Source organism: Nuphar pumila, chromosome 14 (genome assembly GCF_984573655.1).
Source record: "Nuphar pumila chromosome 14, dmNupPumi1.hap1.1, whole genome shotgun sequence".
Taxonomy (NCBI): domain Eukaryota; kingdom Viridiplantae; phylum Streptophyta; class Magnoliopsida; order Nymphaeales; family Nymphaeaceae; genus Nuphar; species Nuphar pumila.
The window spans coordinates 76,097,218-76,169,306 of NC_143262.1; the positions used below are offsets into that span (position 1 = coordinate 76,097,218).

General features: G+C 37.5%; 2 protein-coding genes across 3 annotated transcripts; one reads left to right on the plus strand and one right to left on the minus strand.

The window, feature by feature from the left end:
* The first annotated feature begins 1,001 nt into the window (after positions 1 to 1,001).
* Positions 1,002 to 6,938, plus strand: LOC149817008 (aluminum-activated malate transporter 10-like). Its single transcript, XM_089987003.1, has 6 exons — positions 1,002 to 1,215; positions 1,628 to 1,768; positions 3,142 to 3,414; positions 4,559 to 4,677; positions 5,539 to 5,682; positions 6,468 to 6,938. The coding sequence occupies exons 1-6, from the start codon at positions 1,002 to 1,004 to the stop codon at positions 6,936 to 6,938; spliced, it is 1,362 nt and encodes a 453-aa protein (XP_089843129.1).
* A 6,082-nt stretch (positions 6,939 to 13,020) lies between these two features.
* Positions 13,021 to 29,459, minus strand: LOC149817009 (transcription factor EMB1444-like). Of its 2 annotated transcripts, XR_016427571.1 has the most exons (12): positions 28,843 to 29,457; positions 27,729 to 27,917; positions 27,057 to 27,165; positions 21,103 to 21,144; positions 20,961 to 21,020; positions 18,247 to 20,412; positions 17,850 to 17,951; positions 17,601 to 17,741; positions 17,399 to 17,524; positions 15,097 to 15,641; positions 13,278 to 13,479; positions 13,021 to 13,204 (listed from the first exon to the last, which is right to left on the minus strand). XR_016427571.1 is itself a non-coding variant. In XM_089986713.1 (10 exons), the coding sequence occupies exons 1-10, from the start codon at positions 28,935 to 28,937 to the stop codon at positions 15,474 to 15,476; spliced, it is 3,198 nt and encodes a 1,065-aa protein (XP_089842839.1). In that variant the 5' UTR covers positions 28,938 to 29,459; the 3' UTR covers positions 14,936 to 15,473. The 2 variants fall into 2 exon arrangements, 1 of the variants encoding a protein (XP_089842839.1); XM_089986713.1 differs by lacking the exons at positions 13,021 to 13,204; positions 13,278 to 13,479 and having other exon boundaries at positions 14,936 to 15,641; positions 28,843 to 29,459.
* Positions 29,460 to 72,089: the final 42,630 nt, after the last annotated feature.

Sequence of the window (72,089 nt, forward strand, 5' to 3'; positions counted from 1 at the left end):
TCACTTTCAGGCCTCCAATTTCCTCTCACTCTCCTTGCTAGCTATCTCCAAGGCTTGGAACTCGAAAAGGAAGCACTTGACATGAACTTAAAAGTAGGCTCGTGGAAGAGTCGAACAAGCAGAGCCCAGTTTGCACAGGATCAGCTTGTGCTCATACTAAGGCAAGCCAAGCTTGAGGTTGAGCCAAGCCATGAGCTGGCTCATGTAAACAATAGTGGTGTAAAATTTGAAGCCGCAAACAATGGGTTTTGAATTTCAAACCTACATCTCACATGCCGTATACATTAAACGCGAAGCTGTATAAATCTGTTTTTTGTATATGTATTGCTCTTAAAACCTGTATGTTATATTATTAAGAGCTTACATGAGCTGAGCTGAGCTGAGCCTAACACCATTTGTTGGTTAACAACCTGCTTGTGACTCGCTCACCCTACACGAACGAGTTCGTAGAAAGCCCAACCAAGCCAAGCCACAAGTTGCTCCAGCCGTTTTCCAGCCCTACTTAAAAGAGTTAAGTGAAGACTAGTTCAGATGGGTTGAAAATCACTTGCTTCAAACTTTGGTTGAGTCACACACATTTGTTTTTAAGAGAAAATTGTCCGTCCTCCATCCGTACAAGAGCACATGTTAAAAGGCATAAGCATCTACAAAGCACAGCCCTTTTTTTGCCCATGGCATGTGTATATATAGGTAACTAGTGATGCCCATACCTTCACCTCATTCGTCATGTCCCTTACCACCTAACTGCTTCACCAAGCAAAAGTAGTACCCTACCTCTGCTCCTACGCCCCGTTAATTACCTCCCTCTCATTCTTTGTGCATGTGTGTTTGTGCTCCTAAGCCCCCCCCTTGCCTGCCTCTCATTCCTTGTGCATGTGTGTGTGAAAGCACCATGAAGGGGGGGTGTTCATATTCATGGCACATCACCATTGCAGAAAGGTAGTAGAAAGGAGGAAAGGATTGGACTCCTCACACATGTCCCTCGACGCGTATTGGATTTGATGGTGACGGTTCGCATGAGGATGAGCACTATATGGGAGAAGGTGATGAAGTTGGGTAGGGATGATCCCAGAAGGATCTATCATGCCTTTAAGGTGGGACTAGCTCTCACTATTGTCACTGTCTTCTACTTCATGCGGCCTCTTTACAATGGCATGGGAGGAAATGCCATGTGGGCTATTATTACCGTCGTCGTCATCTTTGAATATACCGTAGGTAAGTGTGTGTGCGCGTGGGCATATATGTGTGTGTTAACAAAGTTATGAACATGTATGTGCATGTAGGGATGTCAATCAATCAGATTTTATCTGACTGAATTTGATTCCCTTTAGTTGCATTTGGTAAGCCAAAACCATATCCAACTATAGGATGTAGATATGTTTTTGATTTTTACTACCAAATCCTACAAATATCTGAATTTGATGGATATCTGAATTCATTTACATGTAAAAAAGAGGATCTGGCATGAGCTTTTCATTGTATGAATTCAAATGTGAACGGGTTATATCCCTTTGTGCATGCGGTCACGTGTGCATGTCTGTGTCCATTATTCTAAAATCACGAATAGTATCAAGTGTTTTGTGGTTTAGGAAAAATTACTTATATAAGTTTTTTTTTATGCTTATAGGTGGAACTTTGAGCAAGGGCCTAAATAGAACATTTGCATCTCTAGTAGCTGGTGCACTTGGTCTTGGTGTCCACTACGTAGCTAACCTTTCAGGGCATGAGGTGGAGCCCATAATCCTTGAAGCCTCGGTCTTCCTGCTAGGTAAACAAAAACAAACTCATTTATGCTACAACTCTCTCTCTCTCTCTATATATATATATATATATATATATATAGAGAGAGAGAGAGAACATTTATCATTCAACATTACCAAAATACATCCAACCGAATATTGGATGAGAGAAGAACATAAGAGTAAGACAGCCACCATCTAGATGGTGACTGTGCACAGTTCAGAGTACAAGTAGATTCAAACCCCCGTCTCTACTATGTAATTTAAGAGTCAGATACACATCAAACATAACCCGCTGACATAGCCTTCCAAAATTGAATTTGATGCCCCTGAAAAAGATATTATTTCTTTCAGTCCATATCACCCACCATGCTGAAAACAACCATACCCGCCACAATAATCTCCCTTTTTTTTTGTTTCGTAAACTCATGGGACCAAACAAGAGGTCCCGAATAAACGATAGAAGAAGGCTGTAACAGTGGATGAACATTTTGTCCACTGTTGTCGGACAAACGTCCGTGGCTGATCACACATGGATCAGCGGGAGGCATTGTTTTTTTTTTGAAAAATGACATTTAGCGTGGTTGCAACTGCCACTAAATGTCATTTTTCTACCCAGCACATTAGCAGCGCTGGTTCTCTTAAATGAATGCTGGAAAGCATATGGGTGCGTGTTATAGAAGAAGGCTGTTCCTACTTTTTTCGCTAGGTTCTATTAGGACCTTCCAAAAATGGTACTTTGAAGTATTTTTTGCTCCATCTGTACCAGAAGATGTGTTCATCATTGTTTAATCAATATGGAGCATAAATTTGATTAAGATTTTTTTTATGCTTTGATGTGTATTTTTACGAGGTAAAAAAATTTAATTGTTGATATTATAATAAAATTTGATAATAAAATATTTACATTTTTACATCAAATCAATTTGAAAAGAGCTTGTTTTTTAGTAAAATATTTAAGCACATCTAAGGATTCAGATCAAGCAAAAAATACTTTTTTTATATATTTACATGAAAAAACCACTCACAGGATCAGAGACCTAACCGCGCTGGCTCTGCTTGCCGTACTTACAGTTGCTCTGTCCTGGCAGAATAAAACTCTGTTGGATTACCCCTTGTTGCCCCCAGGAAGTCGCCACGCTTCGGTTTGCATAAGGGGTGATGCCCATGGGATTTGAACCTAGACCAGCTTCCTAGAGACATAGATCTCATCCCTCATCCCACTAGGCCAAACCCCTTTGGGGATGCCAAAAAAAAGAGAAAAAGAAACTTGAAAATATAAATTTTGGAAGGTCCTAACGGGACCAAACGAGAAAAGGGGTGGAACCATCCCCCCTTCTCTATATATGTTCCTTTTCAGCACTTTTTTTTTAATGCCTTGGCACTTCAACCAATTGTGCAGCATCGGCATCTACATTTTCCAGATTCTTTCCAGGGATAAAAGCTAAATATGACTATGGAGTGTTGGTATTCATACTCACATTCAGTCTGGTGTCAGTGTCTGGCTATCGAGTTGAGAAAGTGTTTGAGTTGGCAGAGCAACGCCTGTCCACCATAGCCATTGGTGTCTCACTGTGCGTGATTGTGTCTATTCTTATTTGCCCAGTTTGGGCAGGGGAAGATCTTCACCAAGCAATTGTGAACAACTTGAAGACACTTGCAGATTCCCTTGAAGGTCCCACTCTTTTCTAATTCCTCTCTTCCTTTCATTTTTTCCCCCCATTTCTTTTGTTGTTTGACTCAACACACAATATAGGGATATGCTTTATTGGCAGCTTATGAATTCCATGTGACGACCATATCCAAGAATCTCTGACGATGTAGTGGTTTTTTTTTTTGAAAGAAGATATATTAATGGTTAGAAGTAATCTCAATAGGGGCATAGCCCGGCGTGATGAGATGTCACGCCCACTATGGCAGGAAACAGAAAAAACAACAATACATAGTAGGTCCCAACAACCAAACACACCAGGTGGGAAAAAAGAGTAGAAACTTTGAGGTCCAAAATAACAAAGTGACCCCTCAAATCCATAGTTCCCCCAATCCGGTCTAATGAGCTTCCAGGCTATTTAGACCGAGCCCTTTCAGAAACTTCTCACCTCAACTTGTCCAAAGTGACTGAACAATCACCAAATACTTTCCTAAAGATGCACTGGTTGCGTTCGATCCATATGAGCCTTCATGTCATTAGTGAGCAGATTAGCTAAATGAATTTTCAGTGCTTCCCTCTTTCGTTGAGATGAGGCGCAATCAGGATGTCTCTAGGAAGGAAAACGCCTGCCCAATCAAGGTGAAGGTTGCCCCATGCAGGGTCCAGCAGATGCCTCATGTAGTCACACTCCCAAAACAGACGTGAAATAGATTCATTTGCATGTTGGCATAAGCAACATCGGCTAGCCAAAGAGATTCCTTGCTCTTTCAATCTGATTTATGAGTTTCCCATTGAGTATTTGCCAACTCATGAGGGAGCCTCTAAGAGGAAGCCCCCCCCCCCCCCCCCCCCCCCGAGAAGCACACAAGTGAGATTTCTCACTAACATGGTCCTCCAGTGAATTCAAGTGCAACTCCCTTGAGACACCCAAGTGCAGAGGCAAACCTAAGTACTACTTCATAGGAAGGGAGCTCCCTCCGCATTTGAAAATGCTTGAAGCCAACCGTTGCAAATCCCTAGTCGAGAGTCATTCAACACCAAGGTCTGGCTTTTTCTCTAACCCTGTACGGGTTGTTATTGGTATTTTTGTTGCTCTTAATTCTTCCTAAGTTAATTTATGTTCAGTTCTATTGTAATGGAGATTGAAGTGTGTAATGTGAAATTTTAGGTTGTGTGGAGGAGTTATTTAGCGAGAAGGAAGAAAAAGATGGACCCAAAAGTAAAGGATCATCTTCTATTCAAGGATACGAAGCCGTGCTTGACTCGAAGGCCAAGGAGGAATCACTGGTGAGAAACCAAATCAATATATAGACATACGTACATGGTTTCTCCTAAAAAACAGATATTAATTTGCAACAAAACTCATCACCAAGCATGCCACTACTAAATGGATCAATAACCCACGTGATATGTCCGAATTAGTTATTCCTCTCCAGCTATAAGTGTGTGTGCGTGTGTGTGAGAGAGAGAGAGAGAGAGAGAGAGAGGTTTGGTGTTGGTGCATAAAAGACGTAGAACTTTGGACACCAATATATTTGTCATTTTTCAAAGAACAAAAGCAAAATTCTGAATTGCATGATCATCATCATGAAGTACAAAGAACAAAATCCCAAAGGGTTGGTATTGGTTAGCTCATCCCTTATGTCATCCCCCCATCTTCATACCCCACGAGTTGTTTTGATCAAATCTGACCTGAATTCAGCATGGTTAATCAGAATCAACCCTTGGATCTTATTTCTCGACAAAAAAATGTGACATTTTAAATCTTAAAATTTTGTGTTTTCTCAACCATTGATTTTTGAATTATCAAAAAATCCTGCAAACAACTCAGGGATGAGTGGAACCGGACTCGAGATAAGCATTGACTTGAACCATGAGTCCGTCTTTATCAGATTAGAGCCCTGAACAGTTGTCATGGACTCAGCCAACATGGGTACTCCACTCCATTTGATATATGAGTAAACGATTTTTTTTTCATCATATTTAGGATACTTTTAAGTGTAGTTGAGCTTAACTATCGGTGCATGGGTCATCAGGTGAGATGAGATTCAATTTTTTTTTTTTTATGACAGAGATGAGATTAAATTTATATAGTTGGACATTTTCTCTGGAGAATTTTATTTACAATGGGCAAATATGATTTTGCAGGCAAACTTTGCTAGATGGGAACCTGGTCATGGGCGGTTCGGGTTTCTTCATCCATGGAAGCAATATCCAAAGATCGGGGCAATGACTCGGAGCTGTGCTTACTGTGTAGAAGCACTCAATTCATGTATAGACTCCGAATACAAAGTAAAAAAGTCTCTCTCTCTCTCTCTCTCTCTCTCTCTCTCTCTCTCTCTCTCTCTCTCTCTCTCTACATTTTCTATAGAAATAGGATTTTTTATTCAAAAATTAATTCAGACATGGGAAATTAAGCCAACTATTGGTTCGCAAATTGTTTCGCTGGATTCTAATGCTAGAACTTTGTTTTCCTTAAAAAAAAGCCACTTTGTTGAGAGGGCAGTTTTGGTGCAAAATTTGGTTTGCTTCATTAATATAAGATAACGGAAGCATCCTCTGGATCATAGTTACCAGGAAACAAAATGGATACAAGAAGCGATGAGCGAAACTGAAGCAGGGAAGGGAGTGTTAAAAAGTAATGTGAAGCGGGAATCCGAATACAGTTGTTAAGCAATTATATGCAAGCACCTGAAAAATGAAAAGGAAACACAGATAAAGCAATATAAATCATGGATAGAAGACAAACCCAAGTATAAAATGATATAAAACCAACATGCAAGCTTGTTACAAAACAAATATTATTTTTTAATATGAAAATTATAGAAAGTTATGGAAAAGTCGATGAGAAGTGATAAGAAGCGAGAGGAAAAAAGGAATCTATTGAAAAAAAAGGAGGTAGCAGGCTTTCCACTAGAGAAAATTGAGTCTCATATTTTGCAAGCGGGTTTCCCAAAGCTTTCTCCTCCTTTATTCTTCTCTCTTTGAGAGTGTGTGCATACACTGATGCTATTATATCTCCCAAATAGAATGCACAACAACAAAAATAAGAAAATTGATGAGGGTTTAATGTGCAGGCACCCCCAGCTCTACGCCAACATCTCAAGGAATCATGCTTAAAGGTCAGCTCGTTATCGGCAATGGTTCTGAGAGAGCTTTCATCAAACATAGACACCATGAAAAGATCCTCTGCCATCAATTCCCACATTGACACCATAAATGATGGCATCAAGGAGCTATACACTACCTTAAAGTCCCTGACTCATGCTCATCCTCATCTTAGTCATCCATATGAAGATACTGTTACTAGTACAGCTCTAATGGACATACTCCCTCTTGCAACTGCGGCATCTATACTCATAGAGGTTGTTGGTCGCATGGAAGGCATCATCTCTGCTGTCGATGAACTATCAGATCTTGCAGGCTTTGAGAGCCATGTCCCCACTGATGTTGCCGGTGCCGCAAAATCACAACACAATGCTATTGTTAATCCTATTTCTGATAAAGAAGGCCCTCATGTTATTGTCACAATTAAAGAGCCTCACTAGCTTCAAACTAAGTGAAGCTTCAGCCAAGGGTGGTGCCCAATTAAAGGGAGAGAAAACGAGGGGCTTCATTCTTACTGTGCAATTTCATCCTACAGAACATGCTTATGCATATTTATTTCTCTTAAAAGAAACATGAAAAGGAAATAGGGATCAATAACAAAAAAGAACCATACTTTTGAAAGCATTTGATCTAGAAATGAAATCTTTATTCTAGTCAAGCAAGGATCTGGCGTATGCCAACCACTTTTTCAATGGAATTATGTCAACCAGTTCATTGCCAATAAAATGACAGAAGAAAAAGGCATACACACTTTTATGCTTGGGATTCAATTTGGAGAATTTGTCTTTCCTTAAAGAATTCTAACATAGCCTACAACGCCATGCAAATTTTTTACATAGAATATTCGCATACTTTAGCACATAACAAAAATGAAATAATTCAATGGCAAAAAACAATCACTTTTTGAGGGGGGCAGACTAGATCATATTGAATATAACCGTATTCAATCCCCACTTCACACCTCACTTGGGTAAGGATCACATCAAAAGCAGCCCTGATCATGGTCCGGTTAACGAATATCCAATTAATCGGGTTTGGTATTGGCTACATATGACCCAAATCCAAACTCTTTACATCCCTAATCAGTGGTCCTTCCGATGTCACTCATCCATAAGATGAATAGAAGCACTAAGATCACGGTTTCCCTTGGTTCTCAGCCATCCATTTTGCACACTTTAAATTTTGTTCATGTGAGAAATCGCCTCTGAAAAAATTGTGGGAACCATCTAAGATGTAAGCAATAAACCATGGTGTATGGGATGCTGATGTAAACCGAGAGGGCTCGATTTATGAGAAAATTCTATCAAGTATGATTATATCTAGAAAAAACTAGGAAATACGAGAAATAGCTAGAAAATACACGAATTTAAAGCAAAGTAGGGAATAAATCAAATAAATTAGAAATTAACAAATATAAAATTCATTTCAATATGAACTCTGAGCTTGCATGTTCAATCTCATAGGCCTTTCCTATATTTATAAGAAAAGAATTCTAATCTTAATTGACTTCCTAAACTAATAACCATCTAAAAGATAAAATTTATCATAATCTAATAAAACCTCGATCTTGGATCCAAGATTTGCTACAAATGATTCAAAAAACAACTAAATAATATGGATCTCAAATAATCCAATAGACTATGTGCATCTGGATATGGTCATTCTGCTCCCGCATCATTCTTCCTTGGTTGGAGAAGACTTGCCCTCAAGTCTTGATCCCACTTATGTTTCTTTCAATTGCACTATAATCACACGAAATAATGAACTGTTGGAACTTCTAAAAGGCATAAATTTTCTGACACTGGTGTGATTCGATTGGAAGAATTTCCAAACACATGTAGAATTAATATCAAATCATCTAATGGCTGGAGTAGTACGTAACCAAGTGGATCTTCATATAGAATATGGGTTAAACCAGAAATATCCATCTTAAAGCGCACTTGGGTCCAATTAGAACCAACCATATCCAAGTTAATCTTAATAGTATCCAAATGGGTTATGGTAGGTCCAGGGTCAAATGGATACGTTATGTTGGGAATATAAGTTGGCTTCAAAAGGAGTATATGTTGGATTGGTTTGACTGAGTTTAGGAAGGATGTTGAGTCTAAAATAGATTTGGGAGGTTCATTTGATGTTAAACCATACCTATTTTCGACAACAAATCCATAAGATTGGGTTTAGAGCTGGTCTAGATGAAAAACCAGACCAACCCAACCTCATGAGGTTGGGAATGGGCTTGAATCAGGTCTAGACCCGTTGGAATCAAGTCTAGAGCCCTGAAACCAGCCCTAGTAAGCTATCAGGGGGAGAACCGATTTGCATTGGTTCTCCCACTCGGTTCAGTACCCCACCCATGTTAGGGTTGGACTGAGACTCTTCCATTGTCGAACCAACAAATGTCATGGGGGCGCTGTGCCCGACGATCGAGCTCCCCATCGACCGTCACTGGCCAATGAGAGGTATCCCCCCAGAAGATGTCCAATGGTCGGTTGTCTGGCCATCGACCCTTCTCCCACCTCCACTTTGTTAGGGTAATATAATCCTTCTTCCATCGGTGTAGCTAAGGATGGTGGGGATAACCTGGTCGGTGGGGTGGCATCCCTTGGGTCTGACTTAGCCAGCATCAGATGGTTGACTATATTCTAGCTGTTGGATGGTTGCTCTTTTGTAATTGGTAATTTTAAAACATATTTTTCATTAGAAGCTCTTTGGAAAATCGACAACCAAATAATAAAACTGACTTTCCACTTTCATGGCGAGTACGGGTCGATCCACAGGGAACGTGAAATATTCTACTTAAATCTAAACTTAGCAATTCATTAATATTAACAATGTCTACACTTGCTCAATTGCAAGAAATTATACAATGAAGACAAATTGAACAAGTACGAAAGCAACAGCTCTAATTAACTCAAGCCCTGGGTCGTGGGGCAACCTTCGGCTTTGTATCACCTACAAAACACAAATCAAAGTTAGTAAGGATTATGATAACAACTAGGAAAACTAAACCTATGCTAATGCTAGAACTAACTATTAAGCTAAAACTATACTTAAACTCAAAGGAATAGGAAATAACAAAAGTTAATTATGTGAAACTAAATACACTAAGCTGAATACAATGCTAATGAAATCATGCTAAGACTCTGATAAAATTTATAGAAACACTACAGCACTTAAATATGAAAGAAAATGACAATTTTACCCTTATGCAACACTAAAAGCCTAATTTTTTATAGACTCTTGAAAGCTAAATAGTTGAACGCCCAAACGAATTCCAAACGGAGTGATTTTTGTTTTGTTGGATTCCTGATTTGTCCAGGAATCCACCAGAACTTTTGGAATATGAAAATAACTCCAGAAACTCCTGATACAGGCGTCACAAGTTTAGATAAATTCCTGTAAATGGTTTGTCATAAAAACAATTTCGCAAAGAGTAAAATGGACACATAATCTTTAATAAAATGTTAATTACACTAACTAAAACATGCACTTACTGTATACTTAATTGTCTATACTACTAATATGCTGAAAATGCAACTAATCTACAACATATACCCTTCTTACAAATCATCAAACTTGGCTAGAATGCCTCTAGCCGATTTTTTACCCTAGGGTTTAACAAATGCAAATGCTTAAAACAAAAAGAGTAAACTACGCTAATCTGACTTAACTAAACTACACGGCAGAATATAAGCTAACTACCTACCACTAAAACATATTGTAAAACAGAAAAATAACAACGAATATTCTCTATTGAAAAATGCCTAAATTGGCTATACTTATTCTAGCTGATTTTGGCATAGGGGTTAACATACATCTTCGAATGAAAATAATATCTAAGAAGAATGAAATAAAGCACTTAAACTATTGATAAATGCTAAATAAAACAATGCTAATCTACTCAAAATACTCAAAATGGATTCCTCTTGAAACACAACCAAAACCGACTAGAAGAACTCTAGTTGATCTTGGCGCAAGAGGAGAATCGACTACCACTAGCACTAAAACATCGAAATAATCACACGACCCAACTTAGACTCAATATTAGTGCGTTGGTCTGAGCACAAACCACTACACTACGGCTAAAAAAAATCAGAAACTATAAATAAACAAAAATGCTAACAGAATAGGATTTAACTTGAAGAGAAGGGAAGAGAAAACACACCTCAAATGAGTCGTCTGATGAATGGAGGGGTAGTGGGGGAGCGATTTAAGCCTTGAATCTACGTTGCCAAGCTGGTTGTGGTTGTTGTGCCTCACTTCAATGTGGCTGTGTGGGCTGCAAGTGCTGCATCCAATGAAGAAGCCGATTGATGAAAGGAGAACCGAGCCGCGCTCAGATGGAAAAGAGGGCTGGAAGGGAAGAGTCGCCCTTTCCTAGTGGTGTAAACGACACACCAGCTGAGAATGGTGCCTTCCTTTGGTCTGCTAGTTCTGCAAAACATAGCACATCACACGCTAGAAATGGAGCACAATGAAGAGTAAGAAACTGGAGATGAAAGAAGAAGAAAAAGCAAAGGGGAAGAAAGAGGCGATAGAGAGAAAAGAGAAAGAATGGAGGGGAAAGATGATTCGAAAATGGAGAAGGAGGATGGGCTTGGAGAGGGAGGCATGAAGGAGGCTGAGGAGCTCTAGCTGGGTCCAAATCCCAAGGCAAAATGGCTACCTGGGGTTTTGTGCCAGCTTATATACTAAAAGCTATTTTTTCAAAATACCAAAAAAGAGATTAAAATAAAATTTTTGGCTAGGCACCTTTTTCAGAGGGGGTCTTTTGCAAATATTTTCCAAAGTGGGTTTGGATCACATATGGGTTGGATTTTGGTGTTTATGCACCGATTCAAGACCCAAAATGGCTATTTGGGTCGGATCTTGATCTGATTGGCCTTGAAATTCGAACCATACACTAAAAATACAATATCTCACTCAATTTAACTCTGATATTATTGAAATTTGAACCGTAGCTTATTCATACTCAAATGCATCTATGTATGGGTTCTTAGCCTATGAATGATGCCTAAATGCATAAATAAAAGGTTAGATTGATGTGCATTTCATGCATTATCAAATACCCCCATGCTTGAATGATTGCTAGTCCCTAGCAATGAACTACCCAAGCTATGAAAACTCGAAATTAACAACTATGCAAATAAATGAAATGCAAATTTTCAATGACCTAACTCACTTTTATAGGAATCACCCACTTTAAGGCCACCCATAAAGGCCATAAAGGGCATTTAATGTGTTCAAACAACCAGCAATTATGAACTATGACTGGCCAAAATGGTTAGCCATAAAGGCCCAAACTACGTAAAGAGGGGAACAAAAAAGGGTCAAAATTGACCCTGAAAGGTCCATGAACAACCTTGATCGAGTCAAAAGGTCAATGATCAACAAGTCAAGGATAAAGGGGTAGCTACTGGATTGTTTTGGACCATAAATGCCCATGCAAAAATATTAGGGCGAAATCCGAACGGATCTGGGTTGATCAAAGTCAATTAATGAATTAGTCAACGATCGATTTTAAACTTCGGGATTAGATATATCCCAAGTACTAAAAAGATAATTCAAAGTTCAAACCTAAACCCAATGCCCAAGGTCTAAGATCCAAGTCCAAAATCAAAGGTCAAGGGTCAAGAGTCAAGATCAGTTAATGCGTTGATCAACGATCGGTTTTATATTTGAAGATTAGGTTTGTTCTAAGTACTAAAAAAATAATTCAAAGTTCAAACCCAAAGCCTAAGTCCAAAGGTCAATTAATGGGATGGTCAGTTTTAGACTTGGAGATTAGATTTGTCCCAAGTAATAAAAAGATAATTCAAAGTTCAATCTCAAACCCAAAGCCCAAAGTCCAAGTAAAAGAGTCAAGATCCAAGAATAAGTGATGCACTAGCCCATGATCTAATGCCTTTGACACTTTGCCCTTTAAGGCACCACCCATCTACATAAGGACAAGAGTTTTTTCAAAAACCTTCATTGTGGGACTAAACTTTTGTAAAGAACTCATTACCCACAAACTTAAAGAAAAAATAAAAATGAGAGGGAAAACTTAGGGATAGTTTTGAGCCAAATTCCGACAACTAATATATATTTGGTGCTTTAATTTTTCAATTCATTTATTTTTAATTTTTCATTGTTAAGCTTCTCCTTATGTATGGTTCTATATTGTTACTCTCCAACCCGTCCCACTAGCACCTTATAAAATTATTTATTTGCCCTTCAATTTAACTATAGAAAGGTTAAAAGTGTCATTTAAAGAGCTCGCTACAGTTAGATGATATAAAAAGTGATTCAGGCAGTCATTTGAGCAATTTCATGAAAAAGTAGGTATTCATCTTAAATATTTAAAAATTGATGTGTCTAAATATAAAATTGCCATAAATTAAGGTCTATATGTAAATTATTCTAATAAAAAAGTGAAATAACAAAGCTTTCAAACAATGGAATGAAATAGGATTTGTGCCAGGATACACCAAAGCAATCAAGCAATAGTTGGCTGTCAATTTCATTGAGTCTATGGAGAGAGAAAGGGTAATGCACACTATTCATTTTGATTTGTCATTGAAAATGATGATCATATGAAATTTTGAATCAGCATATTACATTATAGGAAACAAACCAACAGAGGGCTAACTTCAGAGCTGCCCCTGATAACTTGTATTTGTAGTTTGCAGATGCTAAAGCAGAGATCAGATTGCTGCAAGCAACTCTGGAGACGAAAGAGCAATTAGCATTAGCATTAGAGGGTGGCAAGTTGTAAATTATGTGCAAGTCCTCCTGACCTTCACAGCAAGACCCTAATGAATCGTGAATGTTCGAATGTGATGTCCTTTGAACCCAAAAGGAAAGATGTGCACATAGTTTCTGCAGACTTCCAGACATTTGCAGGTGCACCTTGTAAAACTGTGAATCCACTATGCAGGTTTAGGTCTACTTGAGATTCGCTACAAATTAGTGTGAATGTTGGGGATCCATTCAAAACACCTGTGAAGGATAAAATAATCCAAAAAAGTCAAGAATCAGCATTTTTTAATCGGCAAAGAATTTTGACAAATTAGTAAGTATTTGCGAGAACGAGCCAAATTTTGAGAATAGTAAAATCATGTTCTGTAAAATGAAGGCATTTTGGCATGCACAAGGTCATACCTTGTTGACAGAGAACATGGCCCAAAAGTAGGGCTGCTAAATGAGCCGAACCGAACAAGGGATATATGCAAGCATGGCTCATTCTTGTGACATGCAGAGACAAGTTGGAGCTCATCGTGAGCCCAAGTTAAACGAGTAAAGCTCGAGCTGGCTCGTCAACAAAAAAAATACCTTTTAAAATTGAAAATCACAGAAATTAAACTCTAAACCTTAGAAACCAAGATCAAACAGGGTCATTTACAAAATAAATACATTCTTAAAATTGTAAATGATAGGATTTGTACTCTGACCCAATTGCTTGCAGGCCAAATAACAAGTCTTCAACCATCTGCACTCGTATAAAATATATTTCTAAATAGTTAGTGAGCTTATACAAGGCAAACTAAGCCAAGCTGAATACTCAATTGTTCATGTTGAGCCTGCCGAGTCTGTTTCACGAGTTCAAATGAGCTCTTTACAAGCCAAACTCAAGCCAATCCATGAGCAGCTTTTCTTATTTTCGGGCACTATCCTAGACGTCAAGGACACTCAATGGATGCTAAACAAAGGGCGTACGAGAGTCATGAGATACGAATGATAAAGTAAGCTCAAATAGAGCATATGAGGAAGATCCAATCCCTAGAGATTTTAGTATGGCACCAAAGGTAAACCACCGAAGACACAAAAGATCTAGGGGTTCTTTTAAGGCCACCATTAACTCACTGAAAGCTTCACATGGCCTCCCACTAGAAACTTCTCCGTAGATCATTATGGCAGGTAGATTGATGTATTTTACAGGGTGCAGATCCTGGGGCCCAGCTTGTGCTTTAGTTGGGAAATTTTAAATGGCATAGCGACACATTGAGCCAGGCATAACCCAAATTGACCGTTTTCATTGTTTTGATGGTGGCAATTACAGAAATGCAGGGGCACAATCTAAATTAACAAACAAGTTGAAAAAAAAATCCGTCATGTGGCACTTCAAAGAAGCCACTTGCTGGAGCTGTTCCTTTTCAAAGCCACAGCTGGCTCTGAAATCAACACTCGATCTAAAGTTGCAGCAGTAAAGAAGATAAAAAAAAGTATCAATTGCCTTAAAAGGATGATCATACATCATGAAAAAAAAAACAATTCAACATCAAAAGTGGCATATGCATACCCTCCCCTTGGTAGTTCACACATCTAATAGAAATGGTTCTTTGGCGTTTTCCTATTGCCAATACTTAAAATCATGTCCAATAGCAGGGAAGAAATTATCTCACTATAAGATCCCATTCCTCACCTGTTGGTTATTGTTAATGTCTACTAAGCGTAATTTGGCCTGTTGAGTTCCCATCATCTATATAAATAAAAACAAACGTGGCTTCCCATACAGGGAACCTTTAGAGGATGATTAAGAATGATGAAATATAGTGGGACTAAATATCAAGTTCACAAAAAGGGAGACATGAACATTTTCACCTTATTAAGTCCTACCTTCTGCACTTCAGCACTTAAGCATCTGCCCAGTTATCCTCCCTCGTAATTACAAAAAATGGGCTTCTCCCTTCACAAATACAGAAAGCTTGAATCTAGTTCCCACCATCATCAATTCTCACCCTGAAAAAAAAATGCCCAGAAAACACACATCTAACGCTTTCAAGCATATCCTGCTAAGAATGAACCCGGTGCAGCTCTTTCAACAACGTCCATCATAGTTTTGCCAAACACCGAGGCACGTCTACCAATATTACAGGCCTAATAACTCCAGTATCGAGTACCATGCACTTATCTGGAAACAGAATACTAGTCATGGTAGGCAAACAAAGATATGCCCTACTCTTAGTATTTCAGCACCCAGGCACTCTGATTAGTCACTGTAACCCCTCCATGGATCCAGCTGCAAGTATTGAGGATCGATGGTATGCAACAAATGGTGGAAGACCGCCATTTATTGGCTTAGGTGTCGTACTGTTTGAAATTTGTTCAAGGAGATGGACAAGTGACATAAAAACCTCCATCCTTGAAATATCCCTGTTTGCCTGCCAAGATGGTGATTAGTTAGGCTATTCAAGAATAACGAATGATGGAGAAACCATATTTTGAGAGAGAGAGATCATGTCAATCTTCAATAACCATTATTAACTTGCAGACAAAAGCTAATGGAGAACTAGTAATAGTATACATTCCATAGAAAACAACTAGTTCCAGATAGCAGTATAATTGCAACAATAGCTTTCTAGTGTAAAAACATGAGATGTGAAGAACTGGAAAACGCAGATCCAACTTCCAACCTATGGTACCGGGACACTCCATTTCGCCCTCCATACCCGACAACCGTATCTCCGTGTCGACATGCATCGACACCCGGACACTATTTTACTCTCCATACATACAAGTTTGTATTTTAATTTATAATTTATAATTACATTTTCAGTATATAATATATATTTTAGATATAGCATATATATTTATGTTATATTCAGTTTATTTTGTATTTATGTGATATATATAGTTGTGTTTTCGTACCCACATTTTTTGGAATTACTGTGTCGTACCCTTCGTACCCATACTCGCACCTGTACCCAGGTGACATAGCTTCCAACATTCTTTATATTTTCTATATATACTTGGTAATTGGTATAAGCAGTTTTAGGGATTGCATCAAAAAACAAAAACGGTAATTTTAGAAAGTAGAAAAGTGAAATACTACCATTTGAAAGTGCAATGCTTCTCACTAATTTATGTTTTAGAAATCAAACATGGAATTTAATTTACAAGTCAATGGATAAATTGATCTTGGACACAAGATTGCACTTTATCATACTCAACTTTGATTCCCATGATTTAACTTCTCAACTCGTAAAGTATTCATTTGTCCTCTATTTATACCCTTGTAATGGCTCTCCAGTTAACCTAATCCCTAAATTTTATCCCCACAAAGTCATCTCTCTCTCTCTCTCTCTCTCTCTCTCTCTCTCTCTCTCTCTCTCTCTCTCCAAGACGGGTTGTTAATAAATCACCATTAGGCACCAACTAGGAGAGTCCTTATATACCTTTTCCACCCTCTTTCCCCCCTCCACTACCCTCCAACACTGTAAGAAGGTAGTATTTGGATTGGATCAATGTGAATACTGTACCTATTTTTTTGAGGGCTAGGCCAAGGGAACCCTTGAGGCCCCCCTTGCCCACAGCAGAGCCCTTGTGGGCATGAAAACTGCACATTCAGAACCTGGGTCTACAATTTGAATGGCCATGACATGATAGCTTGCTTGGCTGTATATTTATTTTCATTCATTTTTCAGAATTGGACTAGGTTTACATCTCAATCCAGATTGGAGATGCCTAATTAGTGTCCAGCCACAAGGAGCTTTGAATTCTACCCAAAGCCATCCAGTAAGAATAATGACCCATTAGATAAGTTAGGCCAATGTCCGGTCCTATAGGATCAAGTTAGGTCATATGAATGGACCCATTAACAGCCTGGAGGTCCAAGATGTCATCCTGGATGCAACTGACATTCAAAATTTTGGACCATTTTACAAGCATGACAAGGTGGACCACAACCACTTCCCCACTGTGCAAAACAAATACGGAAAATCTAAGCATCAGAATCCAAGTCAAGGCAATAACATGCTGAAACGATCTTTTATATACACAAAATGACATTTGTTAACACAGGAGTCAAAACAAACAGCCTATAATGAAGATGTGCCACCTAAAAACAAAAAAGACTGTATTTTTCATGAAAAAGTACAGCCAAAGAAGCACGAGCAAGAAATTCACTTGGATAAGTTACCTCAACAGCAAAGTGTGCCCAAATTTTGTCATTACGTGTTTCCATCACACCCTTGAGGATTGTTAATCCCAATCCCCGGATCATGTCTGCTATCTCCAGGAAAAAACCTCTCTCTTCACAAAGCATCTAAATAAAATGGCATATCAACAAGATGCCACTTTTGAAGATATATAACAAATAGTTGTACAAAAGGTAATCTTACCTCCACAAGCATTTGCCGTGGCACATTCAGATCCTCAACTATTATAGGGCATACCATGGATTTAGAACCAACTTCAAATGCCCATGTAGCACCACCCTCAAAGTTGTCCTTTAAGAGCAAGCCACCATCGTTGCTTATTAACTGCATAGGCACAGATACTCAGTTTTTAGCGTGTGATTTTGAAATTTGTTAAGAAAGATAGCACCAAGTAAAACATGTGGCAAGCAACAAGAAAGCATCAATTGACACCTTTGATTCTCCAGTGTGTTTCAATTTGTCTGCATGCTTCGTCACACTTTGTAAGAAAAGCATGTGCTTAATTGTACGCTCGAGTAAAGCATCAATGCTGCACTGTTCCACAATGTCACAAAATAGTCAAATCAGTATAATAATGACTTATGAATTATGATCCAGCAAGTTGACTAGGACATGGCTAGTCCATCAGAAAGAAGTCAGCTTGAAATTCCATAACATCAAAAAGATGGATCACCAGCCTATAGAGTTGAGTGCTGCTTGATTCAAAGGTCAAAAGAATTAGCGCAATGTGGCAACTATAATGGACAGGATCCAATTCAAGCTCCATCCATGTCACATGTCAGGATGCGTATAGAAACAAACTTTGTGAACACAACTACACCAAATATACCTTGGCTCCATTAGGTACAATTTCCCGCAACTCCTTAACACGGTCCTGGATCTGCTGGCGATCTTTCGGTCTTGGTCTCGTGCTTTCTCCTGGTTTAGGCCTTTTTTGTTTTCCCTTTGCAGATTCCTCAGCCCTCCCAGTGTGCACAGTAAGGGTATTGTCATGCTGTGCACCTGGACACTCCTCTATCCTCAGACTGGCTTGAGATTTTGAAGTCCCATCAGTTTGGGAGCCTTCTGCAGTCTTACTCGCACTACACTCAGACAGAGAATGGCAATTTGGTATCACCATCTCTGACTTCACATGAGATTGAGAAATACCAGCAACCTCTTCTTGTTTTTTATCTGAGGTAGTCAAAAGCTCAAATGGATTACAGTCAGCATGAGAAGAACCAGCCCCTGTCAACATGGTCTTACCAGATATATTATCATTGGTACTTCGATCAGTATAGGAATGAATACTAGAAACTATAGCATCCAGAAGATTCCCAGATCTGTTTTCAGAAAAACAGCTGTTGTCGATATGCCCATCATTAAACACATTCAACATAGAAGCCATGTTCAACTCAGAAATGCATGAAGAAAAATCAGTTCTAGTACTAACATTTTCCGCATTTTTCAGCTGTGAGACAGTGCTATTGCATCCACTCTGAGACTCATTGGTTCTAATAACAGAATGCAACTGAACGAGTGTACTGTCAAGAGAAGGGAGCTGCAAAGTTGCCGTCGATGAGTTCAATTTAATCTGATTAAAGCACCCAAAATTTTCAGAGCTTTTCCCACTGCCAGTTACAGTGATTAAGCTAGCTTCTTCATGAACAGGTTGGGCAGGCTGCAGATTTCCTTTTGGTATGAGTTGTACATCATTCACCGAAACATTTTGCACAAAGTCAGCAACATGCTTAGAGAGCTCTCCGTCACAAGAATAGCGCTTATCTAGGCCTGACCCATGCAATGGGTGACCAATAGCTTTAAAGAGATCATTCCCTACATTTCCCGGCATTGCAGCCAGAGTATGTCTCTCAATAGCAGAAGTATTGCTTGGTCTAGAGACTCTAGACCCACTAGAACTAATCTGAATATCACATGGTTCATTTGAATTGTCAGATGCTGTAGTCAGTGGCACAGCAGCTAAGTTAGTATACCGATAGCCATTACTCTGTGGAAGACCAGATGGTTGTGAATGTACTGATTTCCACAAAACAGATGGATTTGAATTTACAGCTTCCCCAATACCAATTCTAGAATTAACAGTATCACTTCTGCTAGAAATTAAACCAGAAGAAACTTCAGGTGGAAGAGACATTCTGCTTTCAGCAAATTCATGTTGTGAAAAGACTGCAAAGTCCAATAGAGACACTCTATCAAAAGTTCTCTGAGATGCAATACTTGGGATAATCTGTTGCTCCAAAATATTTACACTACTACATGATGCACCTGATCTTTTTGATAGGTGTTGTCTTGATCTCATGGAAGAGGTTGAGCTAGCTGCTGGAGCTCCCCCTGCTAATACAGTCTCCAGTTGAACTCTGGGCGATAGGTTGGGGTTCACTGATAGGAGAGCCTTTTGCCGAAACAAATCCCCAAAAGCTTCTGGAGAAGAAAAAGTCGAGCTTGAAATTGAGGGAATTGCAGAAGCATCAGAACAGACACCATCAAGGTTTGCAAGGAGAGAATTACTTGTCTGGAGTTCATTAGATAACAAGCAAGCAGGATGACTGAAGATAGGTTGGCCATGAATCTCATCAACAGAGGGCTCATGTCTTTCCACTTTAGCATGGAAAATATTGTTTGAGTCAATATGACCATAGGCATCAGAAAATTTGGGCAGATGTAATGTCTGCCCTGATACTACCAGCATACTTTCCTCAGATTTTTCCATTTTAACATGACAACTATTGGTTGAGTCAATATGACCATGGGCATCAGAAAATTTGGGCATACGTAATGTCTGCCCTGATACTGCCAACGTACTTTCCTCAGGTCTTTCCACTTTAACATGACAAATATTGGTTGAGTCATTATGACCATGGGCATCAGAAAATTTGGGCATATGTAATGTCTGCCCTGATACTGTTGGCGGACTTTCAGATGGAGAACCGCTGTTGACACCTAATTGCATGAACATATTTCTCACGTGGTTGACAAAATCTATACTCTCAGCAATCTGCAACAACAGAATGGAAACAAAATGCCATGATCAGAATGAAAACAACCTACAATCCATAGATAGCCGAATTCGAATGTGTTCAGAATTATTTGAAAAGAAGAATGATTTTTCTCAATGAAGTGAAATGCTAGACTCAGAAATAATCATATTACATGACAAGATAATTGTGAACATTGTGGAAATGACAGAGCTTATTTCCTTTAAGAATCTAACTTTTTAATAGACCACAAAAGAAATAGTCTTTCCCACTGAAAATATTAAAATTATGATGTCTCATTAGTCTTCTGTTCTTCTGAAAGGCCACCTCATATTTTCAATTCCAACATGTTACAATGCAGATGGTCAAATATCATGGAGCTTTAAGATCCTAAGAAAGAGGTTGTGTGCATAATCTGAGGCCAGACCACCAAAAGAAAAATAAAGGATATGCATTATTTTCCCAATTCCATTGTTTGCATGCCACAATATCAAACCAAAACATACTCTCAGCTACATCATTTCATAGCAAAATCATGGTTTCAGCAAATTGAAGAGAATCAACTTACAATTCGGACTGAACCACATTGAAGAACACCATGTGGTGCCACAGATATAATAGCAACTGTCTGCAAAACAAAAAATTGGTCAACAAACTTGTCATCCTCAGGTAAAATGCAATACGCAAGTAAGCAGTAATAGTTTCCACACCTGTATTCTTGCTGAAAACTGATGGTACCAGTCAGCAGAGTGCTGCAAGGGAAAGGTAGAAAGAAAAACAGATCCATCATAAAATTAGTTTCTGATAGATTTTTTTTACACACTAGTTTCTGATAGATTATTATCATTATGATTACATCATAAAATTAGTTTCTGATAGGTTTTTTTTTCAATAGTTTCTGATAGATTATTATCATTATAATTACACTCTAAAATGCAAAGGAAAACATTGGGACTATACTCAAAGAGAACGTTCCTATCAAGATTACAAACTATCAGGAGAAATGTATGAAGATTTAAAATCATGCAAAAAATACTATCATCAATGAACAACAGTGAGTAGCACCATCCAACAAAAAAAATCAAAAAATATTAGTCAATGGTGTTCAAATTCTTCAAAATTATCCTAACAGTGGTCATCTAGCAACATGTTTAACTTTTCCAAAGAAGGCATGCAAACTTGCATCAAGTTGAAATAACATGTGTCCGGGCTAGATCTGCACTTTACCAGAACTATTAGCAGTAGAAAATGGCTTTCATTTTGAATATATTCAAAACCATGTCACCAGGGTTGCAGATAGCCAAGTTGTGTGTCATTGATAAAGGTAGATATTGCTGAGCGTCCAAGTAGGGGTGGACATTGGGCTAGATAACAAATTTGACAGGGATTGGGCTGCAAGTGCAGCCTGGAATCTGATGGTACTGTAGCTTGGCATGTCCTGTCAGCTAATTGGCGGATAAAACAGAACTTTTCAATGGAGACAGCACAACCCATAATAATTCATGCATGGTCCTGGGTCCTGACTCTTGGCGTTATACGACCCAGACTCAGACTGACCATGGTGAGCTAGCCTGACTAGCAGGCTGTGAGGCCTTGCACCAATCATATTAGTCTCTAACGGTAACAACGTTGTGCTCTCCCCTAGCCACTAGGTGCTTAGTGCTTGTTGGTATGCTAGGGTAGCTTTCCTGTGTGTGTGTGTGTGTGTGTGTGTGTGCATATGTGTGTAAGATTTATTTTTCATGATGGTGAAAATCATCAACTCAGAATTCGTAACAATAAGGATGATCTAAAAATGATCCAAAACATCATGTTTGAGTCAATTTTAACCATAGTCACCTGTATCGTTAAAGGTTATTTCTCGGAGAGATTTTCAAAAAAAGTTGATAAATCTTGTGGATATCTCGGGAGTTTAAAAAATTGAAAAAATATAAATAACAACAAAAAAGCTAAGAAAATAAGTTTTGCATTATTTTCTTTCAAAAATATAAATGGATATGTTTAAAAGGTTTTTAAAATATAAAAGAAACAAAAAAAATAGGAAATGTAAACTTAAAATAAATAAATAAAAAAATTTCAAAAAATATCACGATATTATCACAATATTTTGTTCTGGTGATATTTTGAAAATATCGCAATATATTCCCGATATTATCAGCTACCTTGAAATAGCCGATAATATCACTATATTTTTAAAAAATTGGCAATATTGGTGACAGTGATTTTAACACATGAAAATAGTAAAATAGATCATTGCTAAACATGAGACCAAGGTTATCTTTTGCTTTTGGAAATCAGACATATGTAAGTTAAGGGGTTCCACTTCCACCAGTTATGGTCTCTCTCTCTCTCTCTCTCTCTCTCTCTCTCTCTCTCTTCTCTCTCTCTCTCTATATATATTATATATATATATATATATATATATATAGGGGATAATATTTGCTATCTCCATTTTTATCGTTTTCATGTTTTTGGTTGTTTCTCATGAAACTAGCCCTACAGCTGTGATCTAAATATTTTTCTTAGCAGGAATGGTTCTTGACTCATTACGACACGTAGGTAGGGTTTTATAAGGCTTGAAAAATCAATGGCCTACAATGAGTGATATTTTCCAAACACCTAAAATTGTGCTTCTAAGTCAAAAAAACATGATCCAGATGTCGATTCCTAGCATTTGGACCATGCTGAATCCATTTATGTCCGAGCAGATAAAATCCTGTGTTGTATAGAACTAGAGATGTTTGTACATACAAATGTTTGTACAAAATATTACGGTGTGTATAGGTTTATATTTAATACAGTCGATTGTAGGAACAATTTAGTTGGAATCTCATGATGCAAGTTTTCTGACTCAATCTAACCTCAGATGTGTTCAGCATGCTTGATTTAGTGAAAAGCAACCCTTTGATCGTGTTTTTTAAATGAAAAAACATGTTTTTTTTTCTGAGTTGAGAAAAATTGGTGCATTAACGACCGTCCATTTTTGCATTACTGGAACCAGTTTCCACTAAAAATAGCATGTAGATCACATACATTGGGTCATAGAACCAAAAAAACAAAAAATAAATAAAAATAAATAAACTGAAATTTGCTATGTCGTTTGCACATACAAACAATTGTAGCAAAATTTAATCCTATATATTTATATTATATATATAATATATAAATATATATACATATATAGAATTAGATACTGCAGGTTTTACTATTTAAAATTATGTCACAGGGATTCGGCCAGACAGGTGCCACACCCGCATCGACGTCGACGCGATGCGGGTGCGGCACCCAGTGCGGTCAACGCACCCAGGATCATTTTGGTCCATTTTTTGGATTTTTTTTTTTTAAAAATTGCCCTATGAAATGGGTTGCGGAATTTTAAAAAAAAAAACTTGGGGGGGGGGGGGGGGGGGGCGCTGCCCACCTGGTGGCCTCCCCTGGACCCCCACCCGCTGACCACGCAGCGGGACCCGTGCCGGGAGCCCGAACCCCTCCCCTATATATATATATATATATATATATATATATATATATATATATATATATATATATATATATATATATATATATATATATATATATATATATATTTTTTTTTTTTTTTTTGCCGCACCCCTGCACCCATGTGACATAGATTTAAAACAAGTTAAAGGTTTATAGCACTATGCTATAAGGAACTTACTGTTTATAGGGTAAAGCGTAGACACAAATATAAAGTGATATTTTCAAAATATTTGAGGAGTTTCAAAACATATTTAGAACATGATTAAAAAGGTGAAATTATCACATAACGTTTTCAAAATGTCACCGCTTTGAAAGAAAATAATTCATGCAAATTTATATTGTTGTTGTTACTTTGATAAATCATGATACCTATAACCTATGTCACAGGGACTCGGCAAACTGGGTGCCGCACCCGCATTGACGTGACGCGGGTGCAGCACTCGGTGCTGTCAACGGGACCCTGGGTGTGGTCAACCCACCCAGGGTCATTTGTGTGCAATTTTTGGACAAAAAAAATGCTCCTGACTTTTCTTCCTGTGAACGCAGAGAGAGAGAGGGAAAGGATGCGGCAGGGGGCCGCCGGCCTTCTGACGAATGCAGAGAGAAAGGGGGAGGGCACGACAGGGAGTCGTCAGCCCTTCGGCAAACAGAAGGAGACGAAGAAGAAGAAGAGAATAAGGGGAGAAGAAGGAGATGCGTACCTGAGAGAGAGTCGGCGCCGGGGTTCGGTCGCATGCCGGGAGCTAGAGAGAGTGCACAATCGAGAGGGAGAGGAGGAGGAGCGCAGGGGTGAGGGCTTCCCCCTCACCCTTGCGTAATTTAAAGGGCATGGGAGGACGCAAATCGGGAAACCCCAAAGGGGTTTCCCTTATCAGCAGAGGGGGGAAAAAACGAAGGCCCGTGGCTGCGCGGGCGTTAAAAAAAAATTTTAGGGTTTTCTTTGGACTCGGTTCCGGTCCGGGTTCGGGTCCATTTTTTTTTTGTAAAATTGTGGGTTTTACACCTACCCCCAACGAGCAAAGCCCTCAGAGAGATGAGACAGCTGACCCAGGGTTCGTTGACCGCACCTAGGGTCATTTATGTCCAACTTTTGGACTTTATAATTTATATATATATATATATATATATATATATATTTATTTATTTATTTATTTATTTTGCCGCACCCCCACACCCAAGTTTTTTGAAAGTGCCGCACCCCCGCACCCATGTGACATTGCCTATAACTTTCAGCTTGTTTATGTAATTTAAATATGATTTCTTTTATTTCAGAGTAATTCTAGCTTTCATTTATATAATATTATTTTTTTGGTTTGAAAAATAGCATGACTTTCTTGAGATTTATAGAAAAAGTGAAAACCCATGATATCTAGAGAAAGTTTCTTGCTCAGATATTCCCTAGAATGATATTGGCGACTTGGGTCAGAATCATATAGTAAACATATCTATTTTATAGGTTAAACAAAATATAGAAGTTAAAGGACTCAGGCATTTAGGCAAGTCCTGAAAATCATGTGACCATGCCAAAAGCAAGTTAACACTTGATTTCCTTAAGTGACAACCACTGCCTTAAAACAGGATCCACCAGATTCCCATTATTTGTCAACTAAAACACTCAGTGGCATGCATGCTGGAGCTAATATCCAAGTCAAAAATGCATCAAAAAAAGAATTCCATCACAAAATAGAAGTATGCCAAGGGTCATAAACCTTAAGATTGTTGTGGACCAGAGAAAGAATGTAGGACCTAATAAAATTCAAGAGAGCCCTCACATATTTTCAACCTGCTATATGCCCTCTTCAGTGGATTCCTCCAGGTTACATGGAAGTTGGAAGCAGAGCCGGACCTGTAAAGAGGTCAATGAGGCTTGGGCCTCAGGGCCCCTGGGCCCAAAAAAAATTTTAGGGGCCCATTTTTAAGGCCCGAGCTCCCCCATTTGTTTAGAAAAGGCTCGGGTAAAGGATCAGACCCAGATCTTTTACTCGACTCGGATCCGATTAAACATTAAAAACCCATGCGCCCCCTCGTCTTCTTCAATTTTTATTTAATATAATATAAATATTTGAAATATTATATTTGTTTAATGTGAATACAAATTTTATTGTTATTTTGATTCTTTAAAAAAAATTCAGAGGCGCTGCCCCGAACTCCTACTATTAATAGGGGGCCCATTTTTTCCCTCCGCTTCAGGCCCTATAAAACACAGGTACGGCTCTGGTTGGAAGGCTATGTCACATGGACTCTTCTAACAGGGCACTACACCCGCACCCAGGCGGGTGCGACACTTGGACGCAGCTTCTTTTGTGTTAGGCGAAGTCAACCACACTGAGGTCCATTTCTATCCAAAAGTAGATTCAGTTAACCCTAATCAAGTCCATTTTTATCTATATATATATATATATATATATATATATATATATATATATATATATATATATATATATATATACATAAATGCACACACATATACGTAGTGTTAACTTAAAACTGTTAAAAATTATATATATACCCACTCCGCACCCCCGCACCCAAGTTTTTTTAAAGTGCCGCATCTGCACCCGCACCTATGTGACATAGTTGGAAGGTTATTTCTTTCCTTCAAAGGGACCTTTCCCTTGCAAATAAATGGTTTTGTAATTGTGTTTCCTGACACAGCATGCTAGTGACTAGGGTTGGGGGAATTAACGGAGCCCTTAGCTGAAGCTTCTACTGCTGCTTCTAGATCATTCTCTGTGACTCTTGTTTCTTTTGGATAAGGTCTTCTTTGACTCAGATTATCCTTTTTTTCTCATGCTTCAATGTCAAAAATCCAAAAATGCAGAAAGCTGATAGCTCAACACAATCAAACCATTGATACTGGAAAAAAAAAACATGCCCAAAATATTTCTTAACAGAGAGGGCTCAAAAAAAAACAGAGGAACAGCTTAATTGACAAAACATGCACACAAGTTCATGCAAGGTTGCCCAGCTTCCTGCATTCAAGCATTCAATGAGACATGAACCCTTTGAAGCACATCTAAGTTTGTCAGCAATCCTCAGAATCAACAGCCGATGGAGGAGGAACAACCTCTACAAATCATTAATTTTCTCTCAAAATTTTTAACTTAAGGTTCTAGCAGTATGGTAGCCTATATCAAACAGACGATAAATATTCTCAATTCACCTCAAAAGTAGTTCCATAAACAATCGGTCCGGAAATATATCCTTCGTTCATGTATGTGTCTTGGAAGACCCATCTGTATGATCCCATGAGGGCAACATGACCAATAATCCTGGAATACACAGTACAAACAATATCAAAAGATCAAATAAACTAGCAATAGAGCAGACTAAAACAATTGTATCATGCCATAAATAGGTAGCAGCAAGAAAGAAAAGATTGGAGCTTGATGATAATAACAAGCATTTTTCTGTTATCACTTTGTTCAACAAGCAGTCCATAAAGAAAAACACAAACAAAAGATCTTTCTTTCTTGTTCTTTTTTCTACTAGCATGTGAAATGAAACAGGTTTAGATGCCATTCATCCAACAAATCTAATTGCTGACCCAAAAAAACCTCTGTAAAACTATGTTTCAAGAACAGGAGCACTAACACATTATTCTCAAGGAGCAGTGAACAATGCTAAAGCATCCATTCTGTGTTGTCATTAGCCTTGACAAGAATGAATGTCCCATGAAATAATTGACACACACAATACAGTTGGAAGATAAATTCCTAATGTAGTTTGACAAACAACTAAGATGGAACAGACAAGAGCACAAATATACCAGAACAGCTTAATCAACAAGACCAAATGATAACTAAGATAAAATAAGAATAAAAATAAAGTATACCCTTTCCCAACCACATGGACCTGATCTTTCATTTTTCCTATAAGCACACCCAATGGATCATTCCCATGAAACTTAGCCTGACTGGGCCCGTGCTGATTCAAAAGAGCTTCCCATTCTCTCAAAAGCAATGGTTGGCTTCCAAATGCAGAAGATCCATGCTCATAGTGTCCTTCTTCCCATATCAAAATCCTGCAATGGAAGAAATTTCATCACAATGTACAACCACAATGCCAAATAATATCCACAAACTTGGAAACTTGTGAACAAACATTCTCCACAAGCCAAAATCAAAGGAAAAGTATGTAAGCGTTCAGAATTAGTACATCAAGTGTATGCTCATTTGACAGGAAACTCGGGGGAATGAAAATCATTTCAATCAGAAAGGTAACCAAAAGCCCAATCACAATGAAACACAACGAGAGGTAAACAAGAAGCGGCATTTCGTTTTAGAGAGAGGAGTTCCTGTTTAGGTTTCTTAGCTAACAAAACCCTAAGTCAGCAATATAAATTACAAAAAGGACAAACCAAACCTACAAAAAGTTCAATATCTTGACTAATTAAATTTTTTCTTTTCTACAGTTCCAAGAGGAAGACCGCAATCCTCAACAACACTACACCTCCTAGCCGCCGCACACCCCCACCACCAACCCAAAAATAATAAAAAAGTAAAAAATAATTAAAAAGATTAAAAAAAGAGGAAATTGGGAAAGGAGAAGTGGAAAAGACAGACTTTTTCATAACATTACACAAAGAAAAGGTCTAAGGAAAAAACTTCCATTCACAAAAGGTAAAGTTTTTTATCGAAATGAAGCATACCACCATTCCCATTCAGCTCATTTGCACATAAACATGAGAGATCAAACCCCATAAGAATGCATGATCACCAACTAAGAGAAAAAAGAACAATAGATGGAGAGACAAAAAAGCAGAAGGTAAAAGAATTAATGGACATAAATTCATCAGTTTCTGATGTAAGCACCGAGAAAGATAAATGGAAAAAACAACACAACAGAAACAAACAACATTCCAAGAATAAAGATCAAACAAGAACCAATTCACATCAACTTCTCTCCAGAAACCGGTGAAAAAGGGAACAATGAAAATCAAAACTTACATTGGATTCTGGCGCTTGTGCTTCCAGAAGACCGCATACGTCCAGCCATTCTCTCCACAGATGCTCTTAAGGACCTCCCTCAAGAGAGACCCCATCCCCACCAACACCCCAAAAGAAGAAACACACACGAAAATTAACACCCCCACCGAAAAAAATAAAAGAAAAAACTCGAAGAAAGAGCAAAACAATGGTGTTGAAGCCCCCTAACTTCCTCTGCATGATCCCCTCCCGGCCTGCTTCGTCCTCACTCCACCACTCCTCCTCCTCAGTGTCCCTAAATTACTCCCGCTCACCTTCCCGCAATCCATTCTTCTCACTAGAGAGAGAGAGAGAGAGGTGGGTACCTCCAACTCAAAGGGTACCTTCGAGAGAGAGAAGAAGAAGAAGAAAAGAAGACGAAGCAGTGGGTGTGCTCCAACTAGAAAGGGGCCCTTTAGAGAGAGAGAGAGAGAGAGTTCAGGCTATCTGGAAGGACACAGTAATGATTGCCATCGCCATTCTTTCTCACACTCTAGAGAGAGAGAGAGAGTAGGGGGCAAAATGGGAATAACGACTTAGGTCAGAGATTGCTCAGAGGAAGAACTAAAACACTACACTGCCTACACAGAGATGCCCGCATGTGCCCTTCCTCCCATATTTAATACCCATAAATTCTAAAAATACCCCTCTTCTACTCCCACCTTTTCGAAATCTACCTCCACCTATCCTACCAATGACTAATTTACCCCTATGGCTTTACTAACATGATGGTAAAGAAGAGTGCATGTTATAGGGGTAATATTGTCCGAAAATCTTTCTCTTAACTGTCTTTTAGTCCCCCGTTTATTGGTATGCTGTTCTTTTGCACTATCTTTTGTATTTTTAGGTCGGGGGATCGAATCTCGTGGGGACCATGAATCGTGGAAATGACTCTCATAATAGACTTTGTCCCTTAATTAAATAATTAATGCGGAGAAAATTAAGAGATCACCATAGTTATACCTTATTGCGGAAAGATTTTCAGTGGATCTAGGTCAAAAAAAATTTATTGATTACTGCAAGAAATAAGTGAATTAGAAAATATCCACATTCTTGGTCTTTAGTGGACCCTGGGGATGTAAACGGATCCGGTGTAGGCATTACTGGATCCTTGACCCGAACCTGGTATGACCAGCTCGACCTAGAATTGAAGAATTCGTATCAAGACTACAAGGATTCAAAACCAACACATAAGATCCGTTTGGGTCTACTTCTACTTTGATATTTGGAACTAAGTCTAAGCCATATTGGGAAACTAGGGTTTCAAGGTTCTTTTGTTTTATGTTTCTTAAACATGGAAGATTTGAAAGAACTTTAGGAGCCAATGATTGGACCTTGGTTTATTTGTTTTTTTATTTTCCTGCTTTTTGTTTATGACTTTTAATAGGTATTAGTTTAATCTTAGATTAATTTAAAGTAGTTTGTAGTTTAGACTAATGTGATTTTAATATGATCTTAACATGTCTTCAAGAAAGCTTGGTTATGGGTTAATAAATGTAGATGTAAGCAAATATTCGTAGTAGTGATTAAAAATTATATGATGCTAACAACAATAACAAATCTCGTTGCTTTTTTTCAATTTCTCACCAAAAAATGAGATTTTTTTCTTTTCAAAACTTTCACTTATAAAACGCAAAATTATAAAAAAAATGCCAATAATTAAAGTCTCACATTTTCGCATATTTTTTAATAAAATATGCAATAAAAATGCCTAAAATAAACTCATCATGAGTTCAGATTTATTAAGACCCGATATTTTCTTTTTTCGTAGTCTTTAAATAGCCACCGGCTTGAGCAACAACAACAATAACAACTACGCCTACATCCCAAAACAATCGGGGTCGGCGATATGAACCAAAAAAGAAAATCAATCTAGGTCTTCCACATGAATCCTTCTCCTCCAATCATTTCTATCTAATGTCATGTCCTCGGTGTGGTTCAAAGCATTCATATCATTTTCTATCATCTTCATCCAAGTCTTCTTAATTAAGCCTACCTCGACCTTTTTTAACTAATATATTTTTTCATTTCTCTATCTTTCTAACAGAAGCATCATTAGGCCTTGGCCGAATATGTCTAAACCACCGTAAATGATTCTCTCTCATTTTATTCGCAGTCTTTAAATAGCCACCGACTTGAGCAATAAGGCTACAATGTGAAATGGGTGTTTTGTGGTTTTTATAGGCATTGAGGTAGGGCGATCCTCCATGCCTCATCGATATGGGTTTATTCTGAAACTCATTCGGCCGTTGTTATTTCCTCTCTTACATTTGGAAGCGAGTAAGACGTAAAAAAAGTGATGCAAAATAAAAATTAGAACAGATTTTTCGACCCTTCTCAAGTAAGAGTTTTTATACTTTTTTATAAGAAACATTCCTTCGTAAAGGGGTAGAGGAATGTTTTCTACCAAGAAAAAAAATATTTTTATACTCCCCACCACCACCACCATCCCCACCACCCATCTCAACTCCGGCAATTTTTTTTTTATATTTTCTCACTTTGTTTTTCTCATGCTACACAAACGAGCGAAAGTTTTTCTCGCTTCCAAACTTGCCCTTAAGGTAAAATAGAAAAGCAAAAGTAGAAAATGAATCTTCGAGGAAGGGGGGTCACGGAAGCTCCTCTGTCGTTCTTCCTATAATTGGACTGAGATAGGGCGGTTAATCCATTTAGCCATCTCTCTTTCTCTCTCTCTCAATTCTTCCTCTTGTGTACTGCAATTCTGATCAGCTCTCTCTCTCTCTCTCTCTCTCTCTCTCTCTCTCTCTCATTTGAGAGCCCATCGGCTATTCTGCCTCTAGAGAAAGGTAAAATTGATGGGATCACCTCCTTCGTTTCTGAAAACAGAAAAAGCAAAAAAAAGAGGGGAAAATGAGATAGAACGGTTAATCCATTAGCTTTCTCTCAAAACAGGGAAGAGTGAGACGAGCACCCCCTTCCTTCCTCAAAAAAATAAAAATTAAAATTAAAAGGTTAAAAAAAAGGAAAAATAAGAGATGGGGGTGACCACTGGTCAGCCCGCAAGTATGATTATAAAAAGTAGAGGTGCATAGACTTGTATAAAATCATTAAATTTAGCTTTAATTAATTAGTATTTTATAGTTTGTCAATTGCAATGAATTGGATCAATACAAGTTAATCTTTTTTTTTTTCTGTTTACTGTTTTACTTTTCTGGCAAATTCATTGATATTACACTTATAAATGTGCTTTTTATATTTTGTCATTTTCACAAATCTTTCTCTTTCTAAAAAAAAAAATCCCATATTTTCCCCAAGATTTTTCCAAGGAAAACAACATTTTCCAAAATCTCCTTAGATTATCCCTTGCGGAGAAAATTTCGAGTTTGTGACTATGGAGTATAAATTTATGAGGCTTTTTGTAATTATGAACCTGTCTTCCTTGTTCCAGCATACAAACACACAAAATAGAGAACCAAATCTTATCAACACGCAACCTCTCATCACAACCAACTGGTTCATCCACCGAAATCAGCTTGACTCGGTGTGCTCGCCTCGTTTTCCAAAATTGAGATATTAATTAGTTTCATTTAAAATTACATGAGTTGGATTAATAAAAACATTGCAATGTAAAATGAGGGCCATTGCCTAGTGCAATAGTAAGGTGCTTAGGTTAGTTATAAGCGTGAAGACACGAGTTTGAATCTTTAGAGCAGTCGCTTCTTGTTAAAAAGCAGATTAGGACAGACCTCTAAACGGCTCTTTGAGCACCTTCAAGGTCGGGACCATTGTTCCATTGATTCAGAAGATTTTTTTTTTCTTGGACAGAAAGTTGGGGTTAGGCAGACCTTTACCAGTTATACAACCATACCACCTCTACCAGTTATACAACCATACCATTTGGGGTTCCAACTTGCAACCTCTCAACACAAGGTGACGTGCACTATCTCTGCTCCTGCCAGACAAGCAGGGAAGCAGATCAGATCATGCTGAACATGAGCGTTTTTTCTCATGCCGACATCGTGGCCGTCTGTTTCCATTTTGGATGAATGCCACGTGGTGTTGTTGACTTTTGAGCTTTTTAAAATGCAAATCGGATGGCCACGATGTCGGCATGAGCAAAAATGCTCATGTTCAGCATGACCTGATCTGCTTTCGACAAGTAGAGTCCCCTGTTGGTTATTTAAAAGATTTTTTTTTTGAAAGGCAAGCTAGGTTAGGCAAACCCCACCAATCACACAACAATACCATTGGAATTTGAACTTACAGCGTCCCAGCACAAGGTGATGTGTACTCATAATTCCGACTCCAAATGCCCCAAAGGGGTTTGGCATAGTAGAATGGTTTGCCTAGGCCGTTATAGGCAAGCGATGTAGGTTCAAATCTAATGGGCATCACTCCTTGCGCAAACTGAAGCGTGGCGACTCCTTGGGGGCAAAAGGTAAACCGAAAGAGTTTTACGCTGCCAGGATAGTGACCGTAAGTACAGTAGGCAGAGTCAGCGCGGCTAGGTATCTCTTCCTGAGTGTGGTTTCTCCATGTAAAAAATCCAACTCCAGGCAAAGAAGACAGTTTCTTTTTCCATACCTAAGAAACAACTCTTTCTGGATGACACATGGTTGGAAATTGATGACCCCAGCAGACCTGTTGAGAAGGTGCTGACCCCTTCATCCCAGACTTGACCTCTATACAGCGTGTTGGGGTCTTTCACTGTTGGGCTCCATAAGGACTTGAGTGTTGATGACCCCACTCACAGATTACCTGCTTCAGCTGAGAACTTCATAAAAAAATTGGTGATACCACAGGTTTATTAATTTCCCCTTGGTTATGACGTATATTAAAGTTTAAAGTATTAATCAGCATCATCACCCTTGTTCTGCATGCATGGAATCATAATCCTTCTCCCATATACATAGAGTCTGCTTTGCAATGAGATTATTCTATCCCAAGATATATTCTTCATTCATTCTCCATTCCCATTAAGCTATCTCTTTATTGGTCTCATCCACCTTCAATTCCCAATCAATATAATATCTTCCTTCTTTTTCCTCTATCATTTAAATTGTAGTGTACATACAATCTGGTAGAAAATACTTTTTATTTACATTGTTTCAATTCATTTGTAAATCTTACCTTATAGAAGTGAGTTGCATAGCTGTTTACTAGAAAATGAGTTTTGAATTATGTGATGTGCAAGGAGGTTTTTTAAGGTCTTCAAAATCAGTGACCCATAGTATAAGAAAGATTCAGGTCTTCTTTATATGTGTGTGTGGAAAAGTATTTGATACTCATGGGTAAGGGACCCCTAATTGGAACTCTTAGTGGGATGTTGTTTTGACCAAATCTAAACCCATTGATGTGTTCAGCATGGTTAAAATAGTAAGAATCAACTCTTACTATTTTTTTTTATAATAAAATAAAATATATCCAGGATTTTGCTTAAAGCTGGACAAAAAAATATAATAAAATAAAATATAAATGGGGGCAATATAAATTTTTATAATAAAATGATAAAAATTTTCAAAACTTTCTTAAAGAGAGAAAATTTTATAATAAAATAAAATATAAAACTAAAATATATCCAAGATTTTGCTTAAAGGGGGGGCAACAAAATTTTATAATAAAATAAAATATAAAAGGGAGCAATATAAATTTTAATAATAAAATAATGAAAATTTACAAAACTTTAGGAGGGACTCCTCACCCCCGGATCCGCCCTTGATCTCATTCATTCTTGGTCAATGTGATACAAGAATCAAAGGAATTTGGCTTTATTTACTTAAACTCGGTCTAAAATCAGCCTTGTGGATATGTTCAACATGGTTAGGTTAAAATAGTAGGAATCGGCCCTTAGATAGTAATTTCTTATGTAAAAATGCTGCTTAATTTTGTGGGTTGACAATTCTATACATTGTAAAACATTTTCTTAACTAAGAAAACTCGAGCTGCATATAAAAAATCATAATACAAAGGCTGGTTTCTACTAAACCCAAAAATATAAATCACAATTGCCAGAAATGAAAAAAAAAATATGAGGGTAGCAAGCATAAATGAATGTGCTATGGCTATTTACCGCCGTGACATTGTGAAATTTTGGAAAAGAGTAATGTCTTTTGAGAAGATGTCTGGTTTTTGGCATCAACTTCTATACCGATCTAATTTCTAAAATTGAGAGCAGACCTGTGGATATTTTATGGCATCTTTATTCATTTATTTCAAATTGACTCCTCATGATGTTTTGGGACCTTCTCAACTGCTTATTTTCATGAGTTGTGCAATGCAGATTTTTTACTATCCTGAAAATTGATCTTAGACATATAAGTTTTTATTATACCTGCTAAGATAGCAAATAAACTATATATTCCAAACATATTTTCATACTCATTGTTTTTTTAGATAGGCATGCTGGGGTTTGGCAGCCCCCACCGGTTGTACAACAATACCATTGGGTTTTGATCTTGCACCGTCCTCAACACGAGGTGACGTGCACTAACTGCTCCTATCGGACAAGAGGAGCGCCGTTGGTAGGGATGCACATGAGCTGATCATGTTCAAGCTCGGGTCGCTCACGTAAAATGGTGCTCAGGCTCATCTCGAGCTCCCTCTGAGCCTGAACCACTGGTGTTCAAGCTCGGCTCATTTCGAGCCCGGGCCAAGCTCAACTTGGTTCGTTAAACTCGGTTCGGGCCGAGCTCTGCTCGTTCAGGCACTGGTGATTCGTGAACTAGTGTACAGACTCGGCTTGAGCCTTAATCAGGCTGAGCCCGAGCCAAGCCCAGGTCACTTAGTGTTTCACACTTCTGAGCACAACAGACCGAGTTGGCCCGGGCTTGGTCCGTGGCTTGGTCCGAACTCAGAGATAGAGAAAGGTGGTGGAGAGAGAGAGAGAGAAAGAGAGAGAGAGAGAGAGAGAGAGAGAGAGAGAGAGAGAGAGAGAGATAAATAAGAAGGAAGAAAAAGGAGGAAGATTAGGCGGGGAGTGAGAAAACTTATTTTCCCCCCTTCCTCCTCTTCTTCTTGATCACACACACAGGTGGTAGTGGTGGCGATCCTCAACGACATCGATGGAAGGGTTGGTGGTGGCGATCATCGACGACACCGATGAAAGGGATGGTGGTGGGCCTGGTGGAAGGGGTGGTCCGACCGGTGGTTGCCGATCGATCAGGGTTTCGACAATTCAGAAGGAGGGAGACGAGGAGAGACAGGAGACGGGGAGAGACAAGAGAGATGTGAGATGGGAGAGACAGACGGCCGAGAGACAGAGAGAGAGAGAGAGAGAGGGAAGGGGGTCGAAGCATGACTGGGGCCAAGGCAGGGCGGAGCCGATTTTTTTTAATTAATATGTATATTTTATATTATGTAAAATATAATATGAGCTGAGCCTTATCGAGCCTACCATGCTTTATCAAGCTTGGTAGGCCGATCAAGCCCGGCTCGTTTGCTCAGCTGAGCCTCAAAGCTCAGTTAAAGCTCGGCTCATTTATGGGACAAGCCGAGTGGCTGGTTGTGCATCCCACCCGTTGGTATATTTCCATACTCATAGGGGTGACTTAAAAACGTGCAAGAAGTTGAAAGGATGTTAGTAGTTAGAAAACTCTTGGGTGTACATCAAGCTGACTGCATGCCTTAGCGGGCAATGGAAATTTGGAGATTTTACAATAGGGAAAAACGAGGTGATTTCTCTTCATTAAGCATTCTATCGTTTTCAAACTGTTGAGTAATGCAGAAGCAGAATTTTGTCACCTTTTAAGGTGGCCAGGCCAAGGCCTCTTTTGTAGTTCTTTGAACACACATGGGCATTTTTGTATGGAATATACATGATGAGCACTCCGGATTCTGCGGGTCCATTCTTTTAAGTTCTCCAATTGAAGTTGTCTTTGGATTGGTCACATAGTTCCCCTGTTCATATCATTATCATCTCAACGAGAAAATAAAAAGAAAAGAAAAGAAAAGAAAAATAATGAGGGAAAGGAGAGTAACAAAGATGAATAAATATTGTATAGCATGTGAGTTAATCATCATAGTTCCATTTTTATTTTATTTTTTCTCCCCATTGCACATGCATGATACAGTAAATGGTACCCCCGAGTACTGCCTCAGATGGGTTTGAACTAAGGTAGGCCAGGGTATGGTGTGACCTAGACACATGCCCCGACTTTTTCTGGGTCTAGTGTAGCTGGGTTTAGATTTCGATCCAGAATTGATTGGTTTGGCAACTCATTTAGTATATTTTGTATTTTGTAGGTTTCCATTTGCTTATATATATATATATATATATATATATATATATATATATATATATATATATATATTAAAAGAGGTGGGTGCACGGTTTAAGTGTGCACACATCAAGTGCAATGGTGCTAGATACCGCCTTTCAGTAATTTAACCATATGGATGTGTTCAGCAGGCTCCATTTGTTGGGAACCAGCTCTTGGTTCATATGTTTTTAACGAAAACATGTAATTTAATAATATTTGAAATTTTAAAAAATTGTGGGTCATTGATTTGTCAATCTTTGAAAAAATCGGTTTATGCATTTCAGATTATTAGGAAGTGAAAAATGACTGTACTATATGACAAAAATGACATGTTTTCTAAAATACCCTACAATTTTTGAAATATGCTTAATGTTCTAATTAAAAAAATTCTAACTGTAAAAGGATTTTTTTATCTTTTGCACAAACAAATTTCCTTCGGATATGCGAACTTCCTCCCAAATATCCAAATATGCGATTTTTCTCTCAAATATGCAAAATTTCTCATAAATATGTAAAAATTTTGTCACACATTTGTGAATTTTCTAATAACTGTGCCACTTATGCAATTTTATTAAAAGGATGCTTGCACATTTTTTAACTAAATAGTCTCACATTTATGAATGTCCTAACTTTCACATGCAAAGGTCATGACAATCGCATGTGAATGTCCTCACACGTTTGTCAATGTCTTACATGTGTCTCTTATGCGATTTTAGTAAAAGGAGTTAACACATTTTGGGACTTTTGCAACTCATGGTTGCAAATGTCATACTGTATTTGTGAATGTTAGGACATGTCAGACAAAGGGCCTCTTGTTTGGGATTTGTAAAAGTACCGCTAAGGGTAAAAACCTTTAGCGAAGCTTGTAAAGTGCGCTAAAGCCTTTAGCGATGCTTCAAAAGCCCCATTTCAAAAAATGTCATGAATTATCCTTTATTGACTGAGTTATAGACACCTCAATTTTGACAACTCATAATCCCATGGATTTTGTCCAAATGATTGTTTTGTTGAAGCATTGATATTTTAAATCCAAAATTATTATATTTAATTTAAGTACATTTTTTATGATAGAAAATGACAGTTTTAAGTTTTGATTTCAAAAAAAGAATTAAAGTAGAGTTCATAAGCTTTCTAACAAGCAAAAAATTATGCTGAATGGATACCCAAATCAAACGTTATGGATAAAATAGTTTTTAATATCGAAACAGATCTAATCCAGATCCAGATTTATCCAAAATGGTTGTTGGAACCAATCTAGAATCAATTGGCATTTAGATCTTTGGATCTAATCCATATTTAATTGTTATTTGGATCTGATCAAAATCCAATTTGTCATTCAAATCTTTGAACTTAATCCAGATCAAATTATCGTTTGGATCTTTAAACCCGATCCAGATCAAATTATCCTTCGAATCTTTGAACTAGATCTGTATCTTTAAACCTGATCTAGATCTAGTTATGGTATAACTTAATCCAAAATCCAACATCCAAGTCTAATGAACCTTACATATTATTCTCATATTAAATTAATTAAACTTGGTCAATCTTAGGTTACTTAGCTTCTAAGCTAAGAAACTTCAATCGATAGGATTCAACCTAGAAACCAAGAATCAATAATAAAGCAACCTTAAAAATTTGCAGCTAATAAGATTTCACCATGTCATCATAAGGTGGATCTAGATCTTTAGACCCTGAGTCCAATAAAATTATGATTCATATTCAACAAAAAATCTATCAATAGAGGCCTAGGATCCATAGTTCAACATTTAGAACTAGAGTAAGGAGACTTGCTGCATTGATAGCCCACCTTAGCTTGGGTCAACCCTACTTTGCTGGGCCTACCAGCCAACTGTCCTAGTTCTAGGTTTAGAACTAGGGTCCACCCTACTAGATCCAAACCTTCTTAAGCTCGAGTCACGAAGAGGTGCAACTTGATTCTCATCGCGCTTGTCATGGTTATAGGAAAGGGCTACCAAAGCCCAAACCATGATAGTGGCTTACACCATCAAGATCACTTTATTTTAGAATTCATGTATGAGGTACGATCCACTTGAAAGTTAAATCCCAGATATTAAAAATTTCAAAGTTCTTGGTGTAGTTGATCCCTGCTTGGTGGAGGAGGAAAGAAACACAACTTAAAGAGCAGACTCCAAATCTCTTGCATCTTTTATTCAATTTTGGTTTTCGAATCAAATAAATTTTTTTGGACTACTCTTGGGTTGGTTATCAAAATTTGGGGATCCATAGATATACACATGCTTTAATAGGAATAATACTGGATCTAATTATGAAAAATGACAAAAAACAATATATTTTAGCCCTAGATGTAGGTCTCGTACTCGATCTAAAAATATGTTCATACTTTTTGGATATACAAATGCAAAAAAACACATAAAAAATAAGAAATTCACCTTTTGGTAAGAAAAACTTTAATTTTTTAGTTGGGTTTTTTTAGGCCTCCTTTCTCTTTTGAAACTTGTATTCTCTTCTTCATTTCATGGGTTTCTTTCCATTTTGGGGCCTTCACTTTTTTGTTTCTTCTTTGAAAATACCCCTCTATAGTTACCATAAGCTTCTTGCTACATGGAAAAACTCATTTTCTCATAAGCTCATTTCAGAAGCAGGGAACTTCTTGCTACCCTGAAAGAAGGAAAAACTTGTGAAACCCGCTTCCAAAATATGAAAAACTCGATTCCTTTAGTGAGAAGTACTCTTCCTCTTCTTTCCTAAATTGATTCCCTTTAGTTTTCTTAAAGTTTTCCTCTTGCTTCTTTTTACTTCACACTTGCTTTTTCCTCGCTTCATAAGTTTATTTTGTTTTTTATAACTTGGTTTTATATTTGTGTTCACTGTCTCTTATTTTCGCCTCATGCATTGCTTCTCATATTCATTTCTTTGAGAGAGTATTTTGGATAAGAATCTGTAAGGATTTCTTGTGGAGAAGAAATGAAAGATGATGAAAATTTTGGGGAAGTATGCAAGAAACAATTCCAAAGGTAAGAAGCAATATCGGCCTTAGCCAATGAAGGTTTTTTGGGGGATGATGATGATGACTATGAAGACCTCTACAATGATGTAAACCATGGGGAAGGCTATGATTTGGGGTTCAAGAACGAGGAGGAAGGGAAGAAGGCGAATCCCCAAGCTGCAATATCTCACCGTAGCACCTACTTTGGGTTATTTACAAGGAATAATTTTTTGTGTCATTTACAAAAACCACCTCACTGCTCATCTATATACAAAAAACAGTTCAACATTTATTGGATTTAACAACCTGCTTTAACTGAATTCATTTCAAATACCTGCTTAAGGTATAAAATGCCCACTTTTGTCCATTTTTGTAAACAACTCATCTTATGTCACCTTATGGTCGTTTGCTAAACATATCAATAAATGGTGTTTTAATCACTTTGTTTGACAAAACAATGGTTAATTAAATGATTTTGAGATCTAGCATGCATTTGAACTATAAATTATAAAAGATAGGCTGTTAAGTGTAATTTGTCAATCTGTTAGTAGTCTTTTCTAAGTCTCTGATAAGTTAGGTGGTTTTTTGTAAATTACTCTAATTGTTTTCATAACCGTGCATGGACCATGTTTCATTATGCTAATGGACCCAAAATTCCATCTTCCCATTTTGTGGTCTGTATTATTGCTGCTTAATTGTAAAACGTCCAAGAAAAATATTTTTGATGAGAAATATTGTAAAATGTCTAATAACGGCGAGAAATAGAGCAATAGGGGCGACAAAAATCTCCGCTATTGACCCTCAACTGGATCTTCATTGACATCAAGTGTTCTCTAATGATAAATTTGGATGAGAGGGAAAAGCATAAAACTTGTAGGATGTTGGAATTTCCTGCTATTAGTATAGATGCCAATGGTTTTCCAGCAGAAAGAGTTGATTATTCATGTTACTCATCATGTGCCACTTCCATTCATTCCACCCAACAATGACTATGCGTTCATGAGTTCCATCTCTAATAATAGTTTCATGTGTTGGTTTCTATCGTGGTTTGGACCTTACACATAATTTCAGAGCTAGTTTTCAAGTTTGAAACTTGGAATGAAAATTTGCAAGATAAAGATGAGAGTTCTCTTTAGTTAAATTTTAAGTTGTCAACTACATTTGTTTGGGAATCATATTAGTGTTTAAAAACTTCATCATTTTTTGGTTGGCATAAATCCTGAAATTGGTGTTTAACGATATAGTTAAGAGACAAACCACAAGTAAATTTAACAGAGGGGGGTTGAAGCATTATGGTTTGCCTAGAGAAATACTACCAGCTGCTGTGTACCATAAGGAAGCGTTTGAAAACGTAGGACAGAACTCATCCAGGGGCACAAACATCCCTGCTGGGTAGGATGTAAACAGTTCGAATTCATGTTGGGTATTTGACCAAATCCGAATCCGTTTAGTCGGAGTCAGTAGCCAAAGTCAGCTGTGAAATCAATACTAGATCGACTTGGTAAAAAGTTTTTTATCTGAATCCGAGTAAAATCCTAATGTGACTAAAATGGAATTTGCATGTATGTATCATCACCTTTTTAGTTAGTTGAATACAGATTCAAGTTTAGCCGATCCTCATTCAACTCTATATCTGAATCCAGATCCGACTGTGTAGATTTGATTAAGTTAGACTAGGTATAATGCTTAGATCCGAACCGAGTCCAACTTGTTTACATTCCTACTGTGGGTGTTCTGCCGACCAAAAGGCCCTCACCGGGGATGATTTGTCCCAAAAAATGAGGATACCGAAGTGGGTCTGACTCTAGTGTCTAGGACGTGAGCGTGCTGAATGCTAAAGCCCTAGGGGTGGCAATCGTGTCGGGTTGGCGGGTCAGCATACCTCAACCCGAACCCGACCCGTTTATTAAACGGGTCGGCTGTGGCAAACACGAACCCGGCCCGTTTAATAAACGGGTAACCCGACACGACCCGCTAACCCATTTAATAAATGGGTTGGGTCGGGTAAACGGGTTCTCTGGTTCGTGGGTCAGGTTGACGGGTCGGGTTGGCGGGTTGACCCACCTGCCTAACCCGTTTATTAAACGGGTCAGGCGGGTTGGCATACCCCTAACACGAACCCGACCCATTTAATAAACGGGTTAGGCGGGTCGACCTGTTTATTAAACGGGTTCATTTTTTCCAAACCCGAACCCGCCTAAGAGGCGGGTTGGTGGGTCGTGTCAGGTTTTGCCACCCCTATAAAGCCCCCATATTTTTCTTTTCTAGTCATTAGAAAGACCGGAAGTTTGAAAGCTAATTAATCCAAACTCTTTTATTCTTTGGCCATTAATTAAGAATAAGAAATGGGGTCACCTTTTTTCCGTTAAGGACGAGGAAACCACCCTCAAGATTAGAGACCTGATCGCGCTGGCTAAGCCTGTGGTACTTATGGTCTCTGCCCAACAATGTAAAACTGTGGTGCAACCTTTGGCTCCATCGAGTCACCAACCTTAGGCTAAGAAAGAGCTTATCCCTTGCCCTCATGCATATGCATGGAGCTGACGCTCATGGGACATGAAACCCTGACTACCTGCTTAGTGGCCAAGGCCCCCCTTCACTGTGCCAAACCCCTTGAGGATTGAAATGGGGGCCATCTTGCCAACAAAAAGAAAAAGTAGCAAAGATTTCAAAGTTGATGAATAGACAGGCCGCCCAACAGTCTTCAGCATGAGATGACATATTGAATGCACACTTGCATAAACATACAAAGAAGCTGACATGGGGGGTGTGAGAATCTTGACTTTTCTATGCAAAAAAATGTTCTCTGCTTTTTCTTTGATCTTTATATATTTGGGCCCTAGAGGTGCACATTGTAGACATAGCTTTAGGATAACAGTCTGTGCCTTGAATTTTTTTTTTTAGGGTAGGAAGGGGACCAACAATCATTTAAAACGTGATTGAGAGTCCACAATGAAGATACGCCATGTAACTTGAGGCTTTGTGTTATGCAAGTAGGGGCAGGTTGAGGGAAAGGAGATGCAGTAATTTGAAATATCTGTTGAGTGTGAAACTTAAAAGGGGAAGGGGGGAAAAGCCAACAATGTGGTCGATGCGTTAAATTCAATACTTAATCAAAAAAGATGGACCCTTGGTTCCTATAGATCTAGACTAATTCAGCTCACATGCATTGATATCCTTGATTGTGACAAGCAAACATTCTAAGAGTGCTGCAAAAGAGCAATGTGGCATTCCTGCATCAAGTCTAAGAGCTTGGTCTTTCTTCTAAAAAGAGTGCAACATAGGCATTTGGCAAAGTTTATGGCTTGTTTATATCTTGGGATCTCAATCACAAGCTACCAAATATGTTGCCCTAGCCTAATATTGCGGTGTTCTTTGTGGCTTGGTCAATATTTTAAGTTCCCAAATCATTAACTGTGTACACAAGCTTGAGGTCGACATGGCATTTTATTGGCTTGGCTCGAGCTTAAGTGCAGCTTGGGCTTGAGTGTTCAAGGTAGGCTCGAGACAGCTAGCCTATGATCAAGCTTAACCTCAGCATAAGAGTTCATATTAGGGGTGTCAACGGGTCGGGTTTAGTTTGGACCCAGGTGAAACCAGACTTGGACCCGATTTTTGGTTATGGTATTGGGTTGGGACCCAGGTCTAATTGGGTCCATTATAAGAAAAACCATACCCGGACCTGATAAGAACAACATGAACCAGACCCGGACCATACCCGATAAAACCATATTTTTTATCATTTTTACATTGAAAATTTGCGGGCTTTAATCAGAACTCGGGTTGGGTCCGAGTCTGGTATAAAATTTCACAAACTATACCCGGGTCAATGTATTAATCAAACCTTCAGGTCTGGACCCAGGTCTTAATCAGGTCTTATTATTTATCACCATATCCGAACCCTATAGGGTTTGGTTCCGGTTGGGTCCGGGTAAACCCAACCCATTGGCACCCCCTTGTTCTTATAAATATAGAATCACTAGAATATGAGAACTGAAAATATGAGAACTAATGTGTGAACAACTATTTTCATAGATTTTTTGTTCTTTTCTCTTGAATCTATTTGTGTGGATGTGATCTACATGCTTTGTTTTATAAGAACCCGCTCTTGAATCATCCAATTTTGATGCATAAATATGATTTTTTAATGTTTTAAAATCAATGGCTCATAATCTTTATAAATATTCAAGCATTCAAAAATCACATTTTTTTCAACGAAAATACATGATCCAATGGTTGATTCCTAGTAAATTCATCATGCCAAGCATATCCACATGGTTGGATTTGCAAAAAAAGTGTTGAAAATATCCATATTTCTAGTTCTCATATATATATATATATATATGAGTAACTTGAATATGAGAACTTAAAATATAAGAACTAATATGTGAACCACGATTTTCATGGATTTTTTGTTCTTTTCTCTTGAATCTAACCATATGGATGTGATCTACATGTTTGGTTTTATAAGAACCCACACTTGAATTATCTGATTTTGATGCATAAACAAGATTTTTTTAAGGCTTTAAAATAAATGGCTCATAATCTTCATAAATATTCAAACATTCAAAAATCACATATTTTCATCAAAAATACACAATCCAATGGTTGATTCGTAGCAAATTCACATTGCCAAACACATCCACATGGTTGGATTTGCCAAAAAAGTGTCGAAACTGCCCATATTTCTAGTTCTCATATTTCAATTCTCATATGGGCAGGAGTAACGTCAAACAAGCTTTTTGTTCAATGTTTCTCGGATGCACACACTTATCGCACATTAATAATAAAACTGACGTTTTGCAAGCATCGCTAAGGTATTTTTTCCACCCACATCTTTAGCGGCTGTCAAAGACCGCCACCCGCTAATTCATTGAAATCAATGTCGGGCACATGTTGGACCACATGTCCGACATTTTGGCCATCCACTATTATGAGAACTAAAGTGTGAACTAGGCATTTCTGATGCTGTTTTTGCACCCTTCAAATGTGTTCAACATGCTCCATTTGCTAGGAATCGACCATTGAGTCATGCTTTTTTTTTATAAAAAGTTAATTTTTTGATGTTTGAATATTTACAATTTATAAAAAGTTAGTTTTTTGATGCTTGAATATTTACAAAATTTTTGAGTGGTCAATTTTAAAGACTTCAAAAATCCATCTTATGTATCACAATCGTATGATTCAAGAGCCAGCCCCTTTAAAACCAAGCAAGTAGATAGCACCCGTACAACCAGATTTAAGAAAAAAAAAGCTCATAAAAATTTAGGTAGCATTTGTAGTTTATTGTTTGTTTGTTTTTTGTGTAGAGAAACTACTTTTATGCTTTGGATATCTCATTAAGGACCGAGAGGTGTCACGTTGATTGTGACTTGAATTTTTGTCCAGTGTATGCCTTGCGGCAAAGGACTCACACCCCATGTATCAAACTTTCATGGGAAACTTGTGGTTTACTTGATAAGGATAGATCTCAAAGTGTTCTTTGTAAGCTCAGTTAGTTTGTATAGGGGAATAGGTCCAATTAGATAGGTGTATGTTGTGTCACATTGAAATTCAGCTAAAGGTACGCGGTTCCTCAAACTAAGAAAAAAAGGTAGTTTATATATATATATATATATTTATATATATATATATATATATATATATATATATATATATATATATATATATATATATATATATATATATATATATATATATATATATATTTATGAGGATCAGGGAAACCGTCTCCTGGACCAGAGACCTAGCTAGTCGCCCTGGCTATGCCTGCCATACTTAGATCTAAGTTTTTACCATAGTTTAAAATTTTACTTATGTTTTGAATATTTTAAAAAATAGTCACTAGAGTATGATAACTAGAAATATGGACATTTTCAACACTTTTTTGGCAAATCCAACTATGTGGATGTGCTTGGCATGGTGAATTTGCTAGGAATCAATTATTGGATGAAAAATACAATTTATGAATGCTTTAATATTTATGAAGATTATGAGCCATTGATTTTAAAGCCTTAAAAAAATTCTCATTTATGCATCAAAATAGGATGATTCAAGAGCGGGCTCTTGTAAAACCAAGTATATAGATAACATCTGTATGGTTTAGATTAAGAGAAAAGAACAAAAATTTCATGAAAATCGTGGTTCACATATTAATTCTCATATTTCCAGTTCTCATATTCTACTAATTCTTAAAAAATATAACCAAGTTTGTTGTGAAAATAAAAAAACGACAACAGTTTTGACTTTAAATGTTGCATAACAGCCCAATCTCAAATATGACATTTAGAAACTTATCAATTAATTTTTCTCCTGCAAAATTGATCTTTCTTTTGTATAAGTTTGAAAATCTGTCGTGACATGAGGATGATGGTGGTTTAATATCAACAATAGAAAACGATAAAGAATTGAGAAGATACCAACTTGAAACTCACCTCATCCATAAGCCTCACAAACCGAGGATGGCATATAATATCAAGAAATATTCTAATTTTTCATGCCAATGGAGACAGAAATTCTCCGGACGGCCAGCATTCATGCATTATTTAGGAGGGCCGGGGACGGAGTTTGGTTTCATTTCACCCATGTCATTCCATGATTTCGATTTCTGGCTGCTGCTATTCGCTGACAGTATCATCTTCGATGACATTTCAGTTGATCAAATGGTAAGAATACTATGCATCATAAAGATCTTCATGTTGCTATCCGGTTTAACGATCAATGAAAGCAAGAGTGAAGTATTTCTATTCAATGCTGATGCATTGCGACCACTCTTCTTTTTGGGTGTTCTGTGGGGACTTTACCTCTACACAACAAGCTGATCCGCGCTTGGCCGGGCAGGTATCTCTCATGGGCTGATAAGGTTACTCTCATTAAATCTGTGCTTTCATCCATACCATCTTTCTTCATGTATGTTTACTAAAGATCGAGCACGCTATAAACAAGCAACTGTGCTCTTTCCTTTGGGGTTATGGCATCAATGATGGTGGTTTGACCCCTGTTCGTTGGTCGGCTATCATGACACTCATCAATCGTGGAGGATTGGGTGTTCGTTCACTGCGTTTGCAAAAATGTTGCACTCAGGCCCAAGTGGTGATGGACCATTTGCTGTAACAGTAGTGATGAACTTGCCCCTTACTTTCACCAGAAACATGGGCTCTTGGGTAACCCATGTGAATGGTATCCGGGTGGCAACAGAAACTCCTTGTCATCAGTGTGGTGCCATTAGAAGAAAGTATGACCCCAGTTCAATGCGTGCATCATCTTTGATGCAAATGGAAACATGCGCAGATGGGCGTGCTCTACCACAGGGGATTTTTCAGTATCTTCGTTTTATTTCTCTCGGACCAACTCAAACATGAATATGCTACCTGATAAATGCATCTGGGGATCGAGTCCTACCCCACGGTCATGCTTTTTCACATGGCTTGTCATTCTGGACCGGGTCCTCACACATGACAACCTATGCAAACGGGGTTTTGTCTTACTTAGCGGTTGTTGTTTGATACGTTCCCATTTTGAGACCCGTATCCACTTAGGCACCTCAATGGATCGTATCCAACAACTCAAGGTCCAAACACTTAAAACAATATCCAGTTCATGAAACAGACCATCCCTCAAGCCAAGGTCCAGCCACCTAACCCCAATCCACCTTACAAGGGTATTTTTGGTATTTTAAAAAATTCATAAGGTCCACATTGGAGGGTGCCCAGCCCCGAAGCAGGTTATATGTCCCCCCCCAAGAACACGCAGGTGCGTGTTCTCGAGTCTGAATGAGTGCCACGTATGTAAGCACGTGGGGCACATTTTCCCATGTGTATCAGCATCACTTAGCATCAGAGTCTAGTTTGTTTGCAAAGACTTAATTATCCTTTCCCGCCATTAGTGCTATGAAACGATGGTTCAAGTAAAGGACAAAAATGTCCTCCCACCAGAAGAGAGAAAGGGTTAAAATCATCATCGTTTTCGCCTTAAGGAGTAAATGATTCTGCTTTAATAGGAGTTCTTCGCAACATGTCGCCCTAAACGTTCTGGCTCACCCTTTGACGATGCACCATCTGCTGTAATAGGAGCTCCCTTTGACGACACAACCTTTGACGTTGTCTGCTGCCGCCGAAGCGCCCCTTTTCATCGTCTACTATCGTCGGAGCATAGTCGGAGCACCGTTGCCACCATCGGCTGCATCTACCTTGTAGGTGTTTCCCCTCCACTATTAGATTAGCAAAACTTGTGTCCTTTGGGTGAGTTTTGTGTAAGGTTTTATTATGTAAACAAATCGATTTTCGTTATGTAAATATGAATGCTAAATCTTATAACGGGTTATACTATTCATGCTAAATAACACCTATTTTCATACTGAAATAAATCGATTTGTGCTTATCCACCTTCTGGGCGTCGAAAAATAGTTAGCACGATTTGTTCTTATGAAGGCCAAACATTACAATGATATGTACTTATTAGGGCTAAATTTCTACAACGATTTGTAAGTTTGAATTTAACAATGATTTATACATTTAATGCATAGCGATTTGTTCGATGCAACAACGATTTATAAGTTTCAAGCAGTAGCAATTTAGCCGATTTATGATTCATGATTTATATATTTAAAGCAGTCACGATTTACACATTTAATGTAGTAGTGATTTATGATTTACAATGATATGTACTTATGAAGGGTTCGATTTCTTCAACGATTTGCGGTTAAATTAATTTATGTGTTGTGCAGGTTAGCAATAACTACAATTCGTAAGACAAGAAAGCCTTCGTCGTTGAAGGGGATGACTCTTGAAGAAATCATCCGCCAATCTGATATATATGAGGGTTATATAAAGTACCAAACTATAATGAACATTGAGAATGAAAAAGACATGAACAAATTGTTGGATATTTATTATGTGGAGCCTGATCCATCAGATATTAAAGATGAAGAAGAAGAAGGATGATGAAGAGAAAGAAAAACAAAGGAAGAAGGAGGAGGAAAATGAAAGCTACGCGCACTTATGAGTTAAAGGGTTTTTTCCTGCTGACCATGCAAAATTAAATTTACATGCACATCATTCTTCATGTTATCGGTCATGATCGTTAGTTGCATCGTACTATACTATGCATCGAGTTGTTATTTACTTTGCTAATAAAAGAAATGACTTATCGTATATGTGTGTTGACGATAGCGATTCATGTGACAACAATTTGATGACAGCTATGACGTTGTGAAGCGATTTCAATTTTAATCGTTAAATGAACAACGATTTAAATACATAAATCGCCATCGCAATCGTGTAACAATGTAAACGCCACACACACACATTTCAATATCACAATACAAATACCTTACAAATTGACACTAGTAAACACATAATATGTTACAAATCGATATACATATCGCATAATATATTACAAACCGATACGAAAATTCAGCATAATAGCTTACAAATCGATATTAACCAACAAAACAATATCTCACAAATCGATAGTATGTTACTACAACCGCGATTTGCATTATATTATTCTAATATTTTCTATACAAAGGAAAATTGTTGTGGCCGACATATACGTCATTGCGTAAATCGTATAAATCGTCAACCGAAATCCAGGTCTCACAAGGCATATCGATTTTTGACAATGAGCGGAATGTAGAACATCATTTACTGTTGAAGCCCAAACGTTACAACGACATGTACTTATGAAGGGTGTGATTTCTACATCGATTTGTACGTTTGAAGCAGCGATTTTTATGTTTGAAGCAGGAACGATTTATATGTTTGATGAAATAGCGATTTATACTTGTTGACGATAACAATTCATGTAACAGCCATTTAACTACAGGTACGAAGCTTTGAAGCGATTTTCATAGTAATCGCTAAATGAGCAACGATTGAAACATGCAAATAGCCACCTCATGTCGTTACAATGTTAATTCCTCATGCACAATTTTTAATTACATACTACAATATCTAACAAATTGACACTGGAAAACACTTAATATTTTACAAATCGGTACATATACCCATAATATATTACTATACCTTCCCCTATACCCTATACCCTTAATATCTTACTAAACCCTAATCCTAAACCCATAATATATTACTAAACCCTAAACCGTAAAACCTAATGCCTAAACCCTATACCCTAACCCTAAACCCTAAACTCTCAATATATTACTAAACCCTAAACCCTAAACCCTAAACCCTAACCTTAAACCTAAACATAAACCCTAAACCCTAACCCTAAACCTTAAACCCATAATATATTACTAAACCCTAAACCGTAAACCCACAATATATTACTAAACTCTAAACCGTAAATCCTAACCCTAAAACCTAAACCCTAAACCCTAAACCCTAAACCCTAAACCCTAAACCTAAATCCTAAACCTAAACCCTAAACTTAAACCTAAACCTAAATCCTAAATTCTAAACCCTTAATATCTTACTAAATTGTAACGCTAAACCTTAAACCCTTAATATATTACTAAACCCTAAACCCTGAACCCTGAACCCTAAACCCTAACCCTAAAACCTGAACCCTAAACCTTAAACCCTTGATTTATATGTTGATTCTGTATATCGATTTATAAGCTGTCAACAGGAATTTCCATATCGATTTGTATGATATTTGATTATCAATTTGCGTGATACTATGACAATGTTTTTTGAACAAAGGCAAATCGACTAAACATTACAACGATTTTTAAGATATCAATAGGAATTTCCATATCGATTTAAGATATTGTTTTGATTCTTAATATCGATTTAAGATATTGTTTTGATTCTAAATATCGATATTTAAGATATCAATACGAATTTCCAAATCGATTTAAGATATTGTTCTGAATCTTAATATTGATTTCTATGTTGATTCTTAATATCAATTTAAGATATTGTTTTGATTCTTAATATCAATTTCTATGTTGATTCTTAATATCTATTTTAAGCTAGCAATTGGAATTTATATATTGATTTAAGATATTGTTTTGATTCTTAATATTGATTTATATGTTGATTCCTAATATCGATTTAAGATATTGTTTTGATTCTTAATATTAATTTCTATGTTGATTCTTAATATCTATTTTAAGCTATCAATAGGAATTTACATATCGATTTAAGATATTGTTCTGATTCTTAATATCGATTTATATGTTGATTCCTAATATTGATTTAAGATATTGTTTTGATTCTTAATATCGATTTCTATGTTGATTCTTAATATCTATTTTAAGCTACCAATAAGAATTTACATATCGATTTAAGATATTTTTCTGATTCTTAATATCAATTTATATGTGGATTCCTAATATCGATTTAAGATATTGTTTTGATTCTTAATATCGATTTATATGTTGATTCTTAACATCGATTTTCAGATATTGATTTCTACATTATGGCAATCAGAAAAGCATTGGGTCTTATACATTTTAGATATACGAAAAAAAAAATATGGTTATACAACTCCTTAGACTATAACATTGGTGTAGACCGTGACATTGCGCATTTGGTAATTTTCTATCTATAAGATTATTGTATCTTCTACCGTGACCCAAAATTTACTTGCTTTTGCATAAACCACAGGTTGGATTTTTCAGAGACATGTTGGGTGTCGACATTGGCCTGTGAAAGCTTCACTTCGCAGAGGATGCTCCTTTACAAAATAATGACATCGATTGTGACGTCTTTGTAATGAAGTATATTGAAGCAATATAATATAGATGAGTACTAGAATTCACCATTGTATGTTGTACACTTAAACATGTTTTATTATTCTATATTATTGCTGACTACATTTCTATATTGGTCTGACTTTTTTCTTTCTTTTTTTAGGATGATATTCCTGGATTCTGCACTGGACTATGCAAAAAATTGATGAATTTTCTAATTACGAAAGATACAAAACCTCAGACTGCAATACTACCTAGAAAGCAATGAAGGACACGAGGCCCTCAAGAGTAAGAGGAAGTTGTTTTAAACATCTACCTGTTCTCAAGAATAACGTGAAGAGGGTTACGTTCTACTGCCAAGAGAAAGAGAGAGAGAGCAATTTTTGGTTCAACATTCAATTTCCCGAACATGATATTTTTTTTGTGTACAGACATTTATAACAGATTTTGTAGACTGTGTATACAAATTTTATAAGACTGTGTACAAAATTCACATTGATTTATAAACCAAAATTACACACGTTTATAAACACCCCAAGTTTTCATTCACCTCTCCGACATTTCCACCAAGCATCATCATCCAGCCTTTGAAATTGCCGAAGGGCAAAATGGTCATTTTTGAGTCTGGACCTCGCAGAAAGTCCAGATTGCATCTACAACTCTCACTTTTTCTCTATTTTTAGCTCAGATGTTCAAAGTTCTATTCCTGACAAGAGACGGGAATCTCCAAATCCTGATTCAAGGTTACATTTCATAAGACATGTTATTGCATAGTATTGCATGAGCATTTCATATCACTGCACTACACAGCATGTCATTTCGAGGTCCAGAACTCTCGATTTCAAAATTTTCAATCCAGATTCGAATTTCAACTCTTTTCAAAATTGATTTCAAAACCCTGGGTCTTCAAAATTGTCAATTCTTCTCATTTTACCCCCAAGACTCTGAATTTCAAAATATTTTCTCAGAAAAACGATCTGGATAGTTTTTAATATAGATTTCAGCCACTTTAACTCAGATCTTCTCCCTTTATCAGCAATTTCCAATATCATTCTTTTACAAAATCACCCCACAGGGGCCAAATCCTTTCAAAATGTTTGTTTTGCCAATTGGTCTAGATTTTTATGAAAATTCCAAAAAGAGGTCTTACTGTCTTATCCCTTATTTCAATAAAGAAGCAATGTGGGGCCCACATTAAGGTGGTGTCACATAGGCTTTTCTTTTGAAAAACCCAAAAATATAGGAGCCTTGTCCCTGGATTGGCGCCACTGGACCTTTTTCTCTCTCCTCCCATTGCCCTGCCATGTGTCAGCGTGGGGTTCATCAGCGGGTTCAATCTTTGGCTTCTTAATGTCAGCCTGATTGCTATTTTTGTTAGCACACCATCTCTTTTCTCGAGCAAATGAATGAGGCGAAACTGCCACCGCAACCCGCCTTTTTTAGAATAAAGCTTCCCGATATGGCAAGCACAAAAGAGATGCTGATGGTGAATGTGGGGGTTCCTGCAATCTCACAGACCACCTTCTTGGAAGCACCTCAACAAGGTTCTCCTCGAAAACGAGGCTTCATGGTACGATAATCTTGGAGGAGAAGACTAAAATGGGGAAGATGGAGGCTCCTTCAATTTCAACTACAACCGCCTTCTTGGTGGGGTTGGCTCCTCTAGCATCGCTTTCTTCGATGATGTTGGTGTGTCACGATAAGACAACAACGGAACAGAGGGTGGAGAAGATGGGGATTCCTCGATTCTTACCCACGACCGCATCAATGACACTTCGTATTCAAAATCACTACAAACTATAGAAATCACGCATAAAAGGTTGACGATACACTACAAATTAAAAACCACGCAGATGAACAAATGCATTGAGCATACCATGTTCTAATTCACTTCAGTCAACACTGTTCGAACCCACATTAATTCAGCTGCTGTTTGGGTCATAGATCTATATTCTGATTCAACACTTGACCTAGCAACCACAATTTGCTTCTTGCTTCTCCAGGAGATTAAGTTACCTCCCACAAATACACAGAATCCTGTGGTAGATTTCCTATCCTCTACCGACCCAGCATAATCAGCATCAGAATAAGCAACTACCTCCAGAGTGCCTCCTTTCTTGAATAACAACCCTTTTCCAGGAGAGGATTTTAAGTACCTAAGTATCATCATTATAGCATTCCAGTGTACCTCAGTCGGTTTGTCCATGAATTGGCTAACCTTGCTTACAGTCAGAGCAATATCAGGTCTAGTCACTGTCACATATAGTAACTTTCCTACCAATGAGCGATAGCTCTTGCTATCAACAGATTTTGACCCCTCATCAAACAAATGAACTTTGTTATCCATGGGAATATTTGTTGGTTTAGCTCTCAACATTCATGTCTCTTTTAGTAAATCAAGAACATACTTCTGTTGTGACAAAACCACACCCTCACTGCCCCTGGCCACTTCTATGCCCATAAAGTATCTAATGGAACCAAGGTCTTTTGTAACAAAATGTTTTCGAAGATGAGCCTTTGTAGCTGCAATATCGTTCATGTTATCTCCTGTAAGGATGATGTCATTCACATATACCACCATAACTACTATGTCTGAGTTAGTTTTCTTAATAAATATTGTGTGATCTGACGCTGATCTATTAAAACCAAACTTTGACATCACCTCAAAAAACTTTTGAAACCATGCCCGAGGACTTTGCTTTAAACCATATATCGTCTTTCTTAATCTACACACCTTCTGACACTCCCCCTCAACCTCGAACGCAGGCGGTTGTTGCATGTAGACTGTCTCAGACAAATCTCCATATAAGAATGCATTTTTCACATCTAGCTGACACAAACTCCATCCACGGTGAATAGCTACAGAAAGAACAAGACGGATGGTGCCCATTCGAGCTACAGGAGAAAAGGTCTCAAATAAATCAACCCCATATGTCTGAGTATAGCCTTTTGCTACTAACTTGGCCTTATACCTTTCAATTGAACCATCTGAATTATACTCTATGTCACAGGGATTCGGCTAGCAGGGTGCCGCATCCGCGTTGACGCGACTTGACGCGGGAGCGGGTGCGGCACCGGGTGCGGTCAACCCGATCCTGGGTGCGTTGACCGCACCCAAGATCATTTAGGTCCATTTTCTTTTTTGGATTTTTTTTTTAAAAAAAATGCCCTATGAAATGGGCTGCGAAATTTTTTTAAAAAAATTTCTGCTGACAGCTGCTGAGCTGCCAATTTTTTTTTAAAAAAAATCTGCTGACAGCTTCTTTTTGCTGTTGTCAGCTCCTTTTTTTCGTAAAGGGTTTTCTCTGCTGACAGGAGCTGTCAGCTGAGCTGCGAAATTTTAAAAAAAAAATTCTGTTGACAGCTCTTTTTTGCTGCTGTCAGCTCCTTTTTTTCGTAAAGGGTTTTCTCTGCTGACAGGAGCTGTCAGCTGCTGACAGCTCCTGTCAGCTGCTTTTCAATTCCTTTTTTCGTAAAGGATTTTCTCTCCCTTTTATATATATTTACATTTTTGCCCCTGCCGCACCCCCGCACCCAGTTTTTTTGGAAGTGCCGAATCCCCGCACCCGCACCCGCACCCGCACCCGCACCCGCACCCGTGTGACATAGGTTATACTTAATGATATATACCCATTTGCATCCAACAATGTCAACATCCCCTGGGGAATCAACGAGGTCCCATGTCTGTTGAGACAATAAAACATCCATTTCATCTTGCATAGCCTGCTTCCATCGGCTATCGAGAACTGTCTTTTGATAACTCATAGGAATAGTGTCAATAGATAAGGCTGAAATAAAAGCTTTCATCTGATTACCAAGTCTGGCATCTGACACAAACTTAGACATAGGGTATAAGGTACATTGTCGTGTCCCCTTCCTTAGAGCGATTGGTCTGTCATCATCAACATGAATATCATTGCTATCAGGAGTACTTACCTCAGAAGAAGAAGAAGATGGAGGCACCGGAGGAGTTGGAGCTCTACGCACATACACCAATGGAGGATTATGAAACCATAGAGGTAGGTGGAGTTGGATTCGATAATGAGGGGCACCGATTCCAAAGGAAAAGGAGGAACAGGAAGTGGAAAACTATCATCTTGATCAGCTTACAGCTGAGTACCAGTACTAGAATAGTATGGGACTCCAAAAAAGATACATCTGCACTGACATACTCCCGACGAGAGATTGAATCATAACATCGATACCCCTTTTGAATTTTTAGATAGCCTATAAATATACACTTAGTGGCTTGAGGTGCTAACTTATCACGATCAGGTCCAAGTCTGTGCACAAAGCAAACACACCCAAATACCTTGGGCAAAAGAGGAAAGAGAGGTGCACTCGGATACGGGATTTGTAAAGGATTTTGGTCGTCCACAGATGATGAAGGCATGCAGTTGATCAAATAGCAGGCCCTGGTAACTACATCACACCAATATGAAGCAGGAACATTGGATTGAATCATAAGGGTGCGTGCTACATCAAGGAGATGTTTGTGTTTTCGTTCAGCCACCCCATTTTGTTGAGAAGTATAGGCACAGGAGGTTTGAGATTGAATCCCATGATCCCGATAAAATTGCAATAGTATTGTGGTTTTAAACTCAAGAGCATTATCAGTGCGAATAATCTTAACAACTGACTCAAACTGAGTTTTTATTTCAATGATCAAAGACTTTAGAATGTTAGAAACTTTAGATCTTTCTTTTATTAAGAACACCCAAGACAACTTAGAAAAATCATCGACAATAACAAGATAATAACGACATTGGGTCCTGGTAGGAATCTTACGAGGACCTCATACATCCGCATGAAGAAGTTCAAAGACCTTATGACTGGACTGACTCTGACTAGAAGGAAACGAACTTCGATGATGCTTGCCCAACTGACATGCTTCACACTGGACTGGTGTAGTAGACGGAATTTGAGGAATGACACGACGAAGCTTCGACAATGAAGGATGTCTGAGACGACGATGCCACTGAACAGGACTCGAGGAAGAATCGACTGTAGCATAAATGTTTCGCACAGAGTGATGTAGACAGTAGACTCCATTTTCTTCATAGCCTCCACCAATCTTCTTTCTCGTCAGCAAATCCTGAAAATGATAGCACACAGGATCAAATATCACTCTACAATTTAGCTCTTTTGTAAGGCAACTCACTGAGAGTAAACTTTGAGGAAGTGAAGGAGCATGAAGGACATTTTTCAACTGCAAGGAAGAGGATATAGAGACATTTCCCTGACCGATAACCGGGGAGGAACTCCCATCAGCTAATGAGACTCCCCGATGTGCAGTAATAGCCTTTAGATCTGAAATATTTTTGAGAGTTTCCACATAGATGTCTAGATGCACCAGAGTCAATAATCCACTTACTACCATGGGGAGAAAGATGGTCTCCGGTAGAGTAGGCCACACCAACTACAGGAGAAGAGGAACTTGAAGGACGATGAGAGACCAACTCCTCATATTTTGCACGGCTAAGAGTGATAGGTTCACTAGGAGAATTGGTTTCATGCTCCACCTCTAGTTTTGTAGCATTAACTTTTGAAACATTTGGCTTCAATGGAGGAAATGCAGGCCGTTCATGTTTATCCCAGCAACGATCTTCTAAATGTCATGATTTTCCACAATAGGTACATTGGAGTTTACCTCTACCTCCCATACCTCTTTCACGACCTCTGCCTCTAACATTCATAGTATTTCCTCGTCCATAACTAGATGGAACAGCTAAAGCAGATGACTGAGATGCAAGTTGAGATTGCGGAAGAGAGATGGCAAGTCTACTCAATCGATTGTATGCATCAGCAAGAGTAGGAACATCAGACCCGGTCAACATTTGGATTTTAGCAACTGTGAACTGTGATGATAGGCCTGTGAGGAATCGAGCAACCATAGTCTATCCTTGATGATCCTTTTGTTTTGAGCAACATAGAGGTCTGTGAGCATTAAGTCTCTCAAAGGCAGCCTTAACAGAAGCATAGTACTGGGCCAAGGTCTGATCACCCTGCTGTAAATTGTATATCTCCTGTTCAACTTGGAGAATACGACTCACATTCGTCTCTTGAGAATATGTATCTCGAAGATTATCCCACATCTGTTTAGCTGGATTATAATAAATTAGGCCATATGCAATATGAGGTTCAATGCTATTCATGATTCGTGACATAACAATGTCATTATATTCTTCCCAAGTATTATATTTTTCGGTTTTATCATTTGGCTCAGATTCCAATAAAATATGCTTTCTACGATGTCCAAACACCGACATCATAAACATCCTGGACCACCTTGCATAGTTTGTTTCATTCAATTTAACGGAAGAACCATATGAGAAAGGATTAACAAAGGCTTTGTATTTCCCAATAGCCTCAAATCAGATTTGGGAGCTTCACCCATAATGATTAAAAAAAATAACTCAAAAATCTCAACAAATGTTGTTGCTGCACAATACGCAAATCGACGACGGTGATTTGTCTTCACCACGACACCCAGATCTGTATCAGATTGGAATCAAAAGAAAAAACTAATACGTGCTCCACAATATGCTGGTCCACACTGCAGATCTGTATCAGTTTTAACAAAAAACTTTGATAACAGCGTCTGCACAAAAGCATAGCATAGTAATGATCTGCTCCACAATACGCAGATCCACACTGCAGATCTGTATCAGATCCAAAAAAAACTTTGATAACAACGTCTGCTCCACGCTGCTGAAAAAAACTTTGATAACAGTGTCTGCTCCACGCTGTCATTCCATCATCACCAAAACATAAACACAGATAATGCCTATCGCCCGCTTCACGACGTGTGCACAACACCCATACCTACACTCACCAGATCGGGTCGACCGAAAACCTGTAAGGTGAATGGCACTGCATTGGCGTTGTGAATCCACGTTTGCCCCAATAGAAGATCATACATTGGCGGCACATTGACAACGTGGAAAAACACTGTGTGAACAGAGTAGTTGATAAATATTTCCAGGAAAATCTTGCTCTTTGTTGTCTGTCCATGATTATCAAATCCGTAAATGGTGATCGGATCTGGTGCATATTCTTCTTCTTTTATACTCAAAGCCTTGGCCATTATTTCAGGACAAATGTTGAGGCTACTGCCTCCATCTACAGCATATGGGGTACAATCATCTCCCTGGTTCGAACCACAATGTACAGAGCATTGTTATGAAATGCATGGGGCTTGGGTAGATCTTCATCGGAGAATGTTATGTGAGCATTAGTCATGGTCTGATTAACAATTTGGGCCATGTTTTCAAGGGTGATTCCTGACTTAACCTTGATTTTTCGCAGTAAATCATCCAGGACTTGCTGATGCTTGGGAGAAGCACGCGCCAATTCAAAGATCCTGTTGTTGTGTTAAGCTTGCCTAACCTATTTTATAACTTTGAATACCTGTTGTTGTGTTCAGAGCGGTGCATCTTGTTAAGTTCTCAGCTTAAAGATGGGCGAGAGAGATCTAGAGAGAGAGAGAGAGAGAGAGAGAGAGAGAGAGAGAGGAAACTTAACCTGAAAATAATGCCTGTAGAGTTTAAAAAAGTTCAAAATTTTTTTGAGCCAGAAAAATTTAGTGCATTTTACAACCATCAATTTTTAATTCACCGAGAAAAACCTATAAATACATTAGATTCCAGAGATCCAACAGCTATCCCTACTGAAAGAAGCATGTAGATCACTTCTATGAGATTAAATTTACCAAAAAAAAGAGTTATGTTAAATCAATTGCAGCAAATACTAGACATATCGTATGCCAAATCCCCAAAAATTCATGGTCTGCCCACATTTTTTTAAGCATTCTAAAATTGTAATCAAGTAAAAAAAACATGTACATGAAGGTCAAGAGCAATGTTGTCAGTATAGGCTCCGAATCATTTGGCCAACAATTCAGCTGTATCGGCCGATACCAATACTCAAGTGAATCGTTCTGTATCGGCCAAAAATAAAAAAAGTATTATATGTCAATCAAAATGTGACACATGTTAAAACCATTAAAATAATATATATTTTTTTATTTTTAGTATTTTTTTACATTTATTAAAAAATAGCTGATTCAGGGGTGATGCGTATCAATTTTCTGGCGATACTATATCAGTACAAGAAAAATAACAAGGTCAATTTTAATTCAACACATTAAAAAAAAGAAAGACAATGAATTAGGTCAACATCCTAATGTGAATTTAGGCACACTAAAAAACTAGTTTTTGCCCTCGACTTTCGGTGACCCATAGTCAAACACTATCTTGTCTCTCACATGATATATAGGAGTCATTGTTAGAAGAAGATTCAATGGAATCACCAAGCAAAAAAGCATGTGACTAGCTACTAGATAAAAATGCATGCCTTAAGAAATAAACATATATACATATCCACGAAGATGTGTGTGTGGCTGTGACATGTAACCAATAAAGCTCTCTATCCGCATCACAAGTTTCAAAGATTTTCTGTCTACTTCTCAGGGATCAATGATGCCTATGTTTATTAAGTAGATAAAAAAACCAATTTTCTCCCAAAAAACCAACCACATGAAAATTATATTAATATATAATATAGTTTTAAGTGATTTTTGTGGCCCTAATTCTTTGTAAAGTACTCAAGCTGGTCTGATATTAACTAATGTTCGACATGCTCTCTCTCTCTCATAAAATATGTCAAAAAGATCTTAAATCTTTTTTATAAAGGAATCTACACATGATATTAATAAAAGGGTTAATTTGTCATGTTAAAATTCTGGTAACAGCATGAATTTTTCCTCCCTAATTTGTTGTGCAAATTATATGAACCAAGAGCAAGCAGTCCAAAAGTAGGGCCCATTGGCCGGCCGAAGGATGGCCCCACTAGTCATATCTTGGTCCTGAACCGACGATCCATGTTGTGAAACCTAACCTCAGTTCATACTGTCATTACTCTTCCCTACAAGTTGTACTCTCAATAATGCTGCGTACGTGGAGTTCGCAAAAGCAGGCAAAAAGAGGAAAATGTGGATCACCTGATGGGCTTGAAGCACAAAAGGAGAAAAGCAAAAGAGTATGTATATATGGCCCTACACCTCCGACCACAGTTTTCCTAGTAGGTGGATAAGATCAATGATGCAACCCAAGGCCAAACTAAGACCGCAAGCACTAGTGGGCGAACTTAGTTTGGGTGAATTAGCTAAGGGGTTTAGCCTAGGCAGGTTCAAGGAGACTTGGGCTGGGTTTAAGGGCTTTGTAAAAGGTAATTTGGGCATTATAAAGTACTGAGATGACATGGGTGGATAGCTAGGCTGAGGTGGCAAGGGTGGTTAACTTTGGGTCAACCTCTCTCATTTTGAAATCATGCTTTTGATGTAATCTCTTTTGGTCTCTTAATGAAAATTGGTCTCTAAGCCACATTTGCTAGAGAATTGGCTCTAACTATTTTGGCTAGAGATTCACTTCATCCTATCCCCCTTACAACTCCTTAACCATCCAAAATTTTCTCCCTTTATTTCAAAATTGCCCACCATTCTCTCTTTCTCCCTAGTTCCACCAATACACTAGTAGACCCATTCCATCTTACCTCTTTTTCATCTTCCCTTGTTTCTAACATTTCTGTAATTCTCTTGAGAGTCAAAACATTTGGTATTCTACCCAATTAGAAGAGCTAAGTCAGTTCAAGAATTAGAGATATCACCCTCTCCATCTCAAGATCATGGGAAGGAGGTGCTACTCTTATTCCATGTGAAGATCAGCCTATCAAAATCTGAAAATAGGTGACTTAAGCCTTTAACTCATCTCTGGTAGCCATTTTCAAGATAGGAAAATTATTTTTGTTGAGTTCTCGTGTGAGCTACAAGCTCTACAAGTGAGCTCCAAGCAAAGGACCAAAGACTGATTTTTATGGATTTTCTCTCCATATATAGAGAATCAGTTTTTTAGTCCAAGATATGTTGAAGAAAATCACTTAAGGACTCTAAGCATGTTAGAATAGCAATGGTTTGATATCAGCATGATTCTTGGGTGAAAATCTTGATTTCTCTATGTATGCATGGCCACCTTGGTGTAGTAAGGGTAGCATTGTGTGGTTTTCTTGATAAATTCTCAAGTTCTTGGATGAGTTGATGTTTGAGTCTATGATATGTTCGATTTCATCATGTTAGATGATGTTTAATGTCAAAATTTTGGGAAATTAAGATTTCTGAAAAAAATTGGTGTTTGTTTGAGTTGACTCATGTGTGCATGCAATAGAGCCACGTTGGAGACCCCTCAAGTTGCTATTTTTTAAAGTTTTGAAATAATTCTTGCTTGAGTTCATTTTTGGATCTGATATATGTTAAAGAGAAATGAATGAAGAGTTGATTAGTGTACGAATTGGAGTCTTGGGTGATCTACATTAAAGTTGGGTCAAAACTTGATTGAATTAACAAGGTTCCTTCAAGAACTTGTTAGAGTTCTCAAGATCTTGACCTTGATTACTTGAGAATTGAGTGTAGATTGTAGTTTCTGCTATCATCTTTATGAATTTGTTGTTGTGGGGTATTGTTTGGAGCGTGAAGAAGTGTTGAAGGTCATGATTGGGTGTTGAGATCTTATTTACATGTAGAGTGACCAAGTTCTTGATCTTGGAAGAGTCGATTATGTCCAGGTTAATCCAAACCAAAACCTAGGAATTTGGCCAACTTCAAAAAATGCTCTCTCCCAAACCTAACAGAATCTACCCACAAAAAGTTTACTATAGTTGTGCATGTCTAGTCCGTACCCACAAATGTTTAGATTATTTTGTCATCCACATACGAAGATAAAAATTCTGTGGTGAAACCTATTTTACCAATTATGTACTACCTTGAACTCGTAAAACCCAAAAAAATAGTCCAATTCAAAAGTTCATATCTCCCAATTCCTATGGAATCTAAGTCCAAAATATTTACAGTGGTTCCCTTCACGTGTTAATTATCAACCCTCTAATTTTTAGAATTTTTTGGAACAAGTGATCAGAGATAAAAATTTCTTGGTGAACACTGTTTTTGCCGAATTGTGACCAACTGAATCTGACCCATTCTTACTTGTTTCACTTGTGAGCTTTCAAAACCATACTTAGACCTACCCAATTAAGCCCATATTTGGATTGTAAACTCATAAGATATCCAACTAAAAGCTTGACTAATGCAAAGGCATCAGCCAAAGTTGCCGAAAAAATTCTCGAGTTTCCTAAGCGGTTTATCAAGACTGCTCAAGAAAAGGACAAGGCGTCTGATGAAAATGCCAATCTGATCCAGAGGCCAATTATTGCTCTCTCGAATGTTTCAATCCTCAAGTTGGTGCACGCCTCCCTCAAGCACCAGCAAGTCCTGGACAATTTGTTGTGGAAGATCAAGGTAAAGTCAGGCACAACTCCTGAAAACATGGCCCAAATCATCAACCAGGCCATGACCAATGCTCCTATCACATTTTCAGATGAGGACCTGCCAAAGCCTTGCACATTTTACAATAATGCCCTATACATTATAGTACAAAATAGAGGAATGTCCATACCCCACGTGCTCGTTGATGGAGGCAACGACCTCAACATCTGTCCGAAAATAACTGTGAAGGCCCTAGGACTGAAAGAAGAAGAGTACCTACCACACCCTATCACCATCTATGGTTTTGATAACCACGGACATACAACAAAGGGAAAGATTTTTCTCGAAATCTTTATCAACTACTCTGTGCATATGGTCCTATTCCATGTCGTCATCGTGCCACCAACATACAATCTTTTTTTGGGATGCATATGGATTCATAATGTGAATGTTGTTCCGTCGACACTTCACCAGTGCATCAAGTTCTTGATCTTATTTACATGTAGAGTGACCAAGTTCTTGATCTTGAAAGAGTCGATTATCACTACAAGAAACTTGTGGATTAGCGATGACCTAAATCTATTGCTAATCCGTCGCTAAACAACTTAGCGATGGATTAGCGACGGATATCTTCCATCACAAATTTTTTGACGCTAAATAGCGACGGAATATATCTGTTGCCCATGCCGTCGCTAAGTAGCGACAGACTGTATCTGTCGCCAGGTTTGTCGCTAAGTTGCGACAGAATAACGAATGCCAACATCCGTCGCAAGGCCGTCGTTACTATACAACGACTTTGGTTTGGCGACGTATTTATAGTCGTCACTAATTCGTCGCTACATTTAACGGTAATATTAAATAGCAACAGATATATCCGTCGCTAATCCGTTGCAAACAAGGAAAAAAATATTTAAAAATTAAATATCGAGAAAAATTTATATTTCCTGTACAATTTATATTTCCTGTGAATAAAAAACAAAGTACACATCAAAATACATATAAAAGAAAACTAAAACAATTAATCGATCCACTTTAAAATTCGCAAGTTCTAATTATTTACAATTCAACATTTACATTTTTGAAATAAAAAGAAGGTAGAACAAATTCAACACATAAATCTAATCATCGCCAAGATTTTGTGTGTCTTCTTGTTCATTGTCTTGCTCTGTTCCTTCAGCTCCACTACGTTGATTATCGCCAACAACCTACATAAGAAAAGAAAGGTCAGTATTGATAAACAAAATATATTGAAATAAATTATACTCTATATGTGATTCTATCATCCTCATATGTATTCTAAGGCAGTAAAAAAACTGTATATATGATTTTATCATGCTCATATGTGTTCTAAGACAGTAAAAAAACTGTATATGTGATTCTATCATGCTCATATGTGCTCTTAAGGCAGTAAAAAAAACTTATATGTAATTCAATCATGCTCATATGTGCTCTAAGGTAGTCAAAAAAAATGTATATGTGATTCTATCATGCTCATATGTGTTGTAAGGCAGTAAAAAAACTTTATATGTGATTCAATCATGCTCATATGTGTTTTAAGGCAGTAAAAAGACTGTATATGTCATTCTATTATGCTCACATGTGTTCTTAAGGCAGTAAAAAAAACTTATATGTGATTCAATCATGATCATATGTGCTCTAAGGTAGTCAAAAAAATTGTATATGTGATTCTATCATGCTCATATATGCACTAAGGCAGTCAAAAAACTTTATATGTGATTCTATCAAGCTCATATGTGTTCTAAGGCATACAAAAAACTATCTATGTGATTATATCATGCTCATATGTGTTCTAAGGCAGTAAAAAAAACTCTATATGTGATTCTACCATGCTCATATGTGTTCTAAGGCAGTAAAAAAACTTTATATGTGATTCTATCATGCTCATATGTGTTCTAAGGCAGGCAAAAAAATATATATGTGATTATATCATGCTAATATGTTTTGTAAGGCAGTCAAAAAAACTGTATATGTGATTCTATCATGCTCATATATGCTCTAAGGCAGTCAAAAAACTTTATATGTGATTCTATCATGCTCATATGTGTTCTAAGGTAGACAAAAAACTATATATGTGATTATATCATGCTCATATGTGTTCTAAGGCAGTAAAAAAAACTCTATATGTGATTCTATCATGCTTATATGTATTCTAAGGCAGACAAAAAACTTTATATGTGATTCTATCATGTTCATATGTGCTCTAAGACAGACAAAAAACTGTATATGTGATTATATCATGCTCATATCTGTTTTAAGGCAATCAAAAAAACTGTATATGTGATTCTATCGTGCTCATATGTGCTCTAAGGCAGTCAAAAAACTTTATATGTGATTCTATCATGCTCATATGTGTTTTAAGGTAGACAAAAAACTGTATATGTGATTTTATCATGCTCATATGTGCTCTAAGGCAGTAAAAAAAATGTATATGTGATTCTATCATGCTCATATGTGTTCTAAGGCAGGCAAAAAAATGTATATGTGATTCTACCATGCTCATATGTGTTCTAAGGTAGTTAAAAAACTTTATATGTGATTCAATCATGCTCATATGTATTCTAAAGGCAATAGAAAATTTGTTTTTGTGATTCTATAATGCTCATATGTGTTCAAAGGCAGTAAAAAAACTGTATATGTGATTCTATCATGCTCATATGTGTTCTAAGGCAGTAAAAAAACTGTATATGTGATTCTATTGTGCTCATATGTGTTCAAAAGCAATAAAAATATTATACTGAAATATTATATAAAAGGTCAGTATTGATAAACAAAATATACTGAAATAAATTATATCCAATACACCTAAGTTAAGGCAATCAAAGTGATATAAAATCTAACGACATACAATATATCACATGAAACTTTCATACCTGAGAGGCACCTGCAATCGAAGTTCCCCTATTCTGCAAAAAACTGTTGAACTCATCTCGAAGAACATCGACAATTGTTTCATGGAAGTAGTCACGCATTGTGTCCTTAACGATCTGGTGTACATCATCATCGGAAAAAATAGAATGCTTGGAGTTGATGTCGATGGGAGAAGTCTGTGAGCCATGACTGAAGGAAGCAACGACTAATGAGGTGTTTATATTACTCCCAAACCCGAACACACAACCCTTTTTGGGTTCATCTGCTGCAGTCACCCATGCTGCAGGATCAAATGATGGATGTTGAGTAGAGTCATTGCCATATCGCTCTACCATCTGTTGCTCATATGCTTCCTACAAAATAATGTTTACAATATGCATTAATAATTAAGAATTACAATGTTTATGATAACTTGTATATTACAATAATTATTAATACAATAAATACATATTGTTGTCGTTCTCGCCTTCTCTGATACGAACTCTCCCATGGACTTACATTTATATGTTTCAACAAACACATCCTTGTATGGTATAATGCCTCATTTTTCTGTTTCCTGCAAAGTGAAATGATAAATGATTTAGTTAACAAGTCTGCAACAATACTTATAAAATTGACAATATATATATTGATGAGTTACCATTTTCTTCAGGTGGCTCCCAAAAGTCCTAGATCTACCTGTGTATAGATGGGCTTCGGACATTTTTGCTCGATTTTGTGCAACCTTCGCTGAGCGATTTCGAAATGCATCCACCGCCCACTTGTCGCACATTCTCTCCCAATAATCTCTCCTGACAGTAATAGGGTCATGGCCCTTCCACTGTAGTGGATCATCTATTCCGCCAGATGCTTTTTTGGCTGCAGTCTTCATATTGTACAACATGTCTGCAAATCGATTGGCAGCCACCTTCTGCCACACCTTCATTATATCATGTTCCTCTATGGTAGTCGCGAAGCGATTCGAAGCCTATATATATTTTCAGAAAGTTAGTAGACATGACTATAACAAAAAATTAAATATGAAATACATTAACTATGATGGATGACTGTATACCGTGATTGAGGACCACAATCTGTCTATCACCTCTTTTGGATACTCTTTCCATTGAGCGACCGGTCCTGCTAGATGTTGAAGAAGTGAATTCCTAATATCACGTACTACTTCTTGTGGCTCAAACCTCCTGCTGCACATGAATTGGTACACAGTAAATATCAATATACATTATTTATAAGATATGCAATAAGTGAAAATGAAATACTTACGGTCGATTGTCGATATACACTATTCGAATGAGTCTTCTTGTGCCAGACTGAGAAGACTTTGCATCCTGTGTTGGCTCCTGACTTTTATGATCAACTGGTGTAGGTGGGTCATATACAGGCCAAACATCATCTGTAAAAAAATATGTTAGAAATTCTTAGAATGCGCATTTCAACTAATCAAGCATCTAATTAGTTAAATGATATACCTATCAAAGAAGCCCATGAAGATGAAGGTTGAGTTTGGCTACTAATGGATGAACGACGACTGCAAGCTCCACGAACCATATTCTAACAAATAAAAAATGTCATGCAATACATTCAAATTGTTTCAAATCATTCACATCAATGCAATACATTTCAATACATTCAAATAATTCAAATCAAGTATTGCAATATATTCAAATCATTCAAATGATTGGAATACCTGCAAATCATTCACATCATTGCAATACATTCAAATCAATCACATCAAGTATTGCAATACATTCAAATAATTTAAATCAAGTATTGTAATACATTCAAATCATTCAAATCATTAGAATACCTGCAAATCATTCACATCAAGTATTGCAATACATTCAAATCATTGAAATACCTGCAAATCATTCACATCATTGTAATACATTCAAATCATTCACATCAAGTATTGCAATACATTCAAATCATTCACATCAAGTATTACAATATATTCAAATAATTCAAATCATTCACATCAAGTATTGCAATAAATTCAAATGGAGATTTGTATTACAAGATTTTGCTCACTAGCTTGAGAATTCTTCCTCGCCACTTATTTTACTTTCATATTCTTCTTCTTCTTCTTCTTCATTTTCTTTATCTTCTTCTTCTTTATCATCTTCTTCATTGTTTGCCCATCCACTTGGTATATCATTTGAATCATATTCTTCTATGAATGTTTCATCGACCAATGGAGATATGACATGCATATCATGCGCAATATCGTGACCATAAGAGAAGTCATAGATATCATCTGATTGATAGTAATCACTGTGTTCAGCTAACTTGTCTTCCTGTAACTGATCATACTCAGGGTATAGTTTGGACTTCACCTTGCAAACTGCCTACCATTCATTTCTATCTGACTTTTTGTACTTGGATATGAAGTATAATAAACTTGTTGAGCTTGCAAGGCTAATATGAATGGTTCATATGGTCCAAACCTTGATTTATGATTCACCTCTACAATGCCTGAGGCTTTGTCGAGTCTTGTTGCAGTTAGATCAAACTAATGACACTTGAATAAAGTTACCCTATCATTTATGCCTAAGTAAGTAAACTCCATTATTTTCTCTACAACACTGTAGTAATCATGTTCATTTTCACCGTAGCTGCTACCCTTGACACACATGCCACTATTCATCGTTGATTCTTTTATACCATAATCTTTTGTATGGAATCAATAACCATTTACGATATACCCGTTGTAACATTGCACAACTTTGGTCAGACCATTTTGTAAATCACATATTCCTTGATCTTTAACATCACCATGGCAGACCTACACACAAACATAAACAATGATTGTAATCACGACCAATTAAGTAACTTAGTGTTGTTTACAAGTACACAATTTATGTGAGCGTTCTTATCACTCCACAAACTTAGTTTTACGTTCTTTTTGTACATCTGCATCAGTAAGATGTGAAACTTCTCTTCGCAACTCCAAATCAAATCTTTTGAAAACCATAAATACTTATATTACCGAACTATGTATGCACGTATAGAACATAAAAGGATTTAGAATTGTGTTTCATCTACATATACTTACTCGATGTATGGGTTGATCGCTGAGCAATTAAAAAGAATATAGATGTGTGTTGCATTTTACTCTCAATCTGTCAAGAGTCTTGATCGGCAACTACCAAATGCATGCCCAAGTGCTTGAAATATCGACAGCTTGTCAGCTACAGTTACTTGTTCTTCATCATCGTTACGAGGCGGGCATGTGTAACGTGTTGGAATGTGAGGTTCAAAGTACATAGATGAGAAATTTGAAATCTCTTCTAAAGTGTACTCCTCACAAATAGAGTCTTCTACTCTTGCTTTATTACGAACCTTTTTTTTGAGGTCAAACATGCATCTGGCAAAAATATATAATTCAAATTTTAAATATCTGTCATTGAAGAGACAAATATAAGAAAACATATACCTTTCAAATGGCTACATCCATCGATATTGCACAGGGCCACCAACCCTTAGTTCATATGGCAAATGTATGATCAAATGTTCCATAACATCAAAAAATGTTGGCGAAAATATCTTTTCTAGCAGACAAACAGTGGTGATGACAGAGTCCTCGAGATTCTTTACATCAGATACTACGACTTCCGATGCGCACAATGTTCTAAAAAATCCACTCAACTCAAACAATACCCCCCATATAGGTTTGTCTAACATGTCATGGAATGCCAAGGGTATTAATCGTTGCATAAAGATATGACAATCATGGCTCTTTAACCCATATAACTGTCCATCGTCAATCTTAACAGCCCGAGCAATGTTAGAGACATATCCATCTGGAAGTCTCAATTGTCTCAACCATTGACATACATGTTTTATTTGATCAGGTCCAAGCGCGTACTTTGTCTTTGGTTTCAATACTTTGCCATTATACTCTTTGAGTTCTAATTCTGGTCTTTTACATATTACTTTCAAATCCATACGGAACTTCGAATTATCCTTTGTTTTCCCTTTAACATTCATTATTGTATTGAACACATTATCAAATACATTTTTCTCCATATACATCACATCCAAATTATGTTGTATCAATAGGGTCAGCCAATATGGTAGTTCCCAAAAAATAGATTTCTTTGTCCAATTATGATCATTCCCAAATCTAAGGAAGAGCGTCACACTGCGGACATCTACTAATACATCTGGAAAGTATCCCAATCTTCTTAAAATCTCTATGCCAGACAATCTTGTGGGTGGACCTTCCATTTCAGTTGTGCCTGCTCGAAACACATTCCTTTGTCGTCAGAACAGATGGTCGTTGGGTAGAAATCGATGATTGCACTCAAAGCAGCAAGGCTTCCTTCCATGCGTCAATCTAAAAGTTTTTGTATCCTCCATGCAATACGGACATTCCAACCTCCCATGTGTGCTCCAACCAGATAACATACCATATGCAGGAAAGTCACTGATTGTCCATAGAACAACGGCCTTCATACTGAAATTTTATTTTTTTGTCGGCATCATACGTAGTAACACCGTCATCCCACAGTACTTTTAGTTCATCAATCAATGGTCTTAAATATACATCAAGATTTTGGCCAGGTGAGGTCGGACTAGGGATCAATAGAGATAATAAAAGATTTGGACGCTTCATACACAAACTTGGTGGAAGGTTGTATGGAGTTACAAATACTGGCCAACATGAGTATGGAGTTGATCTACCCCCAAATGGATTAAATCCATCTGTACATAAACCGAGTCTAACATTTCTCACTTCCATTGCGAAGTTCTGATGAGTACGATCAAAGTGCTTCCAAGCTTTCGTGTCAACAGGATGCATAATCTTGCCTTCATCATGTCGAACTTTATTTGCATGTCATCTCATGTGTTTAGCTGTCCTTGAAGACATATACAATCATTGCAATCTCGAAGTGATAGGAAAGTAGCAGAGCGACTTGTATGAAACTTCTTTTGATCTCGTATTACCATTGCCTCTTATCTTTGGCTTGAACCGAGGATGCCCACATGACGGGCATGATATGTTGTTTTCCTGATCCTTGAAATACAACATGTAGTGATTTGGACAAGCATCTATCTTTTTATACCCCATACCTAGAGCGTTGACCATAACCTTCGCACGATATAAATTTTGTGACAATTTCTCATCTTTGGGCAACATACTCTTCACAATCATGCACAAAATGGTCAAACCATGATTGACTCAAATTATACTCGGACTTCAAATTCATTAGTTGAAGAACTGCAGACAAGATAGCGTGACTCTCGCAACCGTTCCAAAGTGGCTCATCAGCATCTCTAAGTAAATCATAAAATCTACTAGCTGCATTGTTTGGTGATTCTTCATCTACTGCAGTTGTTACATCATTAGGACCCATAGCAGAACCCAGTTCTGTTCCTGCGACATCAAATATCAAATCCATATATGGATTAACGTGTACCACATTCACCCGTGCATCAAAATTGTTTCTAAATTCTTCAACATGAAACGTTCAATTCTGATAATCGCTCACAAAACCCTTCCTGCATAGGTGATGTCTAATGCCATGAAGTTCTACAAATCGATTGTTCTTACAAATCTTGCAGGGACATTTAATCCGATTTGTAGGATCCACTGTACTGACACTTATCGTTGCAAATTCAATAAAACTTTCAACACCATCCATATCTTCATACGATAACTCATTGTCAACTATCCTACGGTACATTCATTCACGGTTTGCAGTCATTTTGTCGTATGATGTTATGAATAGTATCCTAACCAATTAAAAGAGAATCATTAGTATCATGAAGAAAATATCAATTTTATCATGCAATATATGATGTCATACAATCACAAAAATTATGATGCGTGCATTGATACCTTAATATTTTCATGTGCAAACTATTCATAACACAATACATTCATTTAAAGCATGCTTTCATTATAGAATTTCACATGTAAGTCATAATCAAATTGAAAGTAACTACATGCAAGCATGAATACAATCACATCAAACATTGCAATACATCGAAAACATTCATATCAAAAAAATGTCAAACATATATCTGCAGCAAACACACTCCAATATCCCGCTAACTACTACCATGCCTAGCATGGAATCCGTACTCCAAAAATAAGAACACTTCTATTCTCATAAATTAAAATCATGCTCAGCATGATCTCCAAACTCCAACAAAAGTTGTCCTAGATATCAACAA

Excerpts from the sequence above, each read along its gene's own strand:
- LOC149817008 (XM_089987003.1), top strand. The coding sequence starts at position 1,002 with ATGGTGACGGTTCGCATGAGGATGAGCACTATATGGGAGAAGGTGATG. Across the intron at positions 3,415-4,558 it reads ACTTGCAGATTCCCTTGAAG|GTTGTGTGGAGGAGTTATTT; the intron begins GTCCCACTCTTT and ends GTGAAATTTTAG. Across the intron at positions 4,678-5,538 it reads AGGCCAAGGAGGAATCACTG|GCAAACTTTGCTAGATGGGA; the intron begins GTGAGAAACCAA and ends ATGATTTTGCAG.
- LOC149817009 (XM_089986713.1), bottom strand. The coding sequence starts at position 28,937 with ATGGGGTCTCTCTTGAGGGAGGTCCTTAAGAGCATCTGTGGAGAGAAT. Across the intron at positions 27,918-28,842 it reads CACAAGCGCCAGAATCCAAT|GATTTTGATATGGGAAGAAG; the intron begins GTAAGTTTTGAT and ends CTTCCATTGCAG. Across the intron at positions 21,145-27,056 it reads TTTATGGAACTACTTTTGAG|CACTCTGCTGACTGGTACCA; the intron begins GTGAATTGAGAA and ends TTTCCCTTGCAG.